The 72,089-nt window shown below is 37.1% G+C and overlaps 1 pseudogene across 1 annotated transcript; it reads right to left on the bottom strand.

Annotated features, from left to right (window-relative positions):
- Positions 1-31,291: 31,291 nt before the first annotated feature.
- LOC311621100 (protein C1orf43 homolog) lies at positions 31,292-40,942 on the bottom strand (annotated as a pseudogene). The gene is made up of 4 exons: positions 40,819-40,942; positions 39,236-39,329; positions 32,170-32,233; positions 31,292-31,945 (listed from the first exon to the last, which is right to left on the bottom strand). The product of its transcript is annotated as a protein C1orf43 homolog (transcript).
- Between the last annotated feature and the right edge of the window lie 31,147 nt (positions 40,943-72,089).

Genomic DNA, 72,089 nt, shown 5'->3' with positions numbered 1-72,089 from the left:
TCAGTGCAAAAATCCATGCACCAGGCATGTTTCAGCCCGATCCTTACAGGCCAGGTCAAGGGACCCCACCAGTGCACAAATCTGTGCACCAGGCCTCTAGTATGCATATAAGATCTTTGGTTAATGTCTTCCCACCCTCCTCCTCCCTCCCTCCCTCTGAGATTCCTCAGTCTGTTCCATGTTTCCATGCCTGTGCATTGGGCATTTGCCTACTAGTGGTCAGTGCGTATCATAGTTACCAGCTGGTTGGCTGGTCAGCCAGTAGGCCAGTTGCTTAGGCTTTTATATATATAGATGGTATATGAATGCAGACAGGGAAAGCAAGCTATCTGAACTATGGGACACAAAGACTTTATAACTCTTTAAGTCAGACAATAATTTGCAGTGCATTTGGTTCAGTGTATTAATGCCTGCAGCACTGGTTCCTAATTTTTTTTCTGCCCAACACACCTGAAGAATATAGTATACTCCTATTGCTAATAGGGACATGTTGACAGTGTTTCAATGAATTGGGAGAGTAGTCTGAAAATCAACCAAATAACTAAATAACCAACCAAACTACATGAAAGAGATGATTCTCAAATGCCCTCCTGGCCAATATATTTGCGAGTAACTGCAAAAAAGATTCTTGGATCTAATAATATAAATTTTTATTTCTGTTGATCCTAAGTAAAGCAATAGACTGGTTTTGTCCCTGGAATCTAGGCACTCAGTGAAAATATGATTAAATAAAAAAGTAATGAAAGAGAGAGGCTTTTTAATATCTCTTATTTTCTATTATAGCAAAGCAGTATAGTATTTTGCCTTGGCATTTAATATATATGTGTTAAATGGAACTTCCAGAGGGTTTTGAAAATCTATCTGGCAATATCTCATTTAACTAGCATATGCACATAGCTTTTTACCCTATAATCCACCTCTGAAAATCTATCTCAGTAATGTACCTCTTATATGCTAAAATAAAAAAAGACCATGGATATTCCTTGTAATGCTCTTTATAAAAAGTAGAAGCACACTGTTTGTATTTCCATCATTTAGAAATAAAATAGTGTACTTTTACACAATAGCATATTATTCAGCTATTAAAAATGATAAATTACATTTAACCGAATCACTTGGAGAGGTCTTCTCAAGATAATAATTTTTTTTTTTAGTTGATTGATTTGAGAGAGGGAGAGAGGGGGGGGGGAAAGGGGGCAGAGAAGAAGAGAGAGAGAGATTGTTTTACTTATTTATGCATTAATTCATTGATTGTTGTATATTCCCTGACTGGGAATCAAACAGACAACCTTGACATATTGGGGCAACACTATGACCAGCAGAGCTACACAGATAGGGCCTCAAAATATTTTTAAGGAGAAAAAGCAATGACACAAATAAATATTTCATTTAATTTTTTGATAGATCCCCATATATCATTGCAAAGGATAATATAATGAAGAACTATAAAAGAGATAAACACATTTCTAATATGAATTACTTATAACCTGTGAGTGGGGGGCAGTTATTTGGATGTAGGTGGGAAATTAACAAAAGTAAAAATTAATGATCATCTAAAACAAAACCACTACAAGTATAAATGCATGATATAATTCTATTTACCTATCTACCTAACTATCCCATCCATCCATCCATCCTACATAAAGTTATACAATAAAATTTGGTCACCACAATGTTGTTGGTTATCATAGAGTGGTACAATTATAGTATGCTTTACTTGCTTTCACTTTTTATGTATTATTTGACCTTTTTACATTGTTTAGACTATTTGGATTTTTTTTATATTACCAAGAAAAAATATTAAAACTGTATTTATCTCTCCAAATTAAATGCTTAGTGTGAATTCCTCCCTTAACCTTCTGACAAACCGAACAAAAAAACGAAATGAAACAAAAAAACTAAATCAATCTACCTATTAGCTAACCAATTAAAAAAACACACATGGATTTAGCCAGTTTTGCTCAGTGGATAGGGTGTCTGCCTGCAAACTTGAGGGACCCAGAACAATTCAATCCTATCAAGGTAACTTGTTTGCAAGCTTCTCCTTAGCCTGAGCTCTGGTCAGGGCATGTACAGGATACAACTAATCGATGTGTTTCTCTCACATTGATATATATTTCTCTCTGTCTTTGCCTCTCTCTTCCACTCTATATAAAAAAATCAATGGAAAAATATCCTTGGGTGAGGATTCAAACAAACAAACAAACAAACATCCCACACAAATAAAAATATATATGTAAGAGGTATTTGACTTTGAAAACATGTTTTTCCCCTTTAATAATGGTCTATTTTATTTTTTGAAGGTTAAATTTTTAAAATGTTAAGGAGGCAGAAATAATTAAATAACAGCAGCTTAAGCTATTTCCTTAAAGGCATTCTCAATACAGAAAGAGGGTCCAGGTTGTTCTCATAACTCCTTTTCCTTAGATTTGAAGCTAAGGGAAGGAATGTTCTTTTCCTCCTTAAAAATCTTCTGAGAAAATCGCTCTAAGCTAAACTTAAAATGGGAGCATATTCCCATTTTATTCAACCTTCTCCTCAACAATGACCATTCCGCTTTCTTCTAGTCAGGGAAGATTTTTTCTCTTCAGATTTGTTGGGACAAATGAACATCTCATTTATGGCAATGAGTTTGTTTAAAGGCTCTGACTCAGGCCCACCACCCAATGCAGGCCCCTGCAAGCAATACGAAGTGGCATCACAGTACAGAGGGATTCTGAAATCAGGCAGGATGCACTTCAAATCACCATGCCACGTCTCATGAGCTGTGAAACTTGGCAATTTATTTACTGTTCTGCAGTCTGTTTCTTTATCTATAAAGTGGGCACAACAACTCTTACTCTTAGAGATGTAGAAAAGACTCAGTCAACTGTATCTATAAGCACCAGCTCAGTGCTTGGTACTGCATAACCACTGAATAAATGATAACCATTACTGTTACTATTATTTTAAAAAATATATTTTTATTGATATCAGAAGCATCAATGATGAGAGAGAATCATTGATCAGGTGCCTCCTGCATGCCCCTTACTGGGGATCGAGCCCACCAGCCAGGCTTGCCTTGACCCCCTGGTTCACAGGTTGACACTCAACCACTGAGCTATGTAGGCAGGCTAACTGTGATTACTCCTATATGTTTATGAATAGTCTTAGAATGTGTTCATGTGACAGAAAATTATTACTTCTATAGTAAGTATATAAGCATTATTTATATCAGAGGAAGGACTATCCTTATTTTTTTAACTACTTAAAGAAGTTCCACACATCATAATATACTAGACGCCCAATGCATGAAATTTGTGCAAGAGTAGGCCTTCACAGTCGCCATGGCTGCCTCGATCCCCATGGCTTCAGCCCCCGGCTTCGTCTGGAAAGCCTTCCAGAAGGTCCTATGGATGTTCCGTCTAATTAGCATATATGCTTTTATCATTATAGATTAATATAATATTCTACTTTCTATACATTAGAGAGAATAAGGGCAACAGAATTGATTCAGGATGATGAAATACTTATATTTATAGCTGTACCTTGCTTTTCCTTGTACATATACGACTTTGCAGAAGAAAAATATAAACAATATATTCTTTAAACAAGGATTCAGTGAAAATCATGATGCTGCTGTTGAACACTGAATTGTTAATCATCACTTGTAGAGCAGAGAAAATGCTTCAGTTCTTGCCAAATGCACGTTTACTGAAAAGAGGCCAACATTTACCTCTGAAAAGATAACATTCTTGAAGAAGTAAAATGAAACAGAAGTAATTTTGTGTATATTAAATATGTTTCTGGAAGTCATTTAATTTGTGAGTTGACCTTCCGAAATTAAGGGAGCTTACACGAGTTGTCTTCCCTACTAAACTGTACTTGTTACAAACACTTGCAATTTTTCTTCAGGAAAAAAACACTACAACAACTACCAGCTAAATGTAGTTGTCACATTCTTAAAAAGCATTAGCAAAGAGTGAAATTATTTAGTATTTAAGAAGAAATGTCTTAATTAAAATACTTATATCATATTTTTCTTAAAATAATTCCTATTTATTATGATGAAACTAAAGCAAAAGAAGAAAAACACTATTACTCCAAATGCACAATTAATAATTTGGTGCACTTCCTTCTTCTATTCTTATTTTTTTCTAAGGTTAATTTTTTGGGTGTGTAATCCTGCTATATGGGCATGTTATGTTTGTAACCTGGTTAAATATTTTTTATTGAGTAGTTAATTAAAACAGACATGGCATTAACTCAGTGACTTTGTATTTCCTCTACCCTTTGTGATCCAATGTTCTGTTTTCTGTTAGGCTTCAAAAACAATGTCTGAGTTTTAAAAAATCACAGAGTCAGATGGGAAAATAATTTACCCATACTATATAAACAAATTTGACCTTTTCTCTGTAAATTTGACAACCTCTCATGCAATTCCTGAATTGTATGTTGCATTTGATTAATAACCATATTCAGGATTCAATATTTTATGGAGGAAATTTCTCATTATCATGCTTTTAAAGAAGATTAAAGAACTATCGTGTTAAATCTGTTTATTTTGTGGCAACATGAAAGGTTACAGTAGAAAAAACGTCCAGGTTAATTCTTTTATGTTCCTTTTCAGATATGGTTTCTTTTCATTAACCATCTGTAATGAAACATTTGGTCAGTCACCAGGAGGTATTAATTGCCAGGAAATACATATTTAAATAGCTCATATTTTAGAGCACTTTAGTGATCACAGGATTTTAAACAGTATCTACTTTAGATTAAGATGTCAGAAGTATCAAAACTTCTGAAGTGTGATGTGAAATAGCCCATATGCTAGACAAGCATAATCTCAATTGAAAGCCATTATATAATCATGGCTGTTTTCCTCACGCTTGAGCGATACTTCTTAATATTCAGTTAAGAAACTTAGTTACCAGGTTCTGATGCTGATCCAAATTTCAAAGTAAGCTTCATTCACTTGACCCTTGCAACACATTAGCCTTTATTTTATTTGAGCTTGTGTTGTATCCAATTGCTGCAACCAGGGAACATAACCTAACTTAGGCCCCCACCACCACCCACCACCACCAGCAGCATTATTATTGTCAGTATCAGCATCATCATCGTCATCATTAACTGTTGAGAGATGACCAGGTCTTATAAAAGCTTAGTAAATTTCTTTGGGATATTGATTTTTTTTACAGGTATAAAACTCAGAGAACCTTTTACCTACATAAATCTTTTTATTTGCTAATATAAATAAGAACTAATCATAGGTGCAAAAAAATAATAAATACTGGAGACTAGAGTATATGTTTCAAACTTACTTTGGAGACCTGATGGAATGCTTTGTGTAGAAGTGGATTAAAGTTTTTTTTTTAATTTTATCTTTATTATTAACCTTTTTGACATTTTACATGGCTTTGTTTCCCAACTCTGTGGAAACTTACCTAATGATATAGGATTTGAGGTTATGAATGAAACACGCTTTAATTTTTTCCAAGAATATGAAATAAAAAATATTTTCATGACTCATCGGTCTCTAGTTGCCTTAATGTAGCTTTTTCAATGAAGACATTCAATTTCTATAGCACTGGTCAGCTGCTCATATATATATATATATATATATATATATATATATATATATATGTGTGTGTGTGTGTGTGTGTATGTATATATATGTGTGTGTGTGTGTGTGTGTGTGTGTGTGTATAAATATATATACAGTATATACTAATAAAAGGGTAATATGCGAATTAGGGCAGATGTCTTCATGATGTCCATCTGGCCAAAGCCACAGTGGCTGCAAAGCCGGGGCTCAGGCAGCCGTGGGCTCAGGCAGCAATGAGTTCTGGTGGCTGCGGCAGCTATGGGCTCACAAAAGCCGTGAGGCCTGGGGCTCAGGCATTGCACCCACCATGGCCAGCAGTGGCAGCAGCAGTGGGGTGATGGGGCCAGCCCCTTCCCCTTATCAGTCGTCGCCTCCAGCAGACATCCCCTGAGGGCTTCCCCGACTCTGAGAAAGGGCAGGCTGGGCTAAGGGACACCCCGCTCCTAATTTTTGCACAAATTTTTGTGCACCGGGCCCCTCTAGTATATCTATATATATCGATTATCTATCTATCTATCTATCTATCTATCTATCTATCTATCTATCTATCTAGATACATACATACATACATACATATATTGATATCCACTCCTGTATCTGAATCAGTCCTGAGAAATTTGCTAAGTATGGTTTTCACTGGATCCATGTGACTCTTCCTAGTTAATTTTATTGAAAATATTTTCCAAATTGCAAATAGTTTTAGATGTAATGTTTATCTACACTGGATAAAGGATAACATGTCAGACATCACTCAAGTACTTTTTCTTTGCCTCATCTCCTAGTTACCTCATCTTTTAACAGGAAAATAAAGACTATTTCTCTCAGTAGTGATGTACATTTATTCAATTATTGGATAGATATAAGGAAAACAATCATGAAAATGTTGAACCAAAAACATCAAATTTTTGATAGAAGAGTTCTCTTTTCAAATGATTTTACTCAGAAAATCATATAGAACTAATTTCTTTTTCTTGTCCTGTTCCCTGTCATTCTCACATTCCTTTAATATTAGAAATTTTATATAAGTTATTATCAGTACAAGCACCATTTTAAATTACCATCAATTGGTTGCAAAATTTTCAGTTTAATTTAGATATGCTATTTTGGAATTTCAACATCACTTAAATACTTAAATATATTTTTCCTCCAGTGAAAGATATGTTTTTCTAGGCATAATAAACTTTATACCTTTGTAATATCTTCCACCATTATATTGACATCTCAGCTATATTTTGCTATTAAATTATTCTTTTCTGAGGTTCTTTTGCCAAACGTTTCACATTGGCTTTGAATTTGTGATCACATCATGGACTGCATAACTAGATTATACTCAGCCTTTTTCTTTTGTGTCTGAACACTCCTAGGTACTGAACAACAGGCGGCAAAAAAATGTTTGAGTGCCTACTTTTCACCCAGAAACAAGCACTATGAACTCTGAAAAGCCACTGATAAATACAGAGTTTCCAAACTTAACCCAGTGTTATAATGTGCACAAAGCAGTACTCCTGGGCCACTCTTCCTATGGACTAATCTAAGTTTTAGGCCCTGGAAAGACCCATAGAGCCCTTTCAAGTGATTGAGTTCAAAGTGCAGTTTTATGTGCTCAGAAACCTTATCTCTGTGGAAATGAACAAAGAGCCACAAAATCCAATTAATTGTCCACTTTCTTAGACATTGCCCTAAACTAAGGTTGGGCAAAATTTGGCCTCTTCATTAATATAATGTGATTCTACTACAAATGCTTTGCTCCATAATTGAATCTCTCTTTGGTTAGGTGTAGTGTTCACATTTAAATTTTGTATGTTATTCTTCCAACCTTTTTTCATTATTTTTAAATATTTCAATTGTTTCTATCCTACATTATAATATACCAGTCAACCAACATTAAATGATGTATATAGCATCTTCTTTATATATTTAATAATCTTTTGGTGTGATTGAGTGTAAAAAAAAAATGATCCAATTATATTCATTGAGGTTAGAGACATAGTGAAGTGGAAGGATATAGAATGAGCTAAATTAGTGCAATATATGCACTCTTTGAGACTATTTCCCAGGATTTTTCCCTTTATTTTTTGTTCAAGAAAAAAAAAAAACACCCTATAAATCTTTGAATATTACTGTTGTATTCACACTTTTCATTCTTACTATACTGTATTTCAGGAAAAATATTTAGCATTGCATATTGTATAGAAATGAAATTCCTACCTGGGGTATGACCATGCTGTCAGAAACATAGTGCAGTAAGTGTTTAGAATCATGTTTTTTTCATCTTTCAGAAAGGAATGACAACATAAATGTAACCCCACAACAAAGAACCCAAAGGAATAAAAATTTAGCTTATAAGTAATGACTTCATCTCCATTTGTATTTAATTTTGACACCTACCTCCTTGTGTGCTGTCTGATTTTGTAATGATTTCTTTAAAAAAATTCTGGGGCTATTATTTGAAATACCAATATGGCTATGTTTGCAAGTGAGCTCATGTATCAGACTATTTACAGATGTTCTCCTAATAGAGTACTCAAAATTCTGAGTACAGTTTAGAAATTCCTAGGGGTATAATTTAGGTGCTATTTGACAATTTAGCAAAGATGGGACAAATCTTGCTTAAACACTGCCCCCTCACATGTTTCAATATCATGAACAAAAGAACTAAACAAAGTCATCCTACAAAATGTTTCATATGTAGATTTTATAAATTGCCCTTTTGATTTTAGTATAAATAACCATCAAGTAAGAAAAATTCTAAAATCAAATGTGCATATATAATTGATATTATGCATCTTTACATAAAATAATCTTAATATATATATTTTCTAATTTTTTCATTCATTCAATATAGTGGTGATATCAGATGAAGTGGGAGGTCCTCTTCCCCAATGGGTGCTGTTGAGGGTGGACTTCTTATGATATCCCAAGAAAAATAATTTTGAGTCTTGTGTGGAAAAACAAGTTATTTTTACTTGCATGGAATTAAATCCCTGTATTCGAAGTTCCATTTACTTTAGTCTAGTCGTAGAAGAAGTGTAGATTGGGTTCCAGTAAAGCTAGAAGCAGTGTCCAGAGTTTCCTTTCCAAGTAATGACAGATCCAGTTCAACATCAGGCTAATCATAGTCCACTCGTCCATTGTGTGTGGGGTCCACACGGCCAGGAAGCCAAGTGTGAGCCGAGCCAAGCATGCCAAGAGGAATCCAGAGCATCCAAGAACACAAGAGAGTGAGCTTCTTTGTTCAGAGAATCAAGTATCCCAAATCTTCGGGGTTTGCAGTGGCTACGCCCATTATGGTTCACCATCTCTGTACGTAGGTGTGACTGACAGTCAAGTCAACCTGTCACTCCAACTTTACTGGGCAATGTGTCTATCTTCCCTTTGTCCAGTCCCTTTCCCCCAATGTTTTTCTGGGAACATACCCATAATGTCTGGCCTTCCCTTTGCTCCTTTCCTATCCTATATAATAAAGAGCTAATATGCTAATTAGACCAAACAGCAGGCGACCATCCAGACATCCTTCCGAACGACCGTCCGGATGACTTTCTGGATGAAGCCAAGGCTATGAGGGCCGACCAAGGCAGCCAGGGCTGTGAGGGCCTGTGAGGGCAAAGTCCCTTGCACAAATTTCATGCATCAGACCTCTAGTTATTAATAATTATCTAACTGCAATGGTATCATTCACACAAGCATATCTTTTCATATAATTTTGGCACATGCAAGAACTCAGAAGGTATTACTTTGGTATGCCATTGCTGGTTGAGAGAGAGAGAGAGAGAGAGAGAGAGAGAGAGAGAGAGAGAGAGAAGATAATGGGATAATGGAAATATATACCTCATTAGTCATTTAAACCTATACAAAATAAATACTATTTAACAGCATCATCCATAGGGCTGAGAAAAAATACTATTGAATTTCTGTTTGGTGATATCTGGCCTGTTTTTGAGACATCAGCTTGCTTAACAAATTCCCTTTTAGTAAGTACTTCAAAAAGATGGCTGTATTTTGTCAAGGAAAAAGTAGGAATGCCCCTAGTTAGACATTTGTCTGTACAGGTTATTCTTAAAAATTTTGCAGCTGTTCGTACTTTTCCATAGAACAACAGAGAGACTCCTACAGTTACTTCCCACAGGAAACTGTTCCCTGGAGACTGCTCTTGGGAGGAGGAGAATATGTGAAACTCCTCAGCTAAAGTTCACATAGCTTCTTTCAAGTAAGACATAAGATGTGTGAACTAAGGCAACAGCTAAAGCTCCAATCCGAAAAATCTATATTTAAAATGCAAATAATCTAATAAAGTGGTTATTAATAAGATACAATGATTTTAACTAAGTACAGATGGAGAAAAATAATATATAGTAGAGTTATATACATTTATGATTTTCTTATGTAAAAATGCACTCAGCCAACTTTTACGGGCATTTGAAAATTTAAAAGCTGTGCTGTCTGGCATGATTAAATTTATTTTTCTGAAATGCAAGTTCTAAGAAAAGAATCTTATGCTTAAAAGAAGCTAACCTTAAAACGTTCTGAATTTTAGAATGGTGTTCAAAATGTCATATGATTGATGGATGGTTTTGTATTACAAGAGAATAGCGGTGTGCCTTTTGTGATTAAAAATAGTCATCAGCTTTAGTCTGGTATTTGGTGACTGTGTCATTGAGTAGAAGCTGGATGAGGTGCTAATAGGTGAGATGAGAGGCTCACAGTGGTGCTGGTAGCCCGTATATTATGGTAAGTGACAGGATACCCAGGAAAAGCAATTAAATTTGCCTTTGTCTCTCTGTTCCCCTGTGAAGTGAGTATAGATACCTGTCCAGAATTCTGAGGTTGCGTACAGAGCTACGAGCTACTTAGGCCATCGCAGCTTCTCAGTGACAGAAGAGAAATTCCAGGTCTCCCCAGGAGAAAAGGATAGTGGATAGTGATTTAAATACCAACAAGTTGTTAGTTTCATTAGTGGTAATACTAATTACTGTTAGAAGTGCTTGGCAAATGAATATCAGTTAAAGAATAGGACAGCAAAAAAGGGCATGTGCCTTTAGCTGTCTAGTCGTTTTGCCGAGAAGCTGAAATAATCCTCAGGTGAATATATCAGTTGTAAGTCACTCTGTTAAATCAGCTGCTTTCACCAACTGTGACACACTATTCAGGAGTTTAGAGGAAAAGGCCTTGCTTTGCTTCAGGCCACGCTTCTATTCTTTTTGCTTAATGTGGAGATGAGAGAGGAGATGGAATCTCAGGTGAAACCTCCGGGAGAAAATGCCCTTGTGCATTACAACTTATTTTTCTGGTCTCAGAGAATCTGAAATAGATTAGTTTTGGTGTCCTCCTGGTTTCAGCTGGGTTGGCCAGCTCCTTGTGAGCAAGGGAGCTGCGTTTGCTTCTGAATTGAAGCATTTATGCTGGGACACACAGTTTTCTCTATGAACAATTTGCTAAGCTGTTTAAAAATCACAAAAGAAGAAAGGAACATAAAATGTGCCATTAAGTCATTCCATGAGATTTACAAAGGCTTTAATGAGTTAGAAATGGATGAAAAAGCCTTTTTTCATTCATTAAAGATATCCATCTGATTAGAAGAGATTTTCATCACCTTATCAGCTAATCCAATAAATTCACTATCCTTTTCAAAATGACTCCAATTGGATTCGTGTCCATCAGAAAGGTTTTCTGAAAACCCCAGAGTACTGTAAAAAAAAAAATTGGAAATTATTATCAAATTGCCACTGGAGAAAAATTATCAGATCATGATGAGGATTAGGGGAGGGGGTGGGGGTTGGGAAATGCCCTAAGCTGAAAGGTTACACAAATCAGAGTTCAGCCTACAAAGTTCTCTTCAAGATTATTATTTATCGGGGGCTGGGGGGACGGGGTGTGTGAGGGGTGGAGAGTGGGAAAGAACCCAAAAGGAAAAATTAGTCTTTTGGTAACTAAAGTAGAACTGTTTTATAAGGAGGTTGTTTGGTATGCTTTTTGCTAACCCCATACAGACCTTGAAAAACTAACATGGCTTTGTAGATCTGGAAAATATTTTAAAATGCCATACCAATGAGATAGCTAATGTATGGAACCAGCTAATCAAATTTCCAGTTTTTGGCTGGTGTATGCCCCAGTGTAACAAAGTAAGATTAATGGGGTGTTAAAAGTCTGTGTGGACTTGTCAGTTTTATGCTGCAAATAGGGTTAATTTCATCCAAATGTAGAAATTTTAAAAAATTAATGTGAGTGAACTAAAGCTTTATATTTGTCTTTGCTTTAAAGAAACTTGTGTTTGCAGGACCAGTCCTATCCATACTTGCCTGGCTAATGGAGGAAGCTGAGGGAGGGAAGAAATGCTTTTCAGGGAAGAGAGTATCATGAGGTCAGCTACAATGGAGAAATGCCAGATGTTGAAATTTAGAAGCAGATAATTTTACCTATCGGACTAGCCAAAAGCATTTATTTTGGGCCAATATCTGATACTACACAGGAAGACAGGGCCCCTTTATCTTTCCTCAAAATCACTTTTTACATCGTCTCCACAGGAAAACTGGGGTGAAGATATTTTGCCCTTTGTGGAATACTTTGGGTAATAAGGAGTCGTCTCCATATACCATTGCCAGCATTTTAACAAACTGGATGTCATCCATATATTTGTCTACATAATGCCAGACATTTGGATGCTTGGAAACATCCAGATGTCTGACTTCCTTTTTAACTTGCCATTCAAATGGTACAGGCCGAGACTATGTCTCCATGTAATTTGGATTGGGTAGTAGTTGGAGAGGCAAGGGGCGAACAGAATTTCAAGAACACTTTTTTTTATTGCTCCATATATTTTGTTTCCCCTGAGATAACTTCAACTTAAGTCACAGAAGCACACATTTTTTTAGGATCCCCAAAAGAAGTAAAATGCTTAGACTGAAATGGAAATCTTTATAGCCTTAAAAAAAAATAGGCATTCACTTAGGATAATGTATGGAACTGGTATGAGATGGTCTACAGAACCTCAGCTAGCTGGCGTTGGTTTGGCACCCTGAGAAAAAGGATAACAGACAAAGGGCTGGCTGTAGAAGAATACCGTTTATAGTGGGATGATTTAAAGAGTACCAGAACTATACCTCTCATCAACTATCTCTCACACCTGGACAAAATATCTTTTCATTTTGCCTTATTTTCTACAGGTTATTCCTAGAGAAACATTAATTTGTAGTAATAAACATCATTGTTTAAAGTCTAATCTCCTCTTCTCCAATGGGGTGGTTATGAAATACATATTTCCTAAAAATGCATTTAATAATGAGACTCAAGGTCCTCCCATCTGAGACCTTTATTCCCGGAAGGGGATGATGGGAGGTAAGGAGGATTGGACAGAGCAAAGCACTCTGCAAGATAGGCCAGACCTGAGTGGGAGTTGACTAAGAACAACAAAGAAAAGGTGGATGGAGTTGGGGAGCTGCAACACAGACGGATTTGAAAGCACAAGGAAGACTCCCCGTGGCTGCAGTCTCATTGTCTACGGGAGCATCTGCAGGTCAGGTGCCTTGCCTTAAGGTGCATTGTGCTGATCATTTGTATGCCCCAGTGCTTCCCACAGCACATAGCCTATAGTAGACACTCAGGAAATAATTAAAAGTTAATCAATAAATGAAAAAAGGTCTGAAGGCTCAAAGTTACATTTCAAAGACTGGAGGCTCAGAGGAATTTCAGGAAGTCACATAGCTCAGCTTGTCTACCGCTAACGCTTAGACCACACCAAGAAATAGCTTTCGATAATTTTCTTTTTAGAAATTCCCACATCCTTTCCTCAAAGCATACTTCAGCTTCATTAAAAAAAAAAAATCTATCTTAAAACCTTCCTTCTATGATTCAAGATCGTTTTCCTTCTTAACAGAAGCAAAGGTATGCATATTAATATATCCTTTAACTTTTCCAAGAGCTTTCACACACACTTACCCCTTCTCTCCAGAACAAACTGCTTGGGAAATAGGGCAAGGCTCACTGTCTTTATTTTAGTTTAATTTATTCAAAATTTCAGCATCTTAGCTTCTCATTTTAGAAATGAGAATGGTTTGGAGAAGCTTCCAGAAGATTTAGGGCAGACATCAGTTTCCCAGCTATTCTTTCTTAAAATTAAGGAAAGCCGAGGTACTTAGAGATGTGGGGATTTTCTCAGTAGGTAGTCTAAAATGACAGCAGACCTAACACAAGGATTCCATTCACTTTCGTTGGATAACAGTGTCTTATGTGCTCCATGCAGTACTTGTTATTTTTGTATACTCACTTGGATTTTGGCTTTGGCAAGTGACTCTCGTATCTTCTAAATATGACTCAGGCTTTCTATGTTGGGATGGATTTTTTTAAAAATCACCTTGATTCCTATTTATGAACTTTTTCATAGTTTTCTAAAATAGCTTTGGTTGTAGGATAAACTCCAAGGCTAGTAAATTCATTCCGATAATAAAACCAGGAATAGCGAATGGCTTTGTTAGGTCTTTCTCTGTATACCTGTTAACCCTTTTTGAAAAGGATGAGTTTCAGGGAAGTTGTGAAGTAAATGTAGGTAAAGCAATCCTGATTTTCCTATTGTCCAATTTTCCTGTATGACCATGAAAAATATACCTGAAAGATTAATTAGAAACTTGTGGCTTGGAAATAATAACACTATTTACATTTTAGAAGAGTCAAATAAAGTAAACCTCTGAGTTGCAGAAAGCTACAGTTTTACACAAGACAAAAATGACCCATGCACATTGTTTATATTATTTAGAAAATTAAAGTACCAAGAAGGGACACTAGTCCAGTGATGGATTTGCTGATATGTCAGGGGTCTGCAGGTCTCCTCAGAATCCAGCTTGAAGAGAAAACTGCCACAACCACATGAGGAAGTCAGTTGATATACGGGTGGCACAAGCTGACAGAACAAATTTACAACATTTCCCAGGCTGGAAGAGGCTGGCCAGCCAGTCTCTCTTGCGAGGATAAGCATCCCACCTTAGGCTTGATCCTTTTTTCCTGCTCTTTGTGAGTGAACTCTGACAGCAATGCTTCACACAATGTGAGCATTCCAAACTCTGGTTTACCTCAGCCCTGGGCCCTCAGCCTTCACAGGAGTTGCAGCCTTAGAAAAAGTCATAGAAGTCCTAGTTGGTTATTCTCCTAATTTGTCTCACCTACTGGTGAGGCTCTTTTTATACACGTCCTTGAACGTGACAACTCTGAAAGGTGGTGCTAATTCTTCTTGTATGTGGATGAGAACATTGGAATTCAGAGACATTGAGTAATGTATTCCCAGAAACTCACAAAGCGGCAGAGTCAGGAATTACACCCTGTTCTCCCCAGCTTCCGGACCGCATGGTCCTCAAGGAATGGCAGCACCAGGGATCCAGGGTCAAAGCAGAAGCAGCAGCGACTCCAGGGTGTGTCTGTTCCTCGTAGAGGGAGCCTGCTCTCTGTCTGCCTCAGATTATTTTTATTGTCAGGATAAACAAATACTTTAGTTTTTGTAGAGGGCCTACTGAGAAGGCACATGGACATTCTTTAAATTGTTAGCTGAGCCCAAGGCACTGGCAGAGTACCTCTCTCCAGGTGTCAGCAGGGGCGGGTCTAGATATGTAAATCCAGTAATGCTAGAGCCTAGTTAAGAATGCAAATAAGCTCCTTTGACCCTATAAATAAACCGGCATGGCTTGGGGGGTCGCCTTTGCTGCCTCTCCATCAGAGAGATGGCGCCCACTTAGTGCCCAGCATGATGAATCTATTTCTGCCTCTTGTCTCTTTCTTTCTCTAATTTCTTAATCCCCAGCTCCTCCACTCAGGCACCTGTCATTTTCCGTGATGGACACGGGAAACAGAGAAAATGAACACCGCAAGTTTTCTACTTTTAGAGTTTGTATGAGCTACGTACATTAAACTCCAAAGGCAATCCTATCTATACCTGTCTTCAGCATGAGAGAAAAAGCTCAACTTTTGACTTTCGGCCGATCTTGATTGGAAACTCCATCTTGATTGAGTGACATAAGGTCAGCTACTTATTGTCTCTGTTTTAGTTCCTTTAGTAAAAATGTGATGATACCTCCTGCAGAGAGTGGTTATGAGCAAAAAAAGAGCATTATAGGGAATGGTCCAAAGCATGACATATAATAAAAGCTAAATCAATTATGGTGTTGTACTATCATAAGTTTGATATTAATTGCTACTAATGATAGCAGAAATAATGACTCATTACTATATCTTGAGTGATGTGTTGTTGTTGTTTTTCCTATAAGACAAGCTTTCCGAAAGGCACGATAACTAGTTAATTCATTATTTGTAATAATAATTGTAGGGCCAGGTATTCAACTCTTTACCTGCCCTGGGAGGAGTTTTGTGTGTCTATTGACATCCTATTACCCAGAATGTTAATTCTGTAAAACACACTGGGCTGAATTTAATTGTAAAACATAACTCTTATTTTCTTCATAAAGAAATGCCAAGCTTGCTTACAAAATAGTGACAGTGCAACCTGGTGAATGTAAATCATTAGCCATATTGGATTAATGATTTTACTAATTTTAGTAATATTTGAAGAATGATTCTCAATGACTGCCTCTTACTAAGTATAATATGTGGCTAATAATATGCCAACTATTAAATATCAACTTGGTCAAAAAGTGCAAATGAAATGACATAGTCAACAGGGAACTGTTATGACATCGAAATGCTGGTTCTGCTACTACTAAAGGTAGACCGGTTTCCCACCATCTCCTTTGTTTCCCCTCTCTTTGTTAGTGGCCTTGCCTTCCCTGTCACATTCTCCAAAGTCCAATGTATAAAAGCCCCACCATGTTTCAGCTCCAGTCCTTTAATGGGAAATCATGTCAAAGCCAGGAGGTATACAAGGGAGTATGCATCTTAAAATCTCAACACTGAAAAGTATTCTTCTAGTGCTTGCTTGTTGGCATGCCCGTAAAATGATTTGCTGTTTCAGCAACTTGTAGGCTTGTGAGACAGTGGCATAAAATCATCAGTTATCACATGGTAATATCCCTTTATTAACCACTGAAATATATCAAGACATTTCATGACAACCGACAATGCCAGATGCTATTACTGGCTTAATGGTTATTACGTTTGCACTTTCTTCCACCGAGCTCTTTCTGCAGGCTATTTTTCCTTTTGTGTAGAGCATTTTTCAAATGTGCGGGAGCATCCTAACTTTTCAACATCGATTTTAATATGCATATATTTATGGGCACTCGGTTGGCTTTTCAAGTTCCCTCACAGGTATCGTTCTTGCTGGCTTGCAAACATCCTGTATGTGCACTGCTTGCAGGTGAGCCTTTCTCTTCTGCCCTTTAAATACTGACCCTTTCCTCCTCAGCCTGCTTCTGACTTCCGAGTATGTGTTTGTGTGGCTGGTACTTGGAATGATTTGAGTCAATCTTTGCTAGTTCATGATTATTTTGGTATATTTTTTATTTTTATTCACTGCAGATCACAGTCAATACCACTTTGGGCATTTTTTTCATCTCATACAGCCATACTTTCATTTAAACTCATCTTTTCCCTTGCCCTGTAATTCTTGCCTGCTTTCTTTCTTCTGCCTTTTTGTGCTTTCCTTCCTGTGTGCCTCCATTGTGAGCCCTCAAATGACTCTAATCAAAGCTAACGGTGAGTGGGTATAACACTATCGAGGAAATATATATATATATATTTTTTATTTTTTTTTCCCAAATAGCTTCTATTTTTTTTTTCTTTTTTAGAGTGAGAATTGATGTATAAAATCTTGCAAGTCCTGGAAACTATCTTGAAATTTCTTTCAGAATTTTAAAAAACTCTCCATCTACTAATTTTCCTCAAGATCCTGGATATAATTATTTTTGTTTCATTCAATTTTGTGTTTACCCTTTTTGTTCTAATTTTCATATGTATAATCTTTCAAGTAAGCATGGGCCTTTTAGGTCTATGTAGAGATCAAAGCAAGTAAGTATTTGGTTGTTACCATGAAATCATTTTTAAAAAAATGTTTTTATTGATTTTTAGACAGAGAGGAAGAGAGAGAAATATCAATGAGAGAGAGACATTGATCAGCTACCTTGTATACATCCCCTACTGGGGATTGAGCCTGCAACCCAGGCATATGCCCTAATGGGGAATCAAACCCATGATCTTTTGGTGCATGGAACGGTGCTCAACCACTGAGCCACACTGTCTGGAAAAGCAAATAATTTTGGAGGTTGTAAACAAATAGCTCCCTAATGAAACTTTGGAATATATGAAGCTGCTCTATTTTGTTGGTTGATGGGCAGAAAATAGTCCACCCCAATTGATGCTAAGCATAGGGAAGTGAACAATAATATTAGGGCAGTGTTCTGGGCAGCATGTGAGGCAGAATGTCACATTGAAGGTCTCTTTGTCTTTGAGAGTTGATGATAACTGAGAAGTGGGTAGCTGACAGAGGTATATGCTCATTGGCACCTCTCCTTTTTCCTCCCTTGCCCCTATGAACCTACTCTGGCCCAGTGTGTAGATACCGTTGGCACTACTTGGACATTACAAAGATTCTACATCAGGCTGGCAATTGTAGGGCATAACAGGTTTATGTTATCCACAGCAGAAAATTTCTACAGAAAAATTTCCCCTAAGTGCTGAGATAAAATTTCCCTTGACCTGAGAGCATGAGAATTGGAAGGACATATATCTCATAGTTTGTTTTATTAAAATGTGGTGGTTTTGCCCTGACTGCTTTGGCTCAGTGGATTGAGAGTCAGCCTGTGGACTGAAGGGTCCCAGATTTGATTCTGGTCAAGGGCGCATGCCTGGGTTGCGGGCTCAGTACCCAGCAGGGGACTTGTGGGAGGCAGGTGATCAATGATTCTTTCTCATTGATGTTTCTATCTCTCTCTATGTCTCTCCTTCTCCCTTCCTCTCTGAAATCAATATATATATATATATATATATATATATATATATATATATATATATATATATATATATATATATGATGGTTTGGGGGAATGGGGAGGTTGAGGTTCTGATCTAAAAAGAAGAAAATAACAAAATAAGAATAACACTTTTTGTGACAATTTACGTTTTATTATTACACACATAATATATATCATGTAATTTCCTTCACATTTCTGAGATAGGTAGGGCAGGAATTATCCTACTCATTTTAGAGATGAAGAAACTGAGAGCTGAGGAATTTAAATTGGGTTCTTAAGGTTATATGACTAGTAGGTTTAACAGAAGTTGGAATTGAGGGAGTTTACAGGTTGGACACACAGAAAAGAATGGAGAGTCTATCTCAAATATTTATATATTGTTTAATTTTTAGCGAAACAATTGAGATTTGCCAATAACTATGAAAACCAGTATTTCTGATAAGTAATTTATAAGCCCTCCATGATAGCTCTTTAAGACATTCTTAAGTGGTTTTTTTAAAATTATATTTGAAATTCCATAAATTGAAAGTGAGATGCAGGCCCCAAGGTTTAAGACTTATCCTAAATGTAGACCCTGAAAGATCTGAGGTAAATTTAGAACCCTAGAGATTGGGACCTCCCCACAAAGTACTACTTTCACGTCTGGAAAAGAAGAGCTATTTTTGGAATATAAATGATTAGAAATCAAACATGATGAAGGACCCTCTTTGCTAAATGTTAAATATTCAGGTCCTCTTGATGACCCAGTATAATTCATGGTGAGACCAGACTGCCTAATATCTTTTTAGTGGAACCAATGATAAACTAAAAGCATGGTTCCAGGTAAATTAAAATATATACTTTTTGTAAAGAATGACAGTCTTTTGATAATCAGAAAAAAATCAGAGAGGGAAAATGACATCTTTTGTGAATCTTTCCTAGTGTGTCTATTCAGTCTCCTTGATGAATTCCATTATCACAAAAATGACCTTTCCAGTTCATATCTCTTTTGAGGCTAATGCAATTCTTCTCCATTCTGTTATAATGAAAGTATTACATGGATAACTATCCAGCATTATCTTCTAGAAGGAGGACTAATTTGGGAAAGAAATGAAGTACTTTAATATAATATCAGATCTCTCTCTCTTGCTCTCTCTCTCTCTCTCTTTTTTATCCATGTAGAGACCTGCTGGGTAGAATTAAGCAAGTTCATGTATATGGTAAATACACTGAGCTCCCTAACTAATGCAAAAGCAATTTTATTATTATATTAGTTAACACGTGTTATGAATTTTTAAAAAACAGAGTATCGGATCAATTTAGAGGCATAAGTCAGCGAAATATGCTGCAGACACCTTTCTGTTGATTTTTCTTTTCTTTTTTTTTGGAGATGAGTAAATGGAAAGTATTGAGATTTGTGGCACACTTCCTAGATGCAAGCTTCAAACATGTACTACCTGTCTTTACCTGTGAGAAGCGTCAGAAGCTAGACTAGCATAAACACTAATTATGTGCTCTTGTTAATTGCATGTTTCTTTGAAGTGGTAGCAAAATGCAAGCTAGTATATGGTGGAAAGAGCTGGGAATCATGGAGGGAAGCTTCCTTGGACAGGTTGGTGCATGCAGAAAGGTTAATTTTTTGGTGAGCTGAAGTAGTCTTCCCCTTGAGAAATGAACCCTGATTTTCAGTACTATCTGAAGAAATCGTTTCTCTGAGGAATATAATTAACGGTGGTATATTGACCAGCTAGCATATAGTGCAGAGATCAATAGCCAGGTCACGTGGTTTGAGGTCAGGCCTGTCATACCCTCTGCAGGGGGGGCGATTAAATGAATATATAAACCCCTGTTGTGTATGACAATAAACCCCTGTTGTGTATGACAATAAAAGTGTTTTACCTCTTACAACAAACCTCTTTGTAAGAGGTAAAACACTTTGTAAAAATGCCTCTACTATTATACTCCCTATGAGACAATTAGCTGGCACAGATTTTAATTGCTGTGTTGTGGATGTGGAAATGGAGGCTCAGAGATCTTAAGCAGTTTACCTAAGGCATAAGTGTGGGCTACAACAATGCAAATTAAGCTAGAAGTTTGGAAAGTAGAAGGCAACTAGACAGAATGAGAAGTCAATTAATTCAGTTACTCTAACCTATATTCTGAAGTCAATGGTTTTGATGGTGACTATGTCCCAAATTTTGCTGAATTTAGATATTAATTAATTTCACATAATTATACAAGTTTTCAATATTTTAATGAGTATACTACTAAGAAAATAGAAAGTGAAGCCTCGTTTTTGTTTTCTATAACCGTTAAAAATAGCAGAAGATTGTCAGAGATTTCTCTCCCAATCTGTTGTATCAACATCCTGGGTTACGTATGCCTCAGTGAACCTGAGTATTATGAAAAGTAAATATTTACTTCTCAATTTGATATTTCCTCCTTTTTTATGCAATTCTGACTATTATTTTGTTTCCTTCAGCACTTTTCACTACTATGCCCCCTTCTGCTTGCACATTTTACTTCTGCTCTAGCATGGCGACATTAAACTCCAGCTACCTGGTAGCACTGCCTTACACATCCCTTTCAAGGGGGCACACTTTCTTTGGCTGGAATGCTGCAGGTTTGGGATTTGCAGATCAGAGCCTGACTCTTAACTCAGTCCTCCAGCTCTTAATATACACTTTTCATCTATACCATCCTTGACACCGCACAGACATCCCATGTTGAAATCTTTTACAGAGTCTCGACCTGTCTGCTAGACTAAACAGAGACAAGGAAACAGGTAATGACAGGATTGAAACATGGTTTAGGGATCTTGGGAGGAAAAAGGAAAGTAAAAAAAAAACAATTTGATGAACAACATAGTCACCCAAGCTTGTGGTGTCTCATCAGAACCTCTCAATGTTTGGAAGTTTTCCCAAGACTTGCCCTAGTGAGACAGCAAAGACTTATTAGATCACTGTGTCTGCTTCCCCACCTGGGCAGAAAAGAGTCTTCCATACGGAGAACATATGGCTTGGTCTTAGATTAACAACAAAGAATGTCAGTTGGCAGACAGATGGAGGAGAAGCAGAGGACCGTGTGAGCTTTGCTAGCCTGTACCTCACAAATGAATTTAAAAAATCATATCCACTTAGTTCAGTTAAGAAAATAAACACTGACCAACCTATGCGGGGAAGAGGAGCTAACATTTATTGGACACATATTACAATCTAGGCACAGCATTTTATAGATTTTTTCTCTCTGTGTGTGTGTGTGTGTGTGTGTGTGTGTGTGTGTGTGTAATACTTCAATTGCTTTATTGTCTCCATTTTACAGATGGAAAATGAGGTTCTGAAGTGTGGGCTCACTCTGCCCAAGGTAATACAGCGAGTAAAGGCAAAGCCAGAGTCTCATCCAGGAGTTTGATTTGAAAGTTAATTCTTTTTGGAGGTCACACAACATAAAAATGTTAGATAACTTTCTAATTATTTCTTCCACTTAAAAAACAAACATACAAAAAAAATACATACTAGTAAAGGGAATATTTTTTTTTTAATTGTGATATTCAATAAATTTGTTCCAGGCTGCTGCTTATATTATTTAATTTAATGCTACTGGGTATACAGAAGTGGACTCTGAGAAATAGGAATGAAAAAGAGGATATGTAAACAGGACAGGTGAAAATACTCTATTATAAATGTTTGCAGCCACCTTTCCATTTCCCCCTCAAAAGAAGATTTTTTAGATTCAGGTTGAGAGTTTCCTTTTGTTGTCCAGAATCTGAGCTCAGGTAGGGAGGGGTCAGGTCCCTTTCCCTAAAGTAAAGGAAGCAAGAATGCAATATGTATCTGTGTCATGGAGGAAAAGGTGGTGAAAAAAGGTGGCGGTGGGAGTGGAGGAAGTTGTAAATGTTTTTTTCTTTTTCCTTCTGTACTTCTACAAGTATTGTGTTTTTATTTTTATTATATCTGTTCATATATAGGGTGGGACAAAAGTAGGTTTACAATTGTGAGAACATGGAACATAGTTTATTCTTGCATTATTATTTATGAATTATTGATCATAATATTTTCCATACAAATAAGTATAAACCTACTTTTGCCCCACTCTGAATTATTTAACTTGTGTTCAAATTTCAAAACTTGAACGGTAAAGTTGTTGGAGAGATGGTTCATGAGTTGAAGGAGAGAGAGAAGTTTTAGTGCAGTGGTAGGATACGTTGGAGATGGAGAGATTTATGTGAAAAGAGGACAATAAGGAGTTTACTGGTTATAAATTGGAAATCATTTTATATTTTTCAAGAGACTCCAGTAAAAACTTGAGTTTAAATCTACATCTAAATATATACCTCATCCTTTTCTGTTCTATTTCCTCTCCTTCCTTATCTTTTCTTGGTTTAATCATGTCCCTTATTCCATTTCCCCCTTCTATTAGGATTATTTTTGTTATGTTAATCAAAACCATTAAGTTTATCATAAGCATCCCGGAATTTTATTAAACTAGACCTAAAATAATTTCTCCCCACTTTTTGGACATGTAGAAGACCTGAAACACTTTAATTATATTTATCACTCCTCCTACCATCAATATTTTGTGATATTGTTGCCAAATATTTTAATTATCTCTGTATTTTATATCCTATCCACTAGTGTTATTATTATTTTAAGGAGTCAAGATTACTTTAGATTTACTCATACGTTTATCTTTTTTTATTATCTTTCTTCCTTCCCTGTATTACCTGTGCTTTGACCTGCTATTACTGGCTTTTAGCCTTAATAACTCCCTTTAGTAGCTCTTTTAGCTGGGTCTCTTACTATGAATTTTCTTATGTAGTTTTTTCTTTTTTTTTCTCAGAAAATTACTTAAATTATTTTTGTTTTAATTTTTAAAATAAGCCATTTAATTGAGGTCTAATTGACATGTAAAAGCTGTTCACATTCAATAAACATGAGTTCATGAAATGAGTTTGGGGAGAAGTTTAAACTCAGGTAACCATAATTATTGTCTGGGTCATAAACCTATTCATCACATCCTAAAGCTTCTTACCCTCTTTATTATAATTATTATTAATTTTTTTGTGGTAAAAACACTTTACATAAGATTTACCTCTTTAGCAAATTTTTAGTATATACTATAGTGTTGTATGCTATAGGCACTATGCTATATAGTAGACTACCAGAATTTATTTATCTTATATAACTGAAACTCTATACCCTTTGGTCATCATTTCCCCTATGTCCCCTCCATGGGCTTCTAGCAGTCACTATTCCACTCTCTGCTTTTATGAGTTTGGCTATTTAGATTCAATATATAACTGAGATCATATAGTATTTTTCTTTCTGTCTAGCTTATTTCACTTAGACTAATGTTGTCTGGGTCCATCCATGTTGGTGAAAATGGCAGGATTTCCTTCTTCTTTAAGGTCAAATGATATTCCATTGTATGCATATATCACAGTTTCCTTATCTATTTATTCATCAATGGGGATTCAAGTTATTTCCATATTTTGACTATTGTGAATAATGCTGCAATGAACATCGGAGTGCAGGTATATTTTTAGTGTTCTGATTTCAATACTTTAGGATAAATACCTAGAAGAGAAATTGCTGAATCATATGGTAATTTCATTTTTAATTTTTTGAGGAACCTACATACTACTTTTAGAGATTATTGTACCAATTTACTTTCCCACCACTAGTGCATGAGGGTTCAGCTTTGTTTCTGAAACTTATGCTTTCTGGGTAAAAATGTCCAACGTAATCATTTTCCTTCACCATTTTATTTTCTCTTTTTATTAAAGACTTATAAATTTATTAGGTCAGCTGGGAAACCAGATGGACTGAGCCCCAAAATGGTACCAGCTCTTTCACCATTTAAAATATGATTTTCCATTGTCTTCATTTTTCCATAGATTCATTCTTTTAAGGTAACACTGTCCTCCAGCTTCTTTTAAGTGTTTTGCTTTGTCTTTGGTTTTCATCAGTTTTATTATTATGTACCTAGAAGTGGTTTATTCTACTTGTGGTTAGCAGAGTTTCTTTAATTTGTTGCTTGTTACTAGTTCATTAATTTAAAAAATTATATATCTTCAAATAGTTCATCTACTCTGTTTTATTTGTCTTCTTCTGGTCACCAGGTTCATACATGTTAGAGTTTTTCATTATTTAAAGTATGTTTCTTTGAGCATGACTATATTTTTCCTATAAGCCCTTCAATGTGGACGTTTCCTATTCACCAGGATCTTTCAGGTATAGAACCCCACTTCTATTGTATCTTCTCTGATATTAACCTATCTAATAATTTCAGTTAGTATTTTTCATTTCTAGAATGTCTCTTTTTTATATTTTATTGATTTTTTTACAGAGAAGAAGAGAGAGGGATAAAGAGCCATAAACATCGATGAGAGAGAAACATCAATCAGCTGCCTCCTGCTCACTCCCCACTGGGGATGTGTCTGCAACCAAGGTACATGCCTTTGTTTCAGTCCACAGGCCAACGCTCTATCCATTGAGCCAAACTGGTTTCAGCCATTTGATTATCTCATATAAATTTAGGATTGAGCACAATAATCGTGGTTGTTTTAAAGTTTTTATCTCATAACTCCAATATCTAGATAATCTCTGTTATTATTTTCTTTTGGTTTTCAATCTCTCATGTCTTGTTTTATAGCCTCTCTGATAATTTCTTTCTTGATTGCCAGATATCGTCTAGAACAGTGGTTGGCAAACTCTAGTCAACAGAGCCAAATATAAATGGTATAACGATTGAATTTCTTTTGAGAGCCAACTTTTTTAAACTTAAACTTCTTCTAATGCCACTTCTTCAAAATAGACTCGCCCAGGCTGTGGTATTTTGAAGAAGAGCCACACTCAATGGCCCTTAGAGCTGCATGTGGCTTGCGAGCTTCAGTTTGCTGACCATGGGTCTAGGACAAATCACAGAAGTTCTTCCATGATCTCTTCCTCCAGAGCAGACTTTTCTTCTGGCAAGCGCGTATAGTTTATCACATTGGCAGCTGGGTTTGGAGATCTCTATTTCTGACCTTCCCTTACTTGTGTGCTTACATCTTTAGGGCCTCAATGGAAAGCCTAGAGTGATTACTAAGAGCCCCTCCATCTTGACTAGCACTGAACTTCAATTTTTACCTCTTCCGCTTGGTGAACTGCCAAGACCTCTGTTTAGTGTTTTAGCCTATAAGTAGCCACCTGTTGCTTAGTTTGTTTACCTTCTATGCAGATTTACAAGTTAGAGATCTGTCAAGTGATTTGAGGGGAAATTGGACATAGAAATTCAGTTTTACTTCCTAAAAGTTCACTTTTTTTTTTTGAGTGGGGGGACATTGGCCTATTGAATATTGCTCCCTTGATAGCCCTGAACTCTAATTTGTGTCATCCCAGCAAGTGACTCTCCAACCAACTTCCTGTTGGACTTCTATACCCTGTAGTTGGATTCACCAAAAGCCTGGAGAGAAAAGACTAGTAAATCAGGTTCATTCTAATGCATTTCCCTTCTTTCTAGAATCTTGGCACCTTAAGACCTAACTACATTAATTTTTAATCCTTCAAACTGTATTTATTACAGTTCTTTGTGGGAGAATAATTCTGTCCACATTACTACATCATAGATGGAAGCAGATGTATCCAGTAAAAAGTGACCAATTTTTGGTTATTCTTGGCTATGAAAATGCTCTCACTCCCTCTCTCCTTCCCCTTCACCCCATGTGTGTATTTAGATGATGCACCATACAGTAATATGTGTGCCCCCAATTTATATGAATTTATAAAATCTGAATCTCTCCCAACTGCCTACATAGTTGTGATGCTATTTACCAAGATGGGAAAAAAACATGGGGTGTGGTTGCTTGTATGTTAAGTGTAAGTTGTTTATTAAACAAGTAAAATGAAGAGTAGAAATCAGTTGAACCTATTTATCTAGAGTTCAGAGGAGAGTTAAGGCTAGAAATATATTTTGGGAGTTGTTTAGCCATAGATATCATTTGAAGCTTTGGGATTAGTTGAGATCCTTTGTAAAGTGAGTGTTTAGGATGGAAGAGATAGGAAGAGACTCTGGAGCACTGTAGTGGCTAGACAATGAAAAGAGAAAAGGGATTTGGCAAAAGAGACAGAAAACAGGGTGACCCTGAATTAGGAGAAAAATCAAGAAATTGTGTTGTCTTGGAAGTCTATTAAAGAAACTGTTTCCAAGAGAGGGAAATCAACAATTGAAATACTGCAGACAGAGTAAAATGACCATTGGATAGAGGAGCACAGTGACCTTGATGAATGCAGCTTCAGAAGAGTTTTGGGGTTGAGGGTCTTTGTGAAGTAAGGAAGTTGAGAATGATAATATGCATAAGTGTTTTAAGGAGTTTTGGAACAAAAGTGACTGATAAATGATACCTAGGCAATGCCATCAGGCTTTTTTTCTTTTTCTTTTTCTTTAATAGATGGAAATACTTTAGTTTGCTTACATGCTAATGGGACTAATTCAGGAGATTGATCCTTCATGAGAAATAAGGGACAAGTAGCTATTAGGAACATACTTTTTAAACAGAGGAGAAAGAATGAGCAAATATAAGGATTACATTTAAGTAACAGTATGAACAATTCATCCACTGGAAAAGGGGGAAATCATATTACTTGGGTACAGATACTTATATATTAGTAAATCTGGTAAGACAAATATATAATGTATAGTTTCTGACTGTTTATAAACATCTTGAAGGTTAAGAGAGTGAACTGACCAGGGGAATGCAATATTTGAGAGTCTTTTTGAAATTTGTGTTCATAAATTTAAAGTATGATCAGTCGGCATAGCATGGTTATGTTTTTTCCCCCCAGTTATGTTCAACTGCTCAGGTAAATAAAGAGCAAATGGTGAGATGAGTTCTCTCAGAATTATTCATTGTCATATGTGTAAGATAAAGGGAGAAAGGAAAAAGGAGTAGAAGCTATATATGCAGGAAAGGGATTATAATGAAAACTGAGGTCCAAAGCACAAAACTCATGCAAGGGGCTCGGCTCTGGTAGCCCAGGCTTCACCCGGAAGGTCATCTGGAAGGACGTCCGGTCTAATTAGCATATTATGCTTTTATTATTATAGATGATCCCTGGGGTTTAGGCTATTTTAGCATGGAGATAAGGACAAGAGGGAATGGGTGAGGTGGGATAATTAGAGGATGAATGATAACTACAGCAGGGGGGTGGGATGAGGCTATAATATGATGGTATGTGCTTTAGAGTAGCTAGGTGATTTGATTTGATTTTTTGAGAAGGTAGAAATAATGAAAGGTTTTTATAGTGGATTAATCACTGAGGATTAAGAAAGTGTGCCAGATCAAGAGCTATCCAGAGCCTCAGAAAGAGAGATTGAGGCATAAGGGAACGCCTGAGGTTTAGGGCCTCTTCTGGTGACCGAGATATGTAGAGATGGAGTCAAGGGTGATATGCAACGTATCCTACCTAATAAAAGAGTAATATGCAAATTAACCATCACTCCACTATACCAACAAGCCACGCCCACCAGCCAATCAGAGTAAGTATGCAAATTATTTCCAACCAAGATGGCTGCAGCCACAGAGAGTAGTTGAGAGGCTTGGGTTTCCCTGGCAATAGAGGAAGCCAAGCTTTCAACCTGCCCTGGCCAGCCTAGGCCTCCACTCGAGGATACAAAGTTTCAATTATAGAAGGTAAACAAATCCAAATAGAAATGGCAGCAGCCACAGAGTGAGCAGGAGGCTTGGCTCCACTCCAGGCTACAAAATTTCAGTTGTAGAAGGTAAATAAATTTCAGATACCAGGGCCTCCACTTGGGTTGCCGGGGGGGCATGGCTGACCGGCAAACCACCATAGGCCATCTGCCCATGCTGCCCCACGCCCCAAGGGAACCTCTACCCTGGTCCGGGACACCCTTTAGAGCAAACCAGTTGGCCACCACCCATGCACCAGGCCTCTATCCTATCTAATAAAAGAGTAATATGCAAATTGACCATCAGTCCAATACACAAAATGGCTGCCTCCATGTGGTCAAAGATCCTGTCCCATGTGGACACAAAATGGCCACCACAAGATGGCCAACAGGGCAGAGCAGTTGGGAGGCACCAGGCCTGCAAGGGAGGGCAGTTGAGAGGGACCAAGTCTGCAAAGGAGGGCAGTTGGAGGAGATCAACCCTTGCAGGGGAGGGCAGTTAGAGGTGACCAGGCCGGCAGAGGAGGAAAGTTGGGGGCAAACAGGCTGGCAGGAGAGCAGTTAGACATCAATCAGGCTGGCATGGGAGTGGTTAGGGAATGATCAGGCTGGAAGGCAGAAGCGGTTAGGGGAAATCAGGAAGGAAGGCAGGCGACCAGTTGAGAGCCAGCAGCCTTAGATTGTGAGAGAAATGTCCGACTACCTGTTGAGACCTGATCCCACTGAGCAGTTGAACATCCCTCGAGGGGTTTCAGATTGGAGAGGGTGCAGGCTGGGCTGAGGGACAACCCCCCACCACCCACCCTGTGCATTAATTTCGTGCACCAGGCCTCTAGTTTTTCTAATAACCAGTATGGGATGGGTTCTAATCAGTGAGAATTGGCACTAATCGTTCATAATGGGTCAGTTATAAACAACTACTATTGTGTTATCATGGATTCCAAACTAAATCCTACAGCTGAGTGATAGGGTTGGTCTTATGGCAGGTTAGGGTAAAAGGAACAAGCAGTCTGAGATTTCTCCTTGGGATTGAATTTTAAGGCAGTTTGTTATGACAAGGCTGATAATGTGCTAGGGAGAATATTGGGAGTTCTGTGGTCCTCACCTTCAGTCCTTCTAGGACACTATCAATTATAAATATCTGCAAAAATATAGCTGTGATTATTTCTAAAAGAAGTGGACTTGGGGTTCAAAGGTGTAAAAGCAGTCTTTGCTCTGCATTTATTAACAGCTTGATCTTTAGATAGTAATACAATTATTCTGAGCCTCAGTTTCCTCATCTATAAAACAAATTAGATTGAATTAAAACATTTCTAAGGCCCTCTTTGGTGGTAAGGACTTGAAATATCACACATAGCTTGCTTAGAGTTACACATTTGCTTCATACACATGTTTCAACTGAGGTGCTATTTCTACTTTGTCATTGTACTTGATCTTTTTTAGAAATATATTTTTAATTATTTCAAGGATGAAGGGAGAGGGAGAGACAGAAACATCAATGATGAGAGAGAATAATTGATTGATTGGCTGTCTCCTGCACCCTCACCACTCCCTTCCTCCTGGGAGATTGAGCCCACAGCCCCACCATATACCCTGTCTGGTTACTATGACCTCCTTGTTCATAGGTCAATGCTCAACCATTGTGCCACACCAGCCAGCTGTACATAGTTTTGATAAATGTTCCCTACATCAAAATATCCCCAGCATCTAAAACTTATTTTCAGTCTACTAGGTAGTAATTTTCTGATTCTATAAGAAAAAAAAAACCAAAAACCTGAATTTGCATATCCTATCACTAAAACTTGTTCAGTCATATCTTACTCTTTCAATTCTCCTTAGGGAAAACTAATTTTTTAAAACTCTTCTGAGAGAACTTTTCATCTTTGCTAAATCCTACATATTTTCAGAAAGTTTTAAAGTACTTACCTGTTGAGTGAATTTAAGCTATTATTAAACTTTTAAAAGTTCTTTTTGTGTGTGTGTGTGTTTAAACATGATCTCCTTTTGGATAACGTGAAGAATGAGGAATCAAGAACTCTGGCTAAGAATTTATGAGGTGCCACTTATTTAGACAGTTACAACACTGAGTGTGTTACTCTAAGTTCATCTTTTCTTAATGCTGCTCTTTTCTAATACGTGGATAAGTATTTCCAAGGTTAATTGTCCAGATCTTTTATTTTTATTTTTTAGTAGGAACAAGGTAGTTTATGTTTAGGAACAGAGAAAAGACAAGACAGACATACCCCTTATTGTTTGAGAAAGAGCCATAGTCAACACATCAGAAAACAGATCAATTCTTTCTTTTCATGTTATTAACTTAAAAAAATATTTTAAAAATATACATTTTATTGATATTTCACAGAAAGGGATAGAGAGCTAGGAACACTGATGAGAGAGAAACATTGATCAGCTACCTCCTGCACACCCCCTACCAGGGATGTGCCCGCAACCAATGTATTGTACATGCCCTTGACCGGAATCAAACCAGGGACCCTTCAGTCTACAGACTAACGCTCTATCCACTGAGCCAAACCTTTTTCAGCGATTCTATTAACTTTCTATTCCAGATTGGCTTATACTCTTTACGCTTTCATTTTAACATTTGCATTAACAACATAATGAAGCCATGTTAGCATATATTTAAAACATTCCCAGAAAGTCTTGATTCCTCTCCTATCACACAAATACTCATCAGCTGACTCTATAGTGATGTCCTTTGGTTCAGAGAGGGTTACTAACTCTTAAAGTGGTAATAAAAATAGTTGGCATTAAAGTCTTATTTTTATCAGGCCAAGACACTGAAAGAGGACCACGGGAACCTGGAAGAGAATGCATCTCTGTGTGCTGAAAAACTATTCCATTTACACCAAAAAGAAAAAAAGAGAAACACACACACACACACACACACACACACACACACAAAGAGGTGTGCCAAAGCAGGAGACACTTCTCTTGTTAGCTTGTTGTCAGTACACAGCTGCCTTCCAGTGTGAGTTAGAGGCAGTTCAAATAGTCTAGACCCCACAATTCTGATGTAACCATATATTCAATATTTTATTCATATTGCTTTATGAAGGCCATCTCACTCTAGGAACTGTCCAGAACTACTATATTCTCTAACCAGTCCCCTTTGACCTGTTCCCCTCCAAACTTACACTGTGCCCAGCTCCCTCAGGACCACCTGATAGCACGAGTTCTCTCTCTGGCCAAAGACCCCAGTCCCACAGCGGGCTGTCTCATAGCCAACCAGGGTATCCATGAGGGCCTTGCACACACCCTAGAAAGGAGTACTCATATATATTTCGAGGATTTAACAGGTGGGAGAGAAAACCTTTGTCCATTAAGGAACGGGGATGCCGGCCTTCAGCATGAAATGGGATGGCATCTAGAGCTTTCATCCTGTATAAATAGTTAAACCAATTCTGATTTCCCTGGATGTCCAGCTGTAGCAGTCTTGCACCCGCAAGGAACTGAGGTTCATACTTGATATCCTGAACCCTGGATAGTCGACTATCAATCTCTTCTAAGTCCTTGGGGGCACTGTGTTGTGAGGTCCCCTTCAGAATTTCATCGCAAAGCGCATGATTTGCCTCTTCACAAAAATAAATAGCAGCACAAACACCAGGCTCCCGCAGGCCATCACCAGCAGGACATTCACCGCGCTCCCGTCCCCCCCCCCCCCCCCCCCCAGCCAGTTACTGCCGGACGCCTTGGCCTCCCCACCCCACACAGAACTTCTGTCCACCCGTCTACCTGCCTTCAGCCCGGGCCCCTCGAGGCAAGGTCGCCTGGGTTCTCTGAAGCCCTAGGCCACCTCCTTACAGGGAAAGATCAGGCTAACCCAACCAGAACACATGGCAGATCAATTTCCAGAATCTTTCACGAGTCAATGCTAGGGATAGAAGTCCAGTCCAAGTGACTTAAAGTAACTGTCTTAGTTACCTATTGCTACATAACGGATTGCCCCAAAGCATGCCTTCTTAAAGAACACCTGTATGTTCTATGGGCCGGGAACATGGCACAGCTTACCTGGGGTCTGTGCGTCCTGGTCCGCACGGGGCTGCGAGGAGGCGCCGGCACGGTCTCCCGGGACCTTTCCAAGGTGAAGGGGTAGCACGTAGGGTATAGGGAGTAAGTCTGGGTGCAGCGGGAGGGTAAGAGGAAAGATTAGGATGAACTAAGCATCAGGACCAGCAAAGGCGACAAAGGCAGGCCGGAGACGCTGCTGAGGACACTCCTCACCCAAAGCCCGAGTTCACGTGATCTCCGGAGTCTGGCGGGGAGGGTCCCGCGATGGGAAACACCTGGGTTCCCTGGTTGACTGATGCAGCTTATTGTCAGTACAGGATCAGGCCTACACCACCGTCCTGGCAAATCTCCGTCCTCATTGAGCCCCAGCCCCAGTCAGAGGCTCCTGGCCACCGCCAGGCGCAGGGAGCTGGGTTCCTCTATCTGCTGCGGAAGAGCGGGGACTTTGCACGCAGCATTCCAATGTCACTCAGTAGTTGATGGCAGCATCCAGCTCCTTGGGCTGAATGCTTCCACTCCTGCCTTGCTGTTGCCCAGAGATTGCTTAGTTAATTCAATGCTTGACCTCACCCACCTGACAGCTTGCTTCTTCAATGTGCAAACCGCCCCTGGCAATATAGGAGTTTTCCCTTAGGACAGAGGTCAGTCTTTTGTAAACTAATCGTGGAATTGACACCCATCACCTGTGCTTTATGCTATTCATTAGAAGCAAGCCCTTAGCCCTCATCCAAGGGCAAGGGATAACACAAAAGCATGAATACTACAGAGCTGTATGATTGCTCACCTCCTAAAATTGGATTCTTGAGGGCCAATTTTTGAAGCCTGCCACAAAGCTTCACGCATATAATTGAAAAAAGTGAGGGATAGCTTGTCCTCAGACACAGTTGGATTCTGAAACTTAAAAGATGCCAGCAGCGTGGACTCAGAGTAGTAGATGGATGCTGCCTCAAAGAACAATAGGATGCTGGTCCTCAAAGAAGGGGCAAAGGATTCTGAGCATAAACAAAACAACAGGTGAATCTACCTCAACAGAGTAGATCTTTGGCTTTTGGGTTTTGCTGCTTAATGATAGTTCATGGATTCTGAACATGCCATCATTGCCACAGGGACAAATCAGACTTCTTTATGACAGAGTGCCTACTGTGTGTTAGACTGTGCTAGGTGCTTTACCTATATGGTCTCATGAAATACTTGCAGCAACCCTATAATGTCAGCATTGTTTCATTTTTTATACTGAAGGAACTATCTTTTGACACTTAATTTTGAATCAAAGCCATATTGATTCCACAGACAGTTCTCATGCTACCATATACCTGCCAGAATATACAAGTATTTTTAAATCATGTTATAGATTTTAAATCACTTATAGAAATAAGAACTAGTTTGTACTTATGTTTTAATATAAAGTTTGGTTTAATGTCTTGCATAGTTTATAGTTTAGTAACCAAATTATTGAAGTAAATTTCTTACCTAAAGGATTTGAGGCACTAAAGTATAAAATTGGGATAAGTTAAAAATTGAAATAAAAATAGAAAAAAAGGCAAAATAATAAAGAAGTAAAGTATTAAACAGTGCTCTAGTCAAATTTGATCTTACCAAATAACTGTCTGTTATTTTTATTTTGGTGTACCCATTTATATGATGAATATGGAAAAATGTAGTGAAGAAGGAGAAAATATGCTTGCACCTGATTACACACGGTAGGTACCAGAATAGTGACTAACTGCAGAACAGAAACAACAATTCCCTATGACAATTATTGTTATATCTTTGAACCTGAGCTTCCTCATCTATAGAGATAATATAATCAGAAGGGTTATGTGAAGAATAGAAATAATGTATATAAAGCAAACTGTTTAACATGTAATTGTGCCCGGTAAGTTTTTCTTGTTGTTATCCAAACAGATTAAAATATTGCCTGACATAGACTCACAAAGTAAAGAATTTAAATGGGTCTAGTTTATTATTATTTAGATATCTCTAGATCAACAGTTTTCAACTGGTGTACTGCAAGAATTTTTAAAACATGCAATACCTAACTATTTAGTCAGGGGCACTGGCCTCTTTTCTCTTAGATTGCCAAATTAAAAAAAAAAAAATGACAACAGGCAGCACAACAATAGCCATCTTGTGTGAATGAATAAAAATGGTTCTTATGTTTTTTGTCAGATTAGCAAAAAAAATACATTTTTTGATGTGCTGTAGAATTTTAGAATTAGTTTATGTGTGCCATGAGATGAAAAAGGTTGAAAATCGCTGATCTAGATGGACTGTTACTCATTTCTTAGAAGTTTCTGGGTTTACCCATCATGTGGAGTGGTAATTGTTTAAAGATTTTGCAGTGTCTTGAAGTTAATATTTTGTCTGCGCAAAGGAATTCCGTATATTTTGGATCTTGAATGGAGGCAGAGCCAGTCTCCCATATGAAAAGCGGAAACAGTGGCTACCTCTTTCCTAGCTTTCCATGGAGCTGGGCATGGACTTGGGGGAATTTTAAGCCAAACTTGAAGGAAGAGAGGCAGCTGTCCATATGGAGGTTGAGGGAAAGAGCCTTCCAGGAAGCGGGAAGAGCCTCTCCAAAGGCCCTAGGCGAGGTGGTTGGTGTTTCTGAGGAACAGCAAGGAGGTCAGAATGCGAGGATCGCTCAGACACATGTTATACACATTATTCCAAGGCCCATCGAAGAGAAGAAGGAAGTGGGAGGCAGAGAGGTTGTGACTTGCACAGTAAGTGGCAAAAACCAGAACTCAGAAGCTCCTCTTCTGAACCCAAGCCCTGTGTTCTTATCAAGATGCCATTCTGTGTTTACTTCCAGATTGCCTTAACATTTTCTCTACCTGTGAGGTATTCTTTGTTAAACTTACCAGACGTTGGGAATCACACCTTCTCAGGTTGCAATGAATGCAGCACAAAGTTCAAACAGACTCGTCCTAAATACTTTTGACAAATTGTTCTAGCAAGAGACATTTCTACTTTACTGTCATAGATTTGGTTGAATTTATTTTAATGGGAATATTTTAGAGTAGATTTGTATGATTATCTAGCAGATTAGCAAATACATTCTATACTTATATTATTATTTATTACAAAGCCATTTAAAAATGTTGCATGTGATTTAAATTACTTATATATGCAAACATCCAACTGGGGGGACAAAACTTAACATTATATTCAATAGTTGAATTCACTCAGATCATACTGTTATACAGACATGCACATGTGTATTTCCCATAACTAAAGAGCACTCAAACCAGCATGTAATTTTGAAATACCTGATGAAGATTTAAATGGGCTTTTATTGATAACATAACATTATAACAGGTGATTTAACTTGTGTTACTTTTAAAAATGTAATTATTAAATATTCATGACATATTATACTTTATGAGACTTTAATACTCATACCAAAATCATATGGTGAAGATAAAATGCAGACAAAGAGTCTGGGTTCCCACAGCCACCGACCCCTAAATGACCTGCTAATAAATGCCAGATTCTCATCTTGTAAAACTCCTATGGGAGAATAATAAAGGATGAACATTTGGCCCAACATTTATTTTTATAAAACAAGCACCTTTAGTTTTCTTTCAGAAGAGTCATTTTCCTGCTTTTATAAAGTCTGTGGTCCTTTGTGAAAATGTGTACCTCACGTCACACAGTTACCCAGGGAGGTTCAGACATCCGGATTATTTAAATTAGAGTTGATATTTACACTTCCATGTTCCTAGCTCCTAGTATATTATATACCAGCTAATTACACAAATCCTTCATTTTTCTTGGACCATAGCTTTGCTTGTGAAATTTTAGGAAACAGAGTTATGTAGATTCAAAAAAGAAATATAGTAAATACAGTCAGTCTTGTGATTAGTAATTGCTATAGGCCAGACATTCTCAGACATTTATTTTTTTAAATTTTTATCTAGGGGGACTAAGAACAGATTGGTATATCCACGACAACGAAGGGAATAATGAGGTTGTGGTTAAAACAAATATAAACCTAAAATAAATATATCAAAGATACTTACAGGTGAATCAAATCAAGAGGCCAAGAATACGTGTGCCAAGAGGTATCTGCAAAACTCTAAGTGTTTCTTTCCCTTAAGAAAAGTAACATCTGTAATGTTTTTGGTTACTAGGTGCTATGGCTCAAGCCACATAAGTTTACATAAACTTTGGTTATAACTCAGAGCAAGAATTTGTCCTGGGGCCACAGGCCTAACCTCTGTGTAGACATTTAATCTTCTCTAAGGTGACATGGTAAGAAAATCTTGCCCCATAGATTAGATGCTCCATATTGGCTAATGGGAAATCTGCTCAATCACACTCTGTCTGGGAGAAAAAGAGTGCTAATTTATTTTAAAAGTCAAATGATTAGCATTTCCCGATCTCCCTGGTTTTTAGATTCTGCATGCGATTTCCTGTGCATCTTGGAGTTTGAAGCTCCAGGACATGGATGTGTATAAACTACTTTATTCCTAATATCTTTTTAAAAAATGTATCTTTATTGTTGAAAGTATAGATGTCCCCTTTGTTTTCCCATTGACCCCCCTCCTCCTTGCACCCACCCCTCCCAGGCCTTCACCACACTATTTCTGTATCCATGGGCTATGCATATCCTATATAATAAAAGTATAATATGCAAATTGATTGGCTCAACAGTGGAATGACCATCCAGATGATCATCTGGATGACCATCCGGGACCACGCTATGACACTCACTGGCACCAGGCTAGCCAAGGCAGGTGAGATGGGATTGGTTGGGGGCCCAGCCATTGCCCTATGATACCCCATAGAAGAGGCCCAGGCCACCAGTTGGTGGGGTTATCAATTGGGGAGGAGGGAGGGCTCTATGATTGCCCCAAAGAGGGAGGCCCAGGCCACCAACTGGTGGGCTGTGGTGGGTGGGCAGGGCCTCCCTCTGTGAGAAAAGACCAGGTCCAGGGCACCAGTGGCCAGAGAGCTAATATGCTAAGTGTCCCCCCTACTGTATGACGAGTCACTATGATGCACAGTGACCACCAGGGGGCAGATGCTTAACACAGTAGGTTCAAGCTGCAGTGACTTGGCAGCTGTTCTAGGGTGACAACACCTAAAACCAGAGAGGCAGGAAGGCTGGAGAGTGTTGGGGAGGGGAGAAAATGGATCAACCAAAGGACTTATATGCATGCATATAAGTACACCAGTAGACACAGACACTGCAGGGGAGCGGGGGCGGGGAGGGATGAGGGCATGCGACTGAGGTTAAGGGAGGCTGGGTGAAGGTCAATGGGGGAAAAAAGGAGACATATGTACTAATATATGTAATATTTTAAACAATAAAAAATTAAAAAAAAATAAAGTTCTTCCCTCCCTCCCTTCTTAAAGCTTCCCTTCAGGGGGGCATTAACCTCCAGCCCAGGGTGCAGCCCCGGACAGGTATTTGGCACCACCCTCCCCTGGCCTCCCCACTGCCATCCTGCTCCCATTCCCTGCCTGGGGTGCCCGTCCAGTGCGGGTGGCCGAGGCTCGCATGGCCCAGGCACTGCTGCTGGGAAGCAGGAGTGCCTCCACCAAGAAGGCCTTGGACCGTCCACCATTCCACTCCAGATTTGTGGTGCCTCCCCACCAAGGGCTCATACTGGGGGGCCACCTCCCTCCTCCTGCATCTGGACAGGACTCTTGCCCCGCCCCTCACTGGGCACACTTGCTCCCCTCCCCCAGGATCGCCAGCCCTCCCACATGCAGCCCCACCTTTCCTTCCCTTTTCCATTCCTGTGTCTTTTTCTTATTCCCTTTCTGTATTTCTGTTTCTCCTCTTGGCCTGTCTGCATGCAGGCCTGCCTTCCTCTCCTTCTCCTTTCTTACCCCCTCCTATTGTATCTTATTTTGATTCTTATTTAGTTATTTCTTCTTCACTTTCTAAACTTTCTACATGATTACTATATGTCTTCTATAATTTGAAAAATATATTTATAAATTATAATAACTCACATCTAGGTGTAATTTCATTGGTTTGATCATAAATCTCAAATATGTTTTACTTAAATAACACTTCACATATAATCCATATTTGTGTGTTCTGAGACTTTGGATATATATATATATATATATATATATATATATATAAATGAAACTTTCTTGATGAATTTGAGTACTATATTTTTATTTGAAATGTCATTCAAAGCTGTATCAGAAAATTCTGGTCTGAGTAATGATTATAAACTGGAATAAACAAAGCTAAGAAAATAAAATCTTCGCTGTTAGTACACTGGCAAGGATAAATAAGTGGAAGATGTATCCTCCCTCCCTTAGAGTGAGGGAGGATAATAGTCTACAATCTGATTCGTGGTAGCACATGAAAACATGATAATGCTCAGAAGGAAATACCTAGGAGGCTGGATTCTAGGCATATGTGTTCTCAGCATATGAAAAATTCCTACTCACAAGTGAAGCACAGGAATTCTTGAGTCATCAATTGTCAAGATGCACTTGGACACATAAGTTTATCAGTAGTAAATAGTATGAATAGATTCCCAATAAGTTTTGGGGTCTCCCTGATGCTCTGGGCTGGTATAAGAACTCATGAAGTTTGCATACCTGGCATATTGGAGAGAAGCTTTGGTAAGTACTGAATCTGAATTTCCTGCTTTCTCTTTAAGATGAGACTCTCAGTATATCCATTTTCCCATATACTATTGTGTAGTTGTGTTCTTTAAAACTTTAGGAAGCACTATTCAGATAGAATGTCCAACATAAATAGGAGCTCCACATGCCTCTTTCTCTGACTTGATATTGTAACCTCATTTTTTTCTGCCTTACATACTACACTTCAACAGCCATTATCTTCTTTCTGTTTCTTAAACATGTGCTCACCATGCAAGAGGGCCTTTATATTTGTTGTCCCTGCTGGATAGAATGCTTTACCAAAATATTTACATGACTGTCTTTTCACTATCCACGTTTCAGCTCAAATATAACCTTTCCACAGACATCTTTCATGTTCACTCAACTGGCATCATTTCAATTATTCTTTACCACATCTCTCTACTTTAATGTCTTGAGAACTCTTACCACTATCTGAAATTACCTTATATACACTTGCTCATTGATTTCTACACTGTAATACAGGGTTATAAGAGCAGAGCCATTATCCATAAAACCCACTGTTTCATCCACAATATCTAGAACAGTGCACAGCAGATAAAAGGTGTTCAATTATCACTTGTTGAATGAAAGAAGGAATGAATACATAAATTGCAATTACCTTGAAACTTAAGATTGTGTCAGGTTTTAAATACTGTGAAAGGAATCCCTCTTCTCTCCCATCACATCTATAACCACTTTCCTTAATATATGGAAACATTATATAATTTTTTTTGTCTTATGTTCTGCTCTCTTGGTCTGCGGGATGACTGCAGAGAGGATAAAAGTAGGGCCTAGGGCAGGGTGTTAGAGCTCTATCAGCTTCGACCATTGGCATGCTGTTGAAGAAGTCCTCAGCAAAAGGAAGGAATGAATTTGTTGTTGGAAAAAAAGATTTGGTACATTATTCATGTGTGTGCGTCTTTTGATTTTCCTTTGAATATGTGCACATTTCATGATACAAATCATAAATTGGGTATTTGAATAAATAATGTTGTTACTCTCTTTATCCATTTGATTTATATCACAGTTGGTAATCAATTTAGAAAGAAGTTGAAGTTGACATAATTCTCAGATCAAATCAGCCATATGTCTATTATTTTATGAAAACAGTTTGGGATATCATCTTTAGCCATTTTATGCCTTCTATATATACTGTTGAGTCTTTACAAGATTGTAGATAAACAAAAAAAAATCTGGATGAGTTATTTATGTCACATATTTAATTATTTCCAACATACGAGCCAAAAAATTAGATTTCTTATCTTATAGTTCATGATACAAGTGATTAAACATGATTAAAGCAAATAATTAAATTTGAATATTAATAGTAATTTTTTTTTATCTTTGGGGATTTTTAAATCCAAAAGCAGAAAGTAGTTTAATTTTTAATTTTGCATATGTATAATCTGTCCTGTACACAGTTTTAATATTAAGAAAAGTATTCATTTGAGACTAAGCTTTATTCTACTTTTAATATTAGAAATTACTTTCTTTCAGTTCTTAAGCAACAGTAAAATACATTATTTATTCTTTAGTGTTAATTGAAACATATTAATATAATTAATAATTTTAAATTAATAGTTTATAGTATAAAAAATTTTTTATTCTTATTTCAATAAACAAAAGGATTATTCCTTGTGATTAAAACATACTTCAGCACTTATGCTAACCTGTTCAATCTATATTAGAATTTTTGATGAAAATTGCAAAAATAGATAAATATAAATAAATTAGGTATTCAGAATATCTTAAAGAGTACATGTGCTAATCTAAAATATAGAAATACTTTTTTATTAAAAAAAAAAAGAAATTTGTTGTACGAAAGAATGGCTGCTTAAATACATTACTAATTCTTAAAACCTGTCGGAAAATGAAGCTAAAGCAAAAGAAAAAGCCCTGTGGGTGTTATGAAGCCACTTAAGCTTCATACATATGTTTGCTGACAGTTGAAAGAATGAACATTTTTCATCCCCCTTTGACTGCATTATAATGCATTGAAAAAGCTTATAGATTCAGGTTTCATACTCTTTGCAACTGAATTCCATTCCTTTTCATACTTTAAATTTGTAACATGTTCTATATAGTCCTTAAGTGAACATCCTGTTTTCAGGGCTTCTAAAACTGCATTGCTTTGAACAGTGAGCCACATGGCAATACTACTAACATAAAAAGTCCAGCTGTTAAGATTGAAAATACCATATAAATCACTGTACAAGCATCTTGTCTTACTTACCACTTTGGAAAACCCAGAGAAGTATTTTAAAGGAAAGGGATACTAACTTTAAAGGTCTCCAAAAAGCACTGTCATGATTTTTTTGGACTTTAGATTATAATCTCAAATTGTTTCATGAAGGAAACTTTTACATAACTTGTTCCTTCAGTCAAAAAATGCTTTTTTCCATTAAACTTCTTAAGTGTGCTCTTGTCCCGAACTCCTGGATGTAGTTTGTGAAATTTGTATCATCATTAATTCTAATTAAATGATCATATTTTAAACAGAAAGTTCATCGAAAAATTCTAGATTCATCCTTAAAAAGAAAAATAAACTCTGGTGCAAGTAAGTCTTCAGGATTAAAAATGTTCTGGGAAGCAGAGCGCCCTCAGCGAGAAAAAGCCTAGAATTTGGAACATCCTGGAAAAATACTGAGGCAGGATCAATCTGGGTACTCATATCGTGGGTATTTTTTGTTCTTGATGTTATACCTTTTTTATGTTGAGCTGATGATTTACACACTTACAGAATCACAATAAGAGTATAAATCTAAATGATATAAAAGAGAGAGCTTAAATTTACAGGATAGGCAGATGAACAATATTCAAAATGGGAATTAACCCATGTCAGTATGTCCTGATTTTGTGGAATCAGTTTTGCTTTATTGACTTCCAAATAAGATATTTAATCATTTTAGTTTGTAATTGGGCTATTTTATTTTATTTTTAATATATTTTTTATTGATTTCAGAGAGGAAGGGAGAGGGAGAGAGAGATAGAAACATCAATGATGAGAATCACTGATCGGCTGCCTCCTGCACATCTCCCACTAGGGATCAAATCCACAATCCGGGCATGTGCTTTGACCAGTAATGGAACCGTGAACCTCCTGATTCATAGGTCAATGTTAACCCTAGCCACACAAGCCAGGCTTTCATTGGGCTATTTTAAAGAATTTGGTTAAGCTTTCTCTTCATTGGAAGTATTGATTTTTGTTCTTTCTCCACCTCTGACTGAAAGGCAGTAGGAGAATAGCTATTATGGATTATTATACTGGATTCAATATACACTTGTGACAAACTATTTAAATTCCCTAAGTTTCCTAATCTATAAAATGGTGTGGAGAGTGAGAACATTTTCTCATAGAGTTGTTATGAGGATTAAATGAGCAAATATTTTGTTAAGACTTTGCTCCAGTGCCGGGCACACAAGTGCTCAGGCAGGATGGATGAGCAGACCAAGCACACTGGGATTTACAGTCTTGGTTGATTGTCTTTATGCTAAATAGTAGCGTGGAATAATTTGGGAATATAGAGTATTAGAGATGGGCAAGCTTTAAAGATTTTCTAGTCAACAATTTCATTTTGTAATTAAAGAGATGAAATCTAATGTAAGAATATGACCTGCCCAAGGCCACTTAATGAAAGAACTAGAGCAAGATCCTCCACCACCATTTTCTAAGCTCTGTACCTTTCATCACACCATATTTCTACTATCATCATTTTTTATTTTTGTCAGTGGGAGTAAAACATGTGCTTGGCAACATAACTGCTATGAAGATACCAGAGAAGTTTGTTTTCTCATTGAACCTTTTAAGGTATGCCATGTTGATTGAATAAAAAGATGTGTGGAGCAAAGCATGGAGGAGATTGTTTCTGATGTTTCCATAATGTAGACAAGGCTGTGCTATATTTCAATAACCATATTTTAAAAGAATGAACTCATTGAACTTAATATTCCAACATGAAGGTCTTCTATTTATTTTAACTCGCAAGAATGGAACATAGGAGCAAGATCTGGGTGTGCATGTTTGCAGTCATTTTGCAACAAAATACAGAGACAGACAATATAATGCCTTTTATGGGATCAGGTTAATGCTTACTTGTGCCTGGAGCTTCCCTGTCTGACAAATAAGAACTTAGATTTATCAAATGTTAAACATATGGCTTTAACGGTTCATATTAGGGGCATTCCTGAGGGATTTGCACTAGTTGTGAGGTTGTATTCACTTCACTTTATTTCTTTCCTGTGGCTCTTCTATTTCCCTTTGGGATGTGTTTCATGTGTCTGTTATTGCTTTGAAGATTTTTTTATTTCTATCTCATGTTTAACACCTGCCATTCACTCCTTGTATAACTTATGAGAAATGAATGGCATTCTTCCCCCTGAGTACCAGTCTTTATAAGGTAAATGCGCCTGTGTTGATTTAGAAAAAAAATGTATATTCCACCTCTCCCCCATTTTGTACTAAAATAAGATTTTACTCTTTGGTGTTGATAAATTTTTGGAAACATTTTATTTCTTATCTCCTTGATTATTTTACATTGTGGAACAAGGCAAAATGACAGAAATCCCATGATTTTGTTTTCAGACAACAATATGTACCTGAGAACATTGAATATAGGGATAAGTTGAGACCCCAGAAAATTCCTTCTTTTAGAGGACCATTTTATTCCGAGTTATCTTTAAGTTTTTGAATTTTATTATATGCTGGTAAATATTTTGTATAATTTGAACTTGAAGAGAGAGTTACATATTGCTATGTTATTAGAGATTTTATTCAGGGCAGCTTTCAGTACTCATGTGTGAATAGCTTGACTGGCAATCATATGGAGAGATTGTCTTTACTTTTTTTTTATATATATAGGTGGCAAGAACAGTGCATTCTGGTTATAAATTTATCATCATTGACATAAATAACACAAAAATATATTTGTGATATGCTTAATGATTGAATCACTGAAAAGCATTCAACCTATATTTCTCTGGTTGTATCTGTTCCATTTTGGTTTTTATTAGACTTCAATAATTAAGTAGAAATCTGGTTAACAACTTATATTCAAAGGAAAACTTCTTACTGTCTTAAATAAAATCTTTATACTTGCCCTCTGGAAGAGCTATTCTTTCTCATGATTTTCCTTTTCTCTGTAGCTACCACTACCATAGAATATATCTTCACAATTTAAGGCAATTTAATTTAGAAAGAAAGGACACAAATAACTTTTCCTAGTTAAGAGTGTTGGATTTCAATGAAAATATAAGAACACCACTCAAAATTAATCAGAAGATTTCCTTATTCAATTCTCTTTTTTTACTAGAGGGATTTTTTTTTTTTTTGAAAAATTTGATACGGATCTTTTGTCATTATTTAGGTTATTTATAGCGCAAATATTGTTTGAAAACCTACTATGTGCCAGGAATTAGAGAAGACAGGAAAAATCCCCCTTCTTAAAATCCAGTTCAAGAAGGGGAAGATAGTGAATTTTCAGTTGATGATATGTTTAGGAAGAAAATCGGGGAAGGTGATAGGACAATGATTGGGTGGCTTTTAGATAGTTATGTAAGAGCTAATCATGTTTAAGATTAGAAAGTCTAGTGTGGCCATAGCATAGTGTTGAAGGGGAAGGTGGTACAAGATGAATTCAGAGTAGTACGTGGGAGTCAGACATACTGGAGGTAATAGGAAAAAATAGCAGTATTCCTTTTCAGTCTGATGGATAGTCATTTGAGAATTTTTAAGTCAGGGAATAACATGAACTCAATTATGCTTAGAAAATCTATTCCAGCCTCACTGTGGAAAATAGTAACTGGAGTGAAAGGAAAGAATATGTGTGCTCTCTGGGTTCCCTGAATTGACCTATGATAGATAGGTATGCACTACTGAGCACCTCTAACTCCATCTCTCCCTTCCTGTGAAAGAATAGAATATTTTTCAGAATTCTTTGATACACATATCATGTTAACTACATTTCATATACATTTAATTTAGACAAAACAAAAACTTATTTTTGCCTCATAAAGAATTAGAAATATTTGGATTTTGACAAGTATTAGATTAATATTGAAATGACAGTTTTTTCGATATATTTAGTGTTTCATGATATAACAGCAAATTATTTTTACGGGGGCATTTTGTATGGCAAAGTCATTGAACCTCTCTCTATTGTAACATGCTTTTGAATTGTTACATCGTTCCTAATAATAGAGTATAGTGGTACCATGGGACAGGGCAATTTCCTGCCATTTTATGCAATATTGTACTGGTGGGATATGAGATCATGTCATGAAATCCTGGAGTGTAATTTATAAGACCCTCTGTTCAATTTTGTCTGATGCTATTTAATAGACTTACCTAAAGGACTCTGTAGGAAGTGAGGTATGATTTCTGTAACCCCAATTTGTTTTCACTTATGTTAATTAAAATAAAAGGAGTAAGAAGATATTTTGTCTGATATAAAAGTAGCCCTCCACTTTACTTGGTCTTGTTTTCTTTTAAGAAATCTGTTTTTCTTTAGGGATAATATTACTGACATAACTCTTTAGTTTTATGAAAACATTCCAATAACCTTGTGGTTTCTTCTATACCCTTATTCATAGTAGTCACAATAAGGAATAAAACAGCCATAGTATTCCAGTTCCAGTATAAATATATTTATGGGTAGAAAAAATTACGAAGGACAGCATGTAGAAATTTTTGTATAAAGTAATCCCAAGTGATAGTGACAGAAATTATCTTTGATACCTTATATTTCAAAATATGCAGTAGAAAAACAGGAAAAAAATGCTGCCATTGAATTGTTTTTACATGCATCAGGGAATATCACTTTGGCCTGTTCTATCTATTACAATGGAAAACAGCACTTGGTACTACAGAAAGCCAGGCCTCGTAACTAAGAGACATCTATTCATTTTCTGGACCAATAGTCAAAGGGTAGAATTTTATTCTGTAAAATTTATTTAAAATGTGGGTTATTTAAGCATATCATCTTTTCCCCCTACTTACACATCTGGGTTCAGTCTGAAAGAAAAGCAGCAAATCTGTTTTCTATATCTAAATTTAATTTAACAGAAGACTAAGATTTGGTGCAATGACTAGGAGGTTGTCTGAGGAAGACACCAGGCACTTTGCATTTGCTATCTAGCCCTAGAACTCAGTATAAGGGTGCCTCGCGCTGTCAGGGATCACATATACAGATGGGGCCAGGGCAACCGTTGTTTTTTCTTTTTCACTCTCTTACCTGGTGGCAGTCAGGCCTCACTTGCAGTTTTCAACACTAAGTTGAACTGATGCCAGTACTAACCTGTTTAGGGTCAGCGCAATGATCCTTTTTTTGGGGGAAGGCTATGACTACTGCTGTAGTGTGGCTCTGTGAGAGCAGCTTTGAATATGCTGACAGTAGAGTACCACCAATATTCCCCCAGAGACCAAAAATATGACAGAGGAAACTGGGTGGCCTGAGACTGGATAACAGGGCTCCGCACTCATGAGCCTGACCACAGTAATAATACACAGGAATGGAGAGGCTGCAGCAAAAATCTAGCACATATCTCATGCACGACAGATGTCACTTCAAAGGCAGATATGATAAAAAAGAGCATAAATTTTATGTGCACATGCACCTATTAAACTATTTCTTTGTGTTAGACTAATTCCAATTGGATAGCTATGATGCTGAAATTACACAAAGGAAATTATTAAGTGTGCCTGACAAAATATTTTAGTATTCTTATATTTTATATAAAATGTGAAAAAATAAAAACCCTCAGAAATACCATCCATAATACCCATATTTAGGAAAATAATGATTTGACATATTTATGACCAGAAGTTTCCATAAATCTATAATAAAAGCGTAATATGAAAATCAACTGAACAACTGAACAGCAGAACTGTCCGGACAGCTTTCAGATGACCACACTATGACATGCACTGGTGCCAGGCCCGCCAAGGCAGGTACCATACGATTGGTTGGAGGACCCACCATTGCCCCACAATCACCCTGCAGAGGGAGGCCCAGGCCAGGCTGAGCGATACCCCCCCAATGCATGAATTTTGTGCACCAGGTTTCTAGTGCATAAATATGAATAAGTGCATAACATATAATCAGTTCCAAATACAGAATTATGTTAACTTATGTAATTTAAGAACACTGAAACAGCTGATAATATTAATGCTATATAAATATTAATTTAATTTTCATAACAACCCTGTCAGAGAAAGATTATTATTACCCCTATTAAATAGATTAACCCATCAATTTTCAACCTTTTTCATCTCAAGGCACATACAGTATAAACTAATTACTAAAATTCTGTGGCACACCAAAAAAATAAATGTTTTTGCTGATCTCACAAAAAAAATAAATATAATTTTTATTGATTTACAATAATAATAATAATAATAATAATAAATAGTAATTATCTACCTTTTTTGCTCCAAAGTGACTTTAAAATATTAGGTGCCCATAATTGAAAATAAGGATTTCTGGTACCAAGAATTAGCCAATTAACCCATCAGACACAACTTTATTATGCAATGTGACCGATAAGACTCAACTCTATTATATGACATATATATAGGTTCAACACAGAGCCTTCACATGAGATGGCTATTTTTGTGTTGGCTGCTGTCATTCTTTTTTTATTTGACAATCTAAGGGAATAAAGACCATTGCCATTTCCAAATAGTCAGGTATTTCATGTTTTAATAAAAATTCTTGTGGCACACAGGCTGAAAATCACTGGATTAACCCAAAAGTCATCAACAGATGAATGAATAAATAAATTATAGTGTATCAATACAATACAATAATATTCAGTCATAAAAAAGAATGAAAACAATGATATATGATATAGTGTGGGAACCTGGAAAATTATACTGACTGAAAGCCAGGTTAAAAGTAACAGATGTCAAGGGCATGTACCTTGGTTGTGGACACATCCCCAGTAGGGGGTGTGCAAGAGGCAGCTGATCGATGATTCTCTTTCATCATCGATGTTTCTAACACTCTATCCCTCTCTCTTCCTCTCTGTAAAAAAAAAAATCCATAAAATATATTAAAAAAAAAAAAAAAAGTAACAGATGTTGCCCTAACCGGTTTGGCTCAGTAGTGCATCAGCCTGCAGACTCAAGGGTCCCAGGTTCGATTCCGGTCAAGGGCATGTACCTTGGTTGCAGGCACATCCCCAGTAGGAGATGTGCAGGAGATAGCTGATTGATGTTTCTTTCTCATCCATGTTTCTCACTTTCTATCCCACTCCCTTCCTCTCTGTAAAACAACAATAATATATATATTTAAAGTAACAGATGTTAGGACTCAGGGATGACAAAAAAGGAGAGGACAGGGACAGCTTGCAAAAAGCTTTCATAGTCTTGACTAAGATGGTGAATGTCTTTCACAATTCTTCCTCTGAGCTTAGGCAGAGCACCTTCATAATATAACAAACTAACCCAAGAAACTGGGACAAATATTGGTTTTAATTTTCCCTCTGACTGGAGGAGATACAGTTTATTTCTTAAAGAGTTTTACTGATGGAACTAGAGGCCCAATGCACAACATTTGTGCACTGGGAGGGGGGCATGGGTTTCTCAGCCTGGCCTGAGCTTTCTCGCAGTCTGGGACCCTTCAGGGGATGTCTGCCTGCTGGCTTAGGTCCGCTCCCCACCTCTCCCCAAGCCAGCTGACAGTCACCCCTCTCACAGTCAGGGGCTCTTGCAGTCCAGGACCCCTTGCCCTTTACCACATATTTGTGTAAAGACTAGTATATTTGAGAGTATTAATGCTTATAGTAATCTTAAAGTAGTAGATTTAACTAAGAAAAAAATCACTTTAGACTAATTAATAATACATATATCCAGCCATGGTATTTAATTGCAAATCTTTTGTCAAAGCCATCTAATTAATAAGAAAGCTATCTAATTGAGGTTAAATTCTTTTCACATGGATTCCACCCAAGGCTTACATTTATTTTCTGCCTTGATTACACTGGCCCTCCAGAATACCCAGCATATCAAAATCAGGGGTCAGCAATATATATTGGTAGAGTTCCACAAATTTACTATAAAATTTTTAAAGTAATGAAGAACTAAAGGAATATATTCAGCATTTCATATTATTAAATGATGAAATACATCACTTTGTCTAGAATTATCATTTTTTTCTTATTAGTTTTCTCTTTAGTCCCTCTTAACCCCACAATACTATTATAATAATCGTTGCTTTCTTTCCCCAGAAACTTTGGGCTATTTTACACTTGATATTATTGACACTTTCCTTTTGATGCCAGTAGAGTGACAAAGGCAAATTTAGGCAACCAGCCGATTTGCTACCTGAAATGAGCTGAGCTTTGGTAAAGCTAAAAGAAAATATGCTTTTTCTCACTGTATTTCAGAATGCTGAAAGAACCAAATGGGTGCACATCAGCCCAAAGACAGACTACAGTGGAGAAGCCACTTCTTGTGCGTGGCCAGATGAGAAGAAATAAACAGTTCTTAACAACAAGAGAGGAAACTAGAAAAATAATCTGGGAAGGAAAAAGTATGTGAAATTTTTCTGAAAAGAATGTACAAATTCAACTCTTAGAAGTAAGCATATATCAATAGCAAACCAGGAAGTGAGGTAAAGTGAAGGGCTAAGAAACAGCAAGTGCAAAGGGTTGAAGAGAGAATGGTCATTAATTGTTCGGAAAGTTAAAAGGTGCCTATGTTACAGAAAATGAGGAGGACAGTGGTCAGAGAGCAGATGGGAAGGAGGCTGGTGTCAGTCCATGGACAGAAGAGTTTTTCAAACTATTTGCAGTGGAGAACTTTAAAAAAATAATTCATAGGTTCTTATTGTCTAAAACTCATATACATATTGAGTCATATATACCTCACCATGTGACTTCTGGCTACACAAATTAGTAAATCTATATCTTCACAAAAAAACAAGTTCACCTATCATATGTATACTAGTGGCCCGGTGCACGAAATTTGTGCATGGGAGGGGTGGTGTCCCTCAGTCTGGCCTGCACTTTCTTCAATCTGGGATCCTTTGGAAGAGGATGTATGAGATGGGGCCTAAACCGGCAGTCGGACATCCCTCTCACAATCTGAGACTGCTGGCTCCTCATCGCTAACCTGCCTACCTGCCTTATTGCCCACAACCACTTCTGCCTGCCAGCCTGATCGCCCCCTAACTGCTCTCCTGCCAGCCTGATTGTTGTCTAACTGCTCCCTTGCTGGCCTGATCATCCCCAACTGTCCTTTCCTGCCAGCCTGATTGCCCCCAACTGTTCTCCCCTGCTGCAACCTGCCCTCTCCACTGGGACCCGCCTCCTCCATGCCAGATGGCAGAGAAGCCAGGATCCCCAGGCCTCAGTGCATGAAATGGCTGCCGGGCCCCATCTCCTCTTTGCCTGTGGCTGTTTTGTGGTGGCCATCTTGTGGCGGCTTCACGTGTGAGGACCACCTAGGCTTTTATTAGTGTAGATGTATAAGCCACAGTACTTCCAAATCAGTATAAACATCTCTAAATGCTTACTCTTTTTTTTTTTATTATTGATTTCAGAGAGGAAGGAAGAGGAGGAGAGATAGAACCATCAATGATGAGAAAGAATCAATTGGCTGCCTCCTGCATGACCCACACTGGGGACCAAGCCCAAAACTTGAGCATGTGCCCTAACTGGGAATTGAACCGTGACCTCCTGGCTCACAGGTTTATGTGCAATCACTGAGCAACACTGGCCGGGCTCTAAATGCTTACTCTTAATTTTTGCACTTATTATGTTACAACTGGCAACGAACTTTGTGTTGCATAATGCAAGAAGTTGTTTATTTTCTTTTAGGTCCAATGGGAAGTTACAGAAGAGTTTTCAAAAGCAGAGTAAAGTTAGAGGATTTGCATTTTAAGTAAAAAACAACAGTGTATAAACACATATTGGAGGCAAGGCAGAGACAGAAGTAGAGAGTATAGGAGTCTATTACAATAATGAGGTACAAATAATAGACAGTGACTATGAAGATGGGCAGATGAATTCAGGATATATTTTCATGATAGTACCAACAGTGTTAGTAGATTGGATGTATGAACTGAGGGTAAAGGGAGAATAAGGAATAATTAATGGATTCTATCTGGAACAACTGATTGGATATCACATGTGGAAATGTGGGAGATAAGAGGATGAATGTGGAAATGATGGCATCAAGAGTTCTGCTTTGACTATGGTACACATAAACTTGGTATAAAAGAGTCAAGTGGATGTAGTGTCTCATTTGTTTATGAGATCATTTATTTCCAGTGGACTTAAAGCAAAATGTTTAAGTTCCTGACCCCAGAATTCAGAGCAATCATCTCAACAGTGTTTTTTATGAACTAATTAAGTGATAGTAAGGCCTGATAATAATATTACTAACCCAGTGGTCTGCAAACTCATTAGTCAACAGAGCCAAATATCAACAGTACAACAATTGGCCGAAACCTGTTTGGCTCAGTGGATAGAGCGTCAGTCTGCGGACTGAAGGGTCCTGGGTTCGATTCCAGTCAAGGGCATGTACCTTGGTTGCCGGCATATCCCCAGTGGGGGGTGTGCAAGAGGCAGCTGATCGATGACTCTCTCTCATCCATGTGTCTAGCTCTCTATCTCTCTCCCTTCCTCTCTGTACAAAATCAATAAAAATATTTAAAAAATTATAAAAAAATAAAAAACAAACAGTACAACAATTGAAATTTCTTTTGAGAGCCAAATTTTTTAAACTTAAACTTCTAACGCCACTTCTTCAAAATAGACTTGCCCAGGCCATTGTATTTTGTGGAAGAGCCACACTAAAGGGGTCAAAGAGCTGTATGTGGCTCGAGAGCTGCAGTTTGCTGACCACGGTACTAGCCAATAGTTAGGCCTCTGTGCATAATTAGTGGTCACCTGTGGTAAAATAAATTATTGGCCTTAAGCAGGAAGAGTTCCCAATATTGCACACATAAATGTCCTGTTAGTCTTTTTATGAATCAGATTTATTTCAGTTTTGGATTTAAAAAGTAGATGTGTATTTGAAGTAGTATTACAAGTATAGGTTTAGAATTTAAATGATGGAAATGGAAAACAATAATCTTATAAAATACCTTAGTTATAGGAAAGAATGCTAGGAAGGAGAAATAGAGACACATCAGCAACTTTCTCAGAGTTCCAGAGAATAACCTTTGAATTCATCCTAATTAGCTTCAAAGGTCCTGGAAAATTTGACCTGAGTAACTGCCCTGTTGAACTTTGTTAAGCACGAATACCAATTAAATTCTCTGGTTGGCTGGAAGGACATGACAAGCTATCTGAAGAATTTCTCATTTACTTAGAATTTTCCATATGGTACACATGGTTGCATTAACTTAATACCTTCCACAAATTCCTCGTTATATTTTTACCAATCTTTAAAAACATTATGCTTGATATTATCAAAACAAGACATTGTATCATGCCATGTGTTGCATTTTAGGGTTAATTCTTATTTCAAATAGGGCTTTTCTTTATGAGTTTATTTTGCACTGTGGTAGAATGTAAAATCCATCTTATAAATTTGTGTCTTAAATTGTCTTTTCTCTCAGACCACAGGTTTAAGCATATTCTTCTAACCTTAAGCTTCAGTAGAAATGAGCACATAGTACAAATGGCACATCTAATGCCAAAGACAGAAGTAATGTCAAACTGTGACCACTGATGATTATTATTTTTTAGTTAATATTACTCTAAGGAAGGGAAGGAGCTCACCTCATTCTCTCTAGTTTTTATTTCCTATAGAGGTTCTTAGTACATAAAGCAAAAGTTATTTGTTTTATTGGAAAAAGACCATTGAAAAACATCACTTACTCTGCTGGCCCCTGGATTTTCTCAGAATGCTAAGTAGCAGAAACACATATCTTAAAGGATTACATTTAGTCATGGTTGAAAAACTTAAATATGACAAATTCTTAATTTTGAAGACTAAGGGTTGACAGAAGGCCAACTACTTCAACTTCAAAACAATGACAACAGCCGGTATTAATTGTGCTAAATACATTAGACATATCCCTTATCCCTAGTGAATCATATCTGCCGGTAGAGGCTTTCTCATGGATGTTATTGTGAGCAGTGTACTGAAATTTTTATTCTGATTTATCCCAGGGAACAGTTATAATGACACGATTTTGATCAGGGTATCAGCCAGCAGCCTCCGCTAGCTACTAGTTTCTAATGCCCATGGGTAATCCACTTAACAATTGAGATAGTACTTTTGCTCTTATCCATGGGAAAAATTCCTCCAAATGCATATTGTGGACTCTTTATGCCTTTGAAAACACATATACAATGAATATAAATATTTCTCTCTGGGCAAGATTAGATTCTGCTGAGCTGGTATCTATAATCCAGGGTCTGCACAGCTATTATCCCTAATGCACCAAGTGGTAATAACTCAGTCAGTTCTGTCCTTTCTAAACCAATCCTCAAACCCACTCCATCAATTTTTGTTGTGGATATTGTTCCTGTTGCTTGCTAAAATCACACGCTTTTCACTGCATCTAAGTCCCAAAGCAGTTGGTACTGTTTGTTAAATCTGCAGAGAGATTTAAAGTATTGGTTATCAATACGCCACAGTTGTTATTGCTAAGGGATTAAATTTTCTTATTGTCAGGGATAGTTTTCCAGATCTCAGCTGGTAAATTTTGAAAGAGTTGCTATATTTCAGCTATGAAGGGATTTCCCCCTCTCTTTCTAATCAATGTAAGGCTATATAACCTATGACACTTCAGAACTATACTTAAAAATTACAACGTGAAAGTGGGCTTTTTACTTTAAAATAGCATCAGTAGCTCTTTTGATTTTTTGATTAACATAGTCAGGAAATATCATAGGGATCAGGATAAACTCTTACCCTAAAACTTTACCTACACATACATCTTCATTTTAGTAGTTAAGCACATAGAATGGGATAGGCAGCTAAATTATTAAATCTTCACTATGTTCTTAAAATTAAGAAAATGAAAAAAGACAGATATCTAGACTTTGTTAGAGGAACCTGGCATGTAAACAATGAAATTTTAAATCTCTGGGTTAACTGCAGAGAGTTAAGAGGCAGACTGGATCCTTGTTGTTTTTTGTTCTTTTGTTTTTAACAGATGAAATGATCCATTTTACCTGGGGATAGTGGAAGGATAAAGAGAAATTTCATCAGAGACCATGTCTGACTTGGACCTTGTAAAATCTTGCCAGCTGGAAGAGATGGTGAAAGACTTTAGCCAAAGGGAAATTGATTTGAAAAGGCACAGAGTCAGGAGAAAGCAAGCCCGTTATTCTTTCACGTTAGTTAAACTTCTCTTTCAGCATGATTTTATTTTATTAATTGATTGATTTTTGTTAATTCTCTCCCCTGGGTGTTTTTCCATTGGTTTTTAGTGAGAGTGGAAGGGAGGGGGATAGATAGAAAGAGAGAAACATCATATGAGAGAGACACATAATTGGTTCCCTCCCATATGAGCCCCTACCAGGACCTGGGATCAAGCCTGCAACCTAGGTGTGTGCCCTTGATTGTAATCGAACCCAGGACCCTTCAGTTTGTGGGCCAATGCTCTATCCACTGAATCAAACCAGTTAGGACAGCATGATTTTAATTTTTAGGATAAACAATGATATTTAGAACTCCCTATTAGGTCTGTGGGTTGGGTGATAAAAGTGAAAGATACTATTTTTGTGCTTAAATAAATAAATAAATAAATAAATAAAGTTTGGTGAGATTGAATTTCATGCCTGGATCATAACTTGCTCTGAAGAGTTTTTTTCTTTTTAATGCCAGAAAAAAAAAAATAGAATCAATGTTTCTGAAGTAAGAATAGTTTTGGGGGGGCTGAGTGAGTCTGGACACCATATCGATAAAATGTTAAGATTTCTTCCTCCATCAATATGACAAGAAAATAAATAATGTAAAATGTTTTAATCTGTTTAATATAAACTATGTAACTGAGATGGTTGGTGTGTGGAGAATATGATCTATTAAAAAAGAGTCAATGGCACATGGGACATTCTCAAAGATAGACCACATTTTGGGACATAGGCAAAGTCTCTTCAAATTCAAGAAGATAGAAATCATATCAAGCATCTTCTCAGACCATAGTGGCATAAAACTGGAAATTAATTACAATAAAAATAATCCAAAGAAATCAAATACATGGAGACTAAACAACATGCTATTAAACAAGGACTGGGTTACCAGAGAAATCAAGGAAGAAATTAAAAACATCCTGGCAACAAATGACAATGAAAACACAACAATCCAAAATCTATGGGACACAGCAAAAGCAGTTTTGAGAGGGAAGTTCATATCCTTACAAGCCTATTGCAAAAAACTAGAAAAAATGGTAACAGATGAACTAACTCTACAACTCAAAGAGTTAGAAAAAGAGCAACAAGAAAAGCCCAGTGTAAGCAGAAGGAAGGAAATAACAAAAATCAGAGCACAGATAAATGACATAGAGACCAAAGAAACAATACATAAGATCAACAAAACCAAGAGCTGGTTCTTCGAAAGGATAAACAAGATTGATGGACCTCTAGCCAGGCTAACCAAGAAACAAAGAGAGAGGACCCAAATAAACAAAATCAGAAATGAAAGAGGTGAAATAACAACAGACCCCACCGAAATACAACAGATTGTTACAAAATACTACGAACAACCCTATTCCAACAAACTAAACAACCTGGAGGAAATGGACATATTCCTAGAAAAATACAAACTGCCAAAACTCAATCAGGAAGAATCTAAAAATCTCAATAGACCAGTGACGTGGGAAGAAATTGAAACCGTCATCAAAAAGCTTCCAGCAAACAAAAGCCCAGGGCCAGATGGCTTCACAGGAGAGTTTTACCAAACATTCAAGGAAGAACTAAAACCTATCCTCCTCAGACTATTCCAAAAAATCCAAGAGGAAGGAACACTTCCGAACTCCTTCTATGAAGCCAACATCACCCTAATACCAAAACCAGATAAAGACAACTCAATGAAAGAGAATTACAGGCCAATATCCCTCATGAACATAGATGCCAAAATCCTCAACAAAATTCTAGCAAATCGACTCCAGAAGAACATCACAAAGATCATACACCATGACCAAGTAGGATTTATTCCAGGAATGCAAGGATGGTACAATATCCGCAAATCAATAAACGTGATACATCACATAAACAAATTGAAAGATAAAAATCATATAGTCATATCAATTGACGCAGAAAAAGCATTTGACAAAATCCAACACCCTTTCCTGTTAAAAACTCTTAAAAAGGTGGGAGTACAAGGATCATACCTCAACATAATAAAAGCTATATATGATAAACCCACAGCCAACATTATACTCAATGGGCAAAAACTAAAACCATTCCCTCTAAGAACAGGAACAAGATAGGGATGCCCACTCTCGCCACTCCTGTTTGACATAGTTCTGGAAGTACTAGCCATTGCAATTAGACAAGAGGAGGAAATAAAAGGCATCCAAATTGGAAAAGAAGAAGTAAAGTTATCCTTATTTGCAGATGACATGATATTGTACATAAAAAACCCAAAAGACTCCATTAAAAAACTAATTGACTTAATAAATGAATTTGGCAACGTAGCAGGATATAAAATTAATGCCAAGAAATCCGTGGCATTTCTATACACCAACAGTGAAACTACAGAAACAGAGGCTAAAAAAGCAATTCCATTCACCATCGCACCAAAAAAATTAAGATACCTAGGAATAAATTTAACTAAAGAAATAAAGGACCTATTTGCGGAAAACTACACGACACTGAAAAAAGAGATAGAGGAAGATGTAAGGAGATGGAAGAACATACCATGTTCATGGATTGGTAGAATCAACATCATCAAAATGTCCATACTTCCTAAAGCAATCTATAGGTTCAATGCACTCCCCATTAAAATACCAACGACATATTTCACTGACCTAGAAAGAACTCTCCAAAAGTTCATTTGGAACAATAAAAGACCCCGAATAGCCACAGCAATTCTGAGAAAGAAGAGTAAAGTAGGAGGGATCTCAATACCAGACTTCAAACTATACTACAAAGCCACTGTTCTCAAAACAGCCTGGTACTGGCACAAGAACAGACAAATAGATCAATGGAATAGAATTGAGAACCCAGATATCAACCCAAATCACTATGCTCAATTAATATTTGACAAAGGAGGCACGAATATACAATGGAGTCAAGACAGTCTCTTCAATAAATGGTGTTGGGAAAATTGGACAGACACATGCAAAAGAATGAAACTAGATCACCAACTTACACCATTCACAAGGATAAACTCAAAATGGATACAGGACTTAAACATCAGACGGGAAACCATAAAAATACTAGAAGCATCCACAGGTAGCAAAATCTCAGACGTATGCCAAAATAACTTCTTCACTGATACTGCCCCTAGGGCAATGGAAGCTAAAGAGAAAATAAACAAATGGGACTACTTCAAAATAAAAAGCTTTTTTACAGCAAAAGAAACCATCAATAAAACAACAAGAAAGCCCACGGTGTGGGAGATCATATTTGCAAATATTACCACTGATAAAGGTTTAATCTCCAACATTTACAGACAGCTTATACAACTAAATAAAAGGAAGATGAATGATCCAATTAAAAAATGGGCAATGGACCTAAACAGAATATTTTCAAAAGAAGACAGAAGGAAGGCCAAAAGGCACATGAAAACATGCTCAAAGTCACTAATTATCCGAGAGGTGCAAATCAAAACAACAATGCGGTACCATCTCACACCTGTCAGAATGGCCAACATCAACAAATCAACAAACGACAAGTGTTGGCGAGGTTGCGGAGAAAAAGGAACCCTCGTGCACTGCTGGTGGGAATGCAGACTGGTGCAACCACTGTGGAGAACAGTGTGGAGTTTCCTCAAAAAACTGAAAATGGAACTCCCATTTGACCCAGTAATCCCACTTCTAGGAATATATCCCAAGAAACTAGAAACACCAATCAGAAAGGATATATGCACCCCTATGTTCATAGCAGCACAATCTACAATAGCCAGAATTTGGAAACAGCCTAGGTGCCCGTCAGCAGATGATTGGATCCAAAAACTATGGTACATCTACACAATGGAATACTATGCTGCCATAAAGAAGAAGGAATTCTCATCATTTGCAGCAACCTGGATGGAATTGGAGAGCATCATGCTGAGTGAAATAAGCCAATCAACGAAAGAGAAACACCACATGACCTCACACATCGGTGGATGATAAAGATCTTTATAAACTGATGAACCAAGAGACAGATATAGAGAAAGTAAAGCAACAGGCAGACTGTCAAATTACAGTGGGGAGGGTAGGGATATCAGGGGGAGATAATAGATCAACCGAAGGACTTGTATAAATGCATATAAGTACAACCAATGGACATAAAACTATGGGGAGGGAGGGGATGTGTGGGAGGGAGGGAGGGGGGCAATAAAAAAAAAATCAAGAAAATATGTAAAAAATAAATAAATAAATAAATAAATAAATAAATAAATAAATAAAAGAGACAATGGGTCCAAAATGGAGTCATATGTGCTAAGTCTCACATCAGCAAACCGAGACTTAATACGTAACTTAATTGCAGTCTCAGCCTCTCCCAGGAAAGTAATCTTAACCAGGCAGTTTGGAATTCCCTGGTCAGCACTAATGAGGTAATCCACCTATAGACTCCTTTAGTGCCCCCGAAGTAACGGGAACTTGCTGGAAATAATCCTTTCCTCTTTTTATGATTTCCTTGTCCTACCCCCTTTCTGCCTTTAAAAACCTTCCCTTGTCTGCAGCTCTTCGGAGTTCCCTTCTATTTTTGCAAGATGGGGGGCTGCCTGATTTATGAATCCTTAAATGTAACCAGTTAGATCTTCAAATTTACTGAATTGAATTTTGTTTTTTTAACAGAGTATATAAAAATTTTATTATTCATCCTAATGTTTATACCCATAGGAAATCGTCATTGCACTCTTGTTATAGCCATTTTGAAAAGGCAAGGTATTAAAAAATAAATATAATGTGATGAAAAAAGCCTGCATAAAAAGCCCAAGATAGTTGGCATGCAACTAGGTGATTATTCTTGAGATTTATGAAGAGGTACTTTACAATTGTAATATTGGCTCAGATCCTTGATGAGGTTAATTACTCAACAAAAATTGTCCTTTTCCTGTTTACAAGCTTGTGTCTTCATTTTTGTCCACAGTCTTTTCTTATTTCTCCCATGTTGTTAAAACTGATTTTCCTTAACATTCTCTCTGGCACAGATCAACTAGGGAATCAGTTCTATTAAAGGAGATCTTTAGAATTAATTCAACTGTGGAATGTTTTACAAATGTGGTTCAGTAAACTCCATATAATTTCAAAAGAAAATGATGCATATGAGAGCATCTTGGGAATTAGCATAAAGAACACTGTTTCACTTAGACTCTTGCAAGAAGGACCTTTGGGAGAATAGGACTACTTTTAAATAGCCTGATTGGGGGTGGGAGGGAATCTCTTACTGGGGTTCTAAAGAACAAAATTTGCATATTAATAGAAGATTAAAGTGCCCATCAAGTATTCTGAAGCAGTTACTTCTCTTGTCTATTTTGTTCTTCACATAAACATCTTTCATAAGAAAAAGAAACTTGTGCCTTTGCTGCTTTTTCAATGAGTTTCCAAGGTTTCCTATTACAATAGGACAGATTTTTAAAAGGTTTAAACCCTTGAATAAAGCTCTTTGAATTTCTATTTATTAACACAATGAAAGGGTTACTTTTAGGAAAAAATAGAACGCTATAGAAGGAAGGACATATCAGAAAATGATCTTTAAGGATGGCTCTCACCACCCAAGGAAATAAATAAATAAATAAATAAATTAGAAAACACATATGACTAAAAAAAAAAATCAATAAATTAAAACTCAAAAACTCTTGTAGTGAATAATATATATTTTAAAAATAAACTTTAGATAGCGTGACAGCAAAAAAGGAAAACAACGTAAATAAGACATTTAGGAGTGAAAAAAAATTCTGTGTCAATTCTAATAGAGCTTCATTGTGCCAAAGAGCAATTGTTGCTTGGTATTTCCCAAGTTAGTTATTGATTGTTTTATGGGGATAGTTTTGCAATGAAAGGTTGATGCTGTTCCTCATTATACTTCATAAAATTTAAATGTTAGAAATATAGTTGAATAGGAAATACAAATTAAAATCAGTGTAAAAATCATAATGTAAGGGAATTGCTACGTATGCTAAGAAACAAGCAGGATTTATTTATTAACCACCAGGAATGTGGGGAATCAGAATAAGGTTCCAACCTGTGCCCCCACCAATTCTGCTTTTATTTGTTTGTTTTAGAGCTGTCTTCACGTGGACAGACCTGAGAGTCTGCCGTTGCACTGCTTTATCTGGAGTTTGATGAGGAGCAGTCACAGTCATGGAACATGGACTTTTTTCCATTGATTTTAATATAAACAACTGCTCTTTTTCAGATACAGTCTCTCACCTGGACAATTTATTTATTAAAAAAAAATAGCATATTTCTGTTACTTCAATTAAGAATGTGTGGGATAAAAGTGACTCAGATGTGGATTAGCTTTTCACACTCTTTCAGGGTCATAAATGTGAAAGAACCATTTCCATTGTGATTAGGCGGTATTCCCTTCTTATGAATGCGTTATATTCACCATCAGTTTGGAAATGATACTTTTGACAATGGACTGTTGTGTGCCTTTTTGTTCTGGCTTTCCTGCTTTTGGTTCCTAGGCTTTTCTAACCCCAATGACAAAAAAAAAAAAAAAAAAAAAAGCGCAGAAAAATGCGGGGACCAGAGCTCTAGGAGCTTTGGAAAACTCACCTCACTTTGAAGATGCTCCCAAAGCTTCAGGGTATTCCCAGGAGTCAGGGACTTGCTGCCACTGCATATGGTCTGGGACACTGAGCAGCAGTGCCAAGTTTTGAACCTCAGTGTTGCCAAATATCCTTTCCTCTCCTTCGCTCTTGCTTATGGAGGTTTACTCCTTGGACTTTCCTATCCTACATTAAATATTTAGTTTATTCTCTGGCTTTGTGAAGTGTTTCTCCTACTCAGTCCTTTTTGATGCAAAGTGTTTCCCACTATGTTGCCTTAAAAGGTAAATAAGAAATTAGAACACCCAGAGAAAGAAGTTTTCTGCAGAGACATTTCTTACCATCTCTTAAAAACAGCAAGAAAACAGTTACCTACAAGGGAGCTCCCAAAAGACTATCAGCTGATTTCTCAGAAGAATTAAAATAATAAAATGGCAATGAATACATATCTATTAATAATCACTTTAAATGTAAATGGATTACATTATCCAATAAAAAAAAATAGGTTAGCTGAATAAATAAGAAAGCAGGACCTGTATATATTTTGTCTACAGAAGGATGCACACAGACTAGAAGCAAAGGGATAAAAAAAGATGTTGTTGTGGGAGCTAGACTTGGGGTTGAGACTACACAGTTCTTATGGAGAGCCCCACAGCTGAGATATTTCTCCAGAATCTCAGCTGCTACCTGTGGGAGTGGGGCTAGCCTTATTCACATCTCTGCCCTTCCTACCAGGCTCTGTAACTTCTGTACATTCTTGGTTATAAGACTTCTCCTTAGCTAGTCTTCAGTTGTTTATTCAGGTTGCTTGCTCCATAATTTATGTGTAATTCTAGTTTAGTCCTGGCAGGAGGTGAGTAACATTCACTTACTCCACCACCATCTTGGATTCCTCAAATACTTCAGAGTGCACGCTTCATGAATTGCTAATTAGCAGATGTTTTCTACAAGTTCTTTGTTAAGCACTAGAGGCCTGGTGCACGAATTCGTACACAGTGGAGTCTGGCGGGTCCACCCCAATGGAAGCCAATTGGGGCTGGGCTGGCTGGGAGAAGAGGACATGGGAGGTTGGCTGGTTGGCCCTACTCCTGATCAGGCCAGTTGGCCAGCCACAGTGGGCATCATAGGAACCAGTTGTTCCAGCATTCTGGTGGCTGGCTTTATATATATATATATATATAAGATTCCTAGATATTTAGTAGAAGTATTTTTTATACTTAGCCTGCCATATGTTCTGATATTTTTTCTAAACTTTGTTTTTTTCATCATTATTAGATATAATAATAGCACTTCTTTTATAAAGTTTTCTAGAAAATTAACAAGATAATTAATGCAGAGAAGTCATATACCTGACATAGAATGCAACTGAAAAAGTAATCAGGCTTCTTTTACATTCTTTAGTTTTTCTTGTATAACAATATACTTCTGTTTCATTAGTTTTCTTACATTCTTGCCACATTTCATTAAATTTTTTTCAACAAAATTCTCCTTGACCATTAATCAATTATCTATTTATATTTGAAGTTCATCTTTATTTCAGAGAGAAGTATTTTCTTTAATTCAAAGAGAATATGAATAGTTGCTGTCTGAAATTTACTTCATTAGTAAATATTTTCCCAAAGCAGATTCTCTTTATTTTTACTGCTATACTGTTCTTCTTTTCTCTTTATTTTTTGTTTGCTTGTCATAAACATTTTCAATCAGTTGTGTTTGGGTTTCATTTTTATTTATTTATTCTTGATTTTTGAAAGAGTGCATCCATGCCTGGAAAAATGCCCCACAGGAGAATATCTGGATTCTTTTTGGATCACTTTGGTATCCTCCAGGATCTTGTTAGAATGACCTTTTAGATATTCATGAAACTCCAAACCAGTTCAATCATCCAGAAACATCTGGAGGCATTTGGGGTTCTCTCAGAAGAATAAGTTTGCTTCTCTGTTCAAGCTTTCTTCCTAATTACTGAAGCCCAATGGCCAGATCTTCATAGACAGTTTTCTGTTGGTCTGTTCTTCTTCTAGGTTTTTATCTTTGTACATCAATAAAAAGCTTCACAATGTAGTATTTTTTTTATGTGATAGGTATAGTTCCCCCTGCATTGCTTTTTTCTATGAAAAAAGGAGACATTGTGTGTTCAAAGTCAACTTTGAATATCCATGAAATATACAGCAAACAATATTAGAAAAAGAAATTACATTATATAAAATATTAACACAAACTACTATTTTTATAGTTTCTCCTAACCTGTCTCATTCTGTTTGTTTAGACTTTTTGTCTATCTAGCTTATAAAACTGAAAGTATCAACAAAACAATGGGGAAAGGGTGACTGTATGTAATTACAATGGTGTGACATTGCGATTCCGATGTGGGAATCTTCAGTCTTTATTTTTCCAAGAAACAGTCTAGATTGGAAAATACTAAGCTCTTCTTTTGTCACCTCTTTATATTTTTTTTTATTTCAATTTAATTCTCTTTCTCCTTTTAAGTTACCTTTCCTATACCTATGTTAAATAGCCACTTTGGAGAAACCAAGATGGTGGCATAGGTAAACACCCAAACTGCTGCCTCGCACAATTTCAAAACTACAACTAAAAGACAAAATGGACATCATCCAGAACTAAAGGAAGGCTGGCTGAGTGGAAATTCTACAACTAGAAGGAAAGATAAAAGCACAGAGACTTACAGGAGCTGTAGAAGGCAGACGTACAGAGGCGTGCACACAGAGAGGGCTGGCAACTGAATATATGGTGGGCTTTCTAATCAGGAGGGAGACAAAAGCTCCCTCAATCAGGAGGGAGACAAAAGCTCCCGACTGCTCTGAACTCCAGTCAGGGGACCCAGACTTGTACATGGTGAAACTTGACTGCCTGGCAGCAGGCGAAACTCGAGGGTGGCTTTCTCTCAGAGGTGCTTGCAGAGATTACCGTGGGACACTGAGAACTAGGGGCCTCTTAGGGCAGGGCTGATGGGAAGTCATCACTGTTTGCCCCGCCCTGTGATTCCACCCTAGGAAGCCATAGCTGTTTGCTCAGCCATGAGACTCCACCCCATCCAAGCTGAGTGCAGAGGCTTTTGCATATGAATGGCCTGATCATTTGAATTTTAAACTTACTTACAGCCGAGCCAATGAGACCCAGGACTTCCAGAAGAAGGCCCAAGGCTCTGTAGCAGCTTGCATTGCTTCACAGCTGGGCCTCCTCTGGGCACCTCCAAAACCCAAACAAAGAAGAAGAATCTGCAGATCTCTCTGTAGCTTCTCGTGGGTGGCCTCAGGCAGATGCTAAATTAGCACCTCCTTGGAGATCACAAGAGCCAGTGTACCCAGGGATCAGAGTGGGACCCTCCAGATTACAACTCCTCAGATTCATAAGGGACACACTAAGGGGGCAGACTCAGTGAGCACTAAAGCCCCACTGAAGCAAGTCTTGTGTCATAAGGGTATCTCCAGCACAGAAGTTCTCCCATAGTAGATACAGCTGATCCTCACAGCCAATTAGCCTGGAGGTCAATTCCCCCCAGTGATACCAACAACAATCAAGGCTTAACTACAACAAGACCATGCACACAGCCCACAAGAGATGCACCTCAGGTAGCTGGGGAGGCTGAGCCACTGGGACCTATAGACACCTAGCACACAAAGCCACTCTATCAACTCAGGGAAGCAGTCAAAATGCAGAGACAAAGAAACAGGTCACAAATGAAAGAAATGGAGGAAAGAAAATGACTGGATATAGAGTTCAAAACCACAGTTAGATGGTTTAAGATTTTTTAAGAGTTTTCTAAAAAAAGATCGATAAATTTAGTGAGAACCTCAGGATATGAAAAAGGACCAACTAAAAATTAAGCATACACTGACTGAAATAAAGAATAACATACAGAGATCCTATGGCATACAAGAGGATCACAAAAATAAAGTCAAAGATTTGAAATACAAGGAAGCAAAAAACACCCAACTGGAAAAGCTAAAAGAAAAAAGAATTCAAAAATACGAAGATGTGTAAGGAGCCACTGGGACAACTTCAAGCCCACCAACATCCGAATTATTAGGGTGCCAGAAGAAGAGAGAGAGCAAGATACTAAAAACCTATTTGAAGAAATAGTGACAGAAAACTTCCCCTACCAGGTGAAAGAAATAGACTTACAAATCCAGGAAGCACAGAGAACTCCAAACAAAAGGAATCCAAAGAGGACCACACCAAGACACATCATAATTAAAATGCCAAGAGCAAAAGACAAAGAGGGAATATTAAAAGCAGCAAGAGAAAAACAGTTAGTTACCTATAAGAGAACATCCATACAACTGTCAGCTGATTTTTCAACAGAAACTATGCAGGCCAGATGGGAGTGGCAAGAAATATTCAAAGTGATGAATAGGAAGAACCTACAACCAAGATTACTCCACCCAGCAAAGCTATCATTCAGAATTAAAGGTCAGATAAAGAGCTTCACAGATAAGAAAAAGCTAAAGGAGTTCATCACCACCAAACCAGTATTATATGAAATGCTTAAGGGTATCCTTTAAGAAGAGGAGGAAGAAGAATAAGGTAAAGATAAAAATTATGGACAATAGATACAGGCCTATCAACAAGTGAATCTAAAAATCTAGTGAATAAACAATCTGACTAACAGAATAAACTGGTGAATATAATAGAATCAGGGGCATAGAAAGGGAGTGGACTGACAACAATGCTCTATCCACTGAGCCAAATCAGCTAGGCCTCCATCCATAATTTTTGAAGCCAGTAGTTGTCATCTTCATGTAGCCATTTCATCTATTTCCTTTGAACAGGAATAAATTTATGTTTTTGCAAAAAATTAGAACATCATGTAGTAGTTTTATATAACCTACTCCTTATACTAATAAGATACTATAAATGTTTTTATGTCATTAATTATTTCTTCTTGACATCATTTTAAAAGGAAGCATAGCATTTCATTTAACCAATTTCATATTGAGGTTTATTTTAGTTTCTTTTCATATTTTCCCCATTTTTACAAAACTGTTTTGCACATTGTTTTTTAAACACAGCAGTAATTTTTTCTTTTGGGCAAATTTCATGGAATTGCTGGATCAAAGTAGTTGTGTGTATATAAGCCTTTTGGTATGTACTGCTTTATTTCCCTCCTGGAAGGGTGTTATCAACTTTACTCCTACCAGCAGTCTAGTGCTAATTTTAAAAAAAATACACTGCAATGTTTTCAATGCAGACAATAGTGGTAGTGAACCTAGATGTCTGTTTAGTAAATTCACAAAGAAATATCTGAGATGGATATCATAAAGTTTCTCTTTGTGACTCCATTTCTACTCCTAGAAAGAATGGGTGGCGGAGAGAGGACTTCCGCCGTGGTCCTGGGTGCTCACAGCGCCGCCCAGGCCGTCACCTTGGTGAAGCTGAGCAAAGAGGCCACACAGAGGCTGCAGCCGCTCTTCAAGGGCAGCCAGTTCGCCATCCGCTGGGGCTTTATCCCGCTCGTGATTTACCTGGGATTTAAGAAGGGTGCAGATCCTGGAATGCCTGAACCAACTGTTTTGAGCTGACTTTGGAGATAAAGAACTGTCTGGTCATCTGGATTTGGAAGCAATCAATAGACAGTAACAACATGGAAGGGGTGCCCTCCGGCTGGCATAAGAGATGGGACATCGTTCACACGTTCACCAATTGAATGGCACAGGGCTCTTCTTAGATGCATCTGTGACAGAGTGGAACCTCTACTGACTTATCTATGGTAGACTGCATCAAAACAAATGTTTTTTAACAATTTTAAAAAAAGAAAAAAGAATGGGTGGGTAAGAGCATTTACTTCTCATTTAATTTTCCTACTATGTGCAGCTCACAGTACTTACCATATTTTTCGGACCATAAGACGCACCGGACCATAAGACGCACCAGTTTTTAGAGAAGGGAAATGAAGAAAAAAAGATTCTGAAACAAATAGTGTCCTAAAATATTTTATGTGCATTAAAACCCAACATCACAGTCATAAACACATGTAATCAACCCTGTAAAGTAAACAGCAGCATTTAGAACCATTTTAGAGCCGGGCAAGCACACAGAGACCACACAGAGCCAGGCAAGTAAAAAAACTTTTTTTTTACAGTATATGTGTAGGCTATATTTGGACCATAAGACGCAGGGACTTTTTCCCCCCACTTCTGGGGGGAAAAAAGTGAGTCTTATGGTCCGAAAAATACGGTACATACAGAAGCATATGATACTATCTTTTCCCTTTCAAGCTCATTCAGTAGAACAAATGTACACATGTAATATCTTAGAAATTTATGCTAATATTTGGTTAGATTCTAATTTGTTTTCTAACAATAACATGAATTCTAGAATACAGAAGGATTCTTGTAGCTCAGAGTGAATGGACAAAGGTAGAAGGGGTGTGCTACAAGGTTGAATGGGTTCTTAAAAGCTACATTGATCTGAATAGGCTTGATGGAGGTGAGGTAGGAGATGGGCTAAGTATAAGCAAATTTTCACACATGGGAAGTGCACAGGGGATATTTGGGATTTGGTAAGGAAAGGAAGAAAAAAGAACTAACAATTATAGATTTCCTATAATATGTCAATATCTATGCCAGCTACTTTATTCAAAACAACCATATTAGGGTTATTATTCCCACTTTATTGGATGCCAGATAAATATCTGCTTATAACCCACAAAAGGTTATCTACTTAAATAAATGGCTTGCCCACTTGGTATGTGATTAGGCACTGATTTTATACAGTACTGGGTTTCTTCTTCAGAGCCATCTGGGTTGAGTTTTACTATTCACGGCAAAGGTTAGTAATCTCAAATTTGTGACACTTAAGAGAGCACATAATTCAAACAATGAAATAGTATACAAGAGACATGTATCCATTATGTGACTAGAAGATATGAGCTGTGGCCTTGAGCATTATATGGCTTCTGGGAGCAGTTCGTGCTTCTTATATCACAAAAACAGAGTCATCCTGAGTCTGGCATCAAGGCATCTGAATGGTGCCAAATGTAGGAAATTAGAAATCAGTGTTATAGTGCGGAGGTGATGTCTCTGTAGAACTGGGAGAAGATATCAATGTCCTTTATATGAGTCACATTTATGGTTGCAGCAAAACTAGAAGGTTGTCACTTAATATGACCAGTGTCAAAGTAAACACTGACCAGGTGATATGATCATGCCTCTCAACAGTAGGAAGAAACAAGGTAGAGGGAGACTCAGCACTAACTTGACTTCAGGTATCAGGACAAGTCCAGACTGGTTATTGTCATTGCAACTGAGAAGGCTAAAAAGGGCTAATTCCAATATAACCCTGATATTTTAGGGACAGTGATCTGAATCCATGCCAGTAAGCTCAGTTTATATTCATGATAATCTATAATTAAGTCACTACCTCATTCCCAGATACTGGTCTTGCAGAACCTGTTACTGTTAATAGTGTACTGCCCCAGAGGGAGGGCTATTAATGCTGGCGCCAGGGCAGACCATCAGACATGGCCTGGAGACCCCCAACACCTGGGGGCCTTCTTGCAAGGCCACCCCCCCCCCCAAAAAAAAAGGATGGGAAACATAATCCATATGTGTGGGACAAAGACCATAGGGAGATATAAAGGAAAACCTCATGCATGTTTCTTCACTCAGATTTGGAAGTCTGTTCCCTGAGTCCACCAGTGTATTAAACAGTGTCCCTCCTCTTCTTTGAAATATCGCTTGGTTTTCTTTGGTCTTCTGCAACACAACAAGAGGCAACACATTCCCTCCCGCAACTCCCCTTCCCCCAGTTAAAACATCAAGAGCATAGTGGATGTCCTAGCAATTAATATCGACAAACCCTTGTATAGGGACAAGATAGGTTACTATCAGTGCCAGAATCACTTAACTATTACTAGAATAAACCAGGATTCAAACTCAGGAATATTGATGGTGATGCTATACTCTTTCCACCCACCATGCTTTCTGTGAGTGCACTAGCCTGACTGCCACAAAATGATTCTGATTGAGGATTAAGAGAGATAATGCTGGGAAGTTAGGCTAGGGCAAATTATGGTGACTTTAAAGTGTTAAACTATAATCTTGTGATTCTCCCAGTTTAATCTTACACTGAACTATTTTCCAAGTTGCTTAATCATAAAATTCACACAGGGTGCTTGTTAAACAGATTTCATGTCTCCTCTGAAAATGCTGATTTGGAGAGTCTGGGGAGGGCCCTAGAATCCAAATCGTATTCAATTTTTCTTTGGAGGGTATTTTGAATAATTTGCCAAGTATCTTTCTTGGTGGTGGGAATTTGCTCCCTCTCCTGTTCAGATAATGTTTATTGAGCAGTTCCTGTGAGGAAAGGTGTTGTGGGAGATACAGAGAGGAATAAGGTTGGATCCCTGCCTTTAAGAAGTTTCCTTTGGGAATTGAAAGATACCTCTAGCATCTCTTTGAACTACTTGTAATTACATAGCCATCTTATTAGGGACTTCATTATGATTTGATTTTCTGGTTCTACTACAGAAATATGTTTAAAAGAACTGATTACTATTCACTTGGTTAAAACAATATTTAAGGTGTCCTTTTCTTGGGTTTGTGTGTTCACCCTATTTAATCTGGATTTACATTGTTCTGAATATAAAACTCTTTTTATTAAATATGTAACCATAATATTTATGCTTCTATATTAGTTTTGGATTTGAGATACATAAATCTCTGAATTATCAAAGACATGCTTAATTTCATCCAGAAAGGAAAGTTTCTTTTGCTTATTTAATCAAGCTACTTGATGTTCAAAACCTCAGTTTAAGAGGTATTTTAGAAAGTGAGGGATATTTGAATTTTAAATTTAAAATCTTGGCACCAAAGCTCTTAACTCTTGATTACACAGAAAATATACAGCATTCAAACTTCTGTATTTTTACACTAGCACAACCCTGTAAACATATCATAGGCTTAGGTTCCCACAGAGAGTATTTATTGGGGGTATTCTTACCAAACTAAAAGATTCCCCAATGGGAATACAAATCACCATTAAGATTGTGTCCACACATGCAGAGTTAACTGAAAAATTGTGGTAATTATATAAATATTCCAAGCCCCAAACAGTCTTGATTGAAATATTCAGATAATTGAGGCAATAAACATAGATTCTAGTAATTAGAAAGAACTCAGAAATCCTCTAATGCCTTATTTCATAGAAGAAAAACTGACAGCTAGTCTTTTTTTTTTTTTTTTAATTGTTAGCCAAAAATATACCTTTGCCTGAATTTATGACTAGTTCATGCAAACTTTTTTTTAGAGCTAACATAGTCAGGTCATTTTCTCACTTTTTACTTAATTTTGCTTAAGGTCTTGGCCTGAACAGCTACTTTAACATCTGGCATCAACAGCTTCTATTGGGTATCTGTAGCCTGAATTGGGAACATTGTTTTTCTCTCTGGAGAAACCATGAAGCTCTGATTGGGCACTATTGCAGAGAGTGTGTCATGCGATTCAGACTCCTGAGTGTTAAGCAGCCTACCTTCCTTTACCCTCCTGATTTGAGCACCTTCCAGTTTATTCTTCACCATTGGCTCTTCTGTTCAATTTAGTTCAGTCTGATTTTTTTTTTTCTCCTTCTAAAGGACAAGAACTAATGCTCTAATTTAGAAGACTCAAGTACCGTTTTTTGCCCATTCTTTCTCAGAGATTGCACTATTCAAGTACTTTGCTTTTTTTCTTTTTAAAGGTGAATTTGTTCCTATTATACAGACAGAGAAATCTTAGTTCTATATTAAAAAGTCTCATCACCAACCTCAGGCACCTTGGAATATGGAATAGAAATGAAGTAGTATTGAATGAATAAATGGTCTCCGACTTCAGGAATGAAAGCCCATGAAATGGGAGGTCAAAATTAGCTTTTCTGAATAGACATTCAGAGGGAATTGCCAAAGGTTACCTAAATCATGCCTGTGTGTCCAAGAAGGCTAAATTTGAAATCATGATTTACTAAATTTTTGCAAATAATGATATAAAGAAGTATTTGGAGAAAAAAAAAGATGTAAGTAAATGTAGTCATTGTTTAAGGTGCACTTAGTAAGCAGATAACCAAAGAATTTTAGAAGTACATATCATATTTTAAATTATTAAAATCTATTTTCTTGCTATCAAATTTAGCATGAGGATGAAATAAGGTTTTATTTAGTATTAGCGCATAATGTGAAAATTAGTATTGGCTTAAAAAAATCCAAATATATCTTATCTGATAACTTAGGGTAGATTCTTTCATTAAGTAAAGATAGGAACTAAAACACTTAGAGCTTTCCTCAATAATTTCCAAACTTAAGGCAGATCATTGAATGGCAATGAAGGATCAAATATACTTTATACCAGAGAGAAAAATAAAAATTACTATTGTTTTTTGTTCGCTTAATATATTTTTAGAAGGTGTGATCTCCAATATTCATCATAGTTTATTTTTCCCTTTTTTAAAATAGGGACATATTTGACCTAAAGCAAAATGCACAGATCTAAATGTTCAATATGGCAAGTTTTGGCAAATGAAGACATCCATGAAAGCTACATTCCTATAAAGGTATAGATTATTTTCATCCACACAAAATAATTTATTTTTAAAAGTCTCTTTCCTAGTCAATCTTCCTCTCTAGCTCAAAGAGGTAATGGGTGTTTTGGTTTAGTTAACAGTTCTAACAACTATATGAATGAATAAAATATGGTACATACTATTTTGTACCTGCTTTCATCCATGTGGTTGTGAGCATTATAAACACACTTAAAAATAACTTAGTGTGCATTTTTGTCAAGTATACCATTTTCATTACTGATTACTAGTCCATTGTTTGAATACACCACAATTTGCAGGTGGGCATTAAAAAAACCCCCACACCTTTGGTTTTAGGAATAAAGCTGCTGTGGTCATGCTTTTATTTGTCTTGTTGGTTGTATATATTAGCTTTGTTTCTTTGGGGTAAATTGTTGGGAATAAATCTATTGGGTCATAAGGTAGGTGCATGTTTAACTCTAAGAAATTCCCAAATAGTGTTTTTAAAAACATGATTGCACTATTTTTCATGTCTACTAACAATGTATGAGTTCCATTTACTATTTGCCAAAATTTGACCTTCTTATTTTAATAGCTAATCTAGTTAAGGGTTTTTTTACTGTGGTTTAGATTTGCATTTCCATGATGTTTAATAATGTTGAGAATATATTGTCTGATTATTGGATATCTCCCTCTATAAAGTGTCTATTTTACCCTTTTGTACAATTTTAAAATTTTTGTCTTTAATTATTATCAAGTTGTTTAACTTCTTTATATATTCTGGTAGGAGTTATTTTCCAATACTTGTTTCAAAAATAGTTTTCCTAATCTGTGAGTTGCCATTTACTTGGATGTGCAAAGGTTTTAAATTTTGGTACTATCCCTTTCATGGTTTGTATTTTCTGTGAGTGTTTTTTTTTTAATAAAACTATTTATAGATAAGGTTATGAAGATAGTT

This window comes from Pipistrellus hanaki (assembly GCF_964339955.1).
Source record: "Pipistrellus hanaki genome assembly, chromosome: 4".
NCBI classification, from domain to species: Eukaryota; Metazoa; Chordata; class Mammalia; order Chiroptera; family Vespertilionidae; genus Pipistrellus; species Pipistrellus hanaki.
Note: the sequence above shows the minus strand (reverse complement) of the source record. Positions and strands in the feature narration are given on the sequence as shown.